This window comes from Cyanistes caeruleus, chromosome 27 (assembly GCF_971803275.1).
Source record: "Cyanistes caeruleus chromosome 27, bCyaCae1.hap1.1, whole genome shotgun sequence".
Lineage (NCBI taxonomy): Eukaryota > Metazoa > Chordata > Aves > Passeriformes > Paridae > Cyanistes > Cyanistes caeruleus.
The window spans coordinates 4,687,824-4,759,291 of NC_141727.1; the positions used below are offsets into that span (position 1 = coordinate 4,687,824).

Consider the following 71,468-nt stretch of genomic DNA (forward strand, 5'->3'; position numbering starts at 1 on the left):
TTTACATATTATATATATATAATATGTAATATATATAAATATATAAAAGATATTAACGACATAAAACACAAAATATAAATCCCACTCGCTGCTTCTACAACACCCACCCCTTTTTTTTTTATTTTTAATTATTTTTGGGGGGTTTTTTTTGATCCCTTTTCCAGCTTTTCCACCCTTTTCTCGCGGCCGCAATGAAATTCCCAAATCCCCCTCTCCTTCCCCTCCTCCTCCTCCTCATCCCCAGCTTTTCCAAGCCCTTCCCAGAGCCATAAAACTTTTATTGCCCCTCGCTGCTTTAAATGAAGTTTTCTTAGGGCTTTAGAGCATAAAAAGCAAATTATTCACGGCCTTCTCCCGTCTGCTTTTGCTTCTCCCTTTTCACATTTTCTGGTTTTTGGGGGTGTTTTTTTTTACCCTTTTTTAATAAATTTTGGGGTGTCCGGGGAGGTGTGGCTGGGTGTTGGTGCTCACGCTCGTATTTTGGAAATAATCTCATTTTTTCTCACCAGAACTCCGTTCTTTCAGCCAGAATCCAATTATTTAATTTTCAATTTAATCATATAATAATTATCCATTTCATTCCTCTTCACTTCCCAAGGCCCCGGGATGGAAACTCTGGGGCCGTTTTTCCTTTTATTTTTTATTTTCCTTTTTTTTTTTTTTTCCCCCCCACCTCCCTCTCTCCTTGTTTTTATTTATATTTTTTTTCTTTTCCATGATTAATCCCTTTTCCTTTGTTTTCATTCCCTCTCCAATGGCAGCCCAGCCCTGGCTCCACGTGATCCCTCTTTGTGGACTCCCGAATTCCCAGGATTTCACCCCAAACCAGGACTCCTCTCTCAATCCCTTCCTTTACTCCCCATCACCCCATTCCATTTTTTTTTTTTTTTTTTAAATTTTCACCCCTCAAAACCCTTTATAATTTTATTTTTTTATGGGGGGAGGGGATAATTTTATCTTTTTTTTTTCCTTTTCCCACCTCCAAATCCGACGAGGATAGGGACGAGATAAAATCCATAGCAGAAAGTTTATTCAGGAATTGTTCACCAGACAACCCTTGAAGCGAGGAGAGAAAAGAACTACTGTAAGAACAAAGAAAGAGCTCCCAAGAGGAGGGGAGGGAGGGGAGGGATTCGCGATGAAATTCTTCTAATTCAGGACTAAACAATTACAGTCTGGTTCTGCTCTCATGCCTCCAGAACTAATTACATTATTCATAAGTACCGAGGTAACATAAAACTACTGCTTCTCCCTAAATTACAATAAACTAAAATAAGCTCGTGGTACAATGACAAGGGGAACACAACGTCCTTTTTTTTTTTTTTGGGTTTTTTTGGGGTTTTTTTCGGGGTTTTTTGGAGGTTTTTTCCTGTATTTTTTTAAATTTTTTTGTTTTTTTTTTTTAAAGGAAATACTAAAAAAAAAAGTATCCCTTTGATACTTTTATGTCTTTTTTTTTGTTGTTTTTTTTTTTTTTGCTTTTTTCCCTTGTTTTTCCCTCGTATAAATACATCGTCTCGCGGGGATAAATATTACCAAAAAACCAACCAAAAAAAATTTAAAAATTAAAAAAAAAGAAAGGAAAATATTTTCAACTGCCTATAACCAATAAATATATCTGAATGTTCACCAGAACACACACCTAACTGAAGGACGCCTCCACGGAGCTGAGAGCCCTTCAAAGTTGTCGTTTCGTTTTTTTTATTATTTTTATTATTATTATTATTATCATTATTATTATTATTATTATTATTATTTAATACCCATTATATGTAAACTCTAAGTGCAACAAAGATGTCCAGGCAGGAAAGCATCAACAAATCCCAGGGATCTCCTGGCTTCTGCTTCCGTGGGAGGACATTCCCTCTGTTCAAATATACCCTGTTTTCACGTAAAAGGAGAGGAGGAAAGAAGTTCAGGATTTCTCCAATTTGGGTTTTTTTTTTGTTTAGGAACCCTAAAAAAAAAATCCCCCCAAAAAAACCAAAAAAATAAAAACCCTTCCCCCAAACTGGAGAAATTGATCCTAGGCCAAGGAAGGGAAATATTCCGACCTGTCAATTCTTTCTTCCTCTCTTTGGAATTCCTGGTGGGGGGGAAAAAAGGGGGGATTTAGGCGTTCCCCCGGAATTTTCCTCGTCCCGTTGTGGTGCTCAGACCTTTTCCATCCCGGTGGGTTTTTTTTTTTTTTTTTGCTTTTTTTATTTTGCCGTGTTGTTGTTTTGGAGAGGGGGAGCAGGGCCTGGAGGGACGAGCGTGGCTCCCTGGCCTCGGCAGGTGTGGAGATTCGGAGTTTAGGGGGGGATCGGTGGGAAGGGACCCGCTGGGGAATTGGATTTATCCTTTTCCGGAGGGGAAAGTGGATTTATCCTTTTCCAGTGGAGAGATTGGATTTATCCCTTTCCAGTGGGGAAAGCGGATTTGCCCCTTTTCCAGTGGGGAAAGTGGATTTATCCCTTTCCAGTGGGGAATTGGATTTATCCCATTTCCGGTGGGGAAAGTGGATTTATCCCTTTTTTGGTGGGGAAAGTGGATTTATCCCTTTTCCAGTGGAGAGATTGGATTTATCCCATTTCCGGTGGGAAAGTGGATTTATCCCTTTTCCGGTGGGGAAAGTGGATTTATCCTTTTCCAGTGGAGAGACTGGATTTATCCCTTTCCAGTGGGGAAAGCGGATTTGCCCCTTTTCCGGTGGGGAAAGTGGATTTATCCCTTTTTTGGTGGGGAAAGTGGATTTATCCCTTTCCAGTGGGGAATTGGATTTATCCTTTTCCGGTGGGGAAAGTGGATTTATCCCATTTCCGGTGGGGAATTGGATTTATCCCATTTCCGGTGGGGAATTGGATTTATCCCTTTTCCGGTGGGGAAAGTGGATTTATCCCATTTCCGGTGGGGAATTGGATTTATCCCATTTCCGGTGGGGAAAGTGGATTTATCCCATTTCCGGTGGGGAAAGTGGATTTATCCCTTTTTTGGTGGGGAAAGTGGATTTATCCCTTTTCCGGTGGGGAATTGGATTTATCCTTTTCCGGTGGGGAAAGTGGATTTATCCCATTTCCGGTGGGGAAAGCGGATTTATCCTTTTCTGCTGGGAAAGGACGAGTCCTCCTCTGAAGGCTGGGAAGGAAAGCACGGTTGGATCTGGAGAAGGACTCGGAGGAGGGGGGAGCTTCCCAGTGGATCCCTTTGGGGTTTTGAGGATGCAGAGACCCCGAAATTTGGCTTCTTCTCCTTCCCAGCATCCGGGAACGATCGGTGACCATCCCAAGGTGGCTTGGACACCCCATGGGATTCCCACAAAACCACCCCGAGCCCATTCCCGAAGAAATTCGCATCGAGACCCCCAGGAGGTTTCACCCTTCCAAAACCACCACGAACTCTCGGATTTTGTGCTTCACCAACCCCAAAATCCCGAGCACGACAACCCCGCCAAAACCTCCGCGGCGAAGCCGGAGAGAAACCCAACGCCGACATCCCTGAAACCCAAACTTCCCCTTGGCTTCCCCCATCCCGACGGCCTCCCCCTCTCACAGGTGGGTGAGCTTGGGCGCCTCTTGGATTCTGCCCTGAGAAGTCGCGTGGTGCGAGGAGAGCTCCGCGTACGCGGCGTGGCTCTCGCACGGTCCGTGGGGCTGGCCCGGCGGCGCCCCGCCGTAGTCCACGCCGGCGGCCTGGTGGTGCGGCAGGTGGTTGAGGCCGTAAAGGGATGGGCCAGAGGCGGGCAGAGAATCCACAAAGTTCCCCGCGCCGTACGCGGGGCTGCCCTGCACGCCGGCAGCGCCGTAGGCCACCCCGTTGGCCTGCAGGACGTGCGGCTCGTACTCGGCCGCGCCGGCGGCCCCGGCGTATTTCTGCTGGCCGGGGCAAGCCTTGAGGGGCGCTTGGTAGCCGGGGGCGGCCACGGCGTAGGCGTTTTGGTGGGGTTTGCTGAAGGAAGGCGGCGACGGCGCCTCGTAGGCGCCGCTCATGGGGTGCAAGGCGTTGAGGAACCCCGCCGAGGCCTGCATGGGCTGCGGGGGGCTGCCCGCCGGGGAAGGTCCTCCAGAGGAAGAGCCCACGCCTTTGGATTTCTGATCCTTTTTGTACTTCATCCTCCGGTTCTGGAACCAGATCTTGATCTGGCGCTCGCTGAGGTTCAGCAGGTTGGCCATCTCCACGCGCCGCGGCCGGCACAGGTAGCGGTTGAAGTGGAATTCCTTCTCCAGCTCCACCAGCTGAGCGCTGGTGTAGGCCGTGCGCGCCCTCTTGGAGGCCGAGGAGCCCGGGGGGCTTTTCTCGCCGCCGCTGCAGGTTTCTGCCGGGGCCCCCGGAATGAAATAAAAGAGAATTACTTACACGCAGAAATTGAATGCGTCGGTTCTTAATAAATCCTCGCCTTCCTCTCCCCCCCGCCCCCCCGCCCGCCCCTCCACATTAGCCTGCACTCCATAATCGTGTCATTTATTAAGAGTTCTGTTCTCCAAAGCTGCCCCTGCTTTATGAAAATTTGATCATGTCATGTAGAAGAGGATTCCAGGGCCATTTATTGAGGGCTCGATTATTTCCAGCGGATAATTTCCCAGAAAATAACGTTTGGCGGGATGGGGTGGGAGGGGAGGTGGCCACCGCCGCAGGACCAATTAGCGCAGGGCCAATTAACGCGGGGTTGGGAAGGGTTTGGTTTGCACACAGGTGCAGCACCAGTATTTGCCTCCGCACCCACCTTTCCCAGAGGTAAACACCATGAATTACGTCCGCGGTGGGTAAAGAGTTCACCACCAGGTTTGTGAGAATGGATTTGCCAAAATTTCCGTAAATCCGGGCTGGATTTTTGGGTTTTATCTGCTTGGACTGGTGGGACACGTGGAGAAGACGGACGTGGTGCCTCATCTGCTCTCTCTGAGGGGTGGGAAGGCACCGAGCGGAATTTTAGGATTGGGATGAGCCCTTGGGAGAGCATTTTCCCCGTATTTGTGTCCAGCCTGGGCTGGGGACGACGCCCCGGCCGCGTTTCCCTCTGTGGTTGTGTTTGAAATAAACCGGGAGCGGGTGGGTGGTGCCCGGGGCCGGGATCCGCTCTGGAATCTCCCAGGATCACCTGGGATTCCTTCACCTCCCAACAAATCCGCTCTGCCCGGGGACCCCGGCGCTTCTGAGACCTCGCGCCAGCAGCGGCCAAGGGAAATAACCAGACCCGTCAACTCTTTCTTCCTCTCTGTGGAATTCTGGGCTGGAAAAGAGGAATTTGGGCCTCCCCTAAACCCATTCTCCAAGCCTTTGTAATTCTTGGACCTCTCTTTGGAATTTTTTGGGGAAAAAGGGGAATTTGGACCTTTCCTAAACCCATTCTTCCAACCCTTTATGATTCTTAGGCCTCTCTGTGGAATTTTGGGTGGGAAAAGTGGAATTTGGGCCTTCCCTAAACCAATTTCTCCAACCATTTGAGATTCTTAGACCTCTCTGCGGAACTCTGGGGTCAAAAACGGGAATTTAGACCTTCCCTAAACCGATTCCTCCAACCCTTTGCGATCCTCGGGCCTTGTTTATCAATCCTTTTCTCCATTTTTAGCCTCGTCCTTTTGGAGCTGGGGAGGGCAGAGCGCGTCACTGAGGCCTGGCGAGCTACCTGCGCTGGGCGAGCCGTTCTTCTGCTTGGAATTCTGCCTCGACTCCTTCATCCAGGGGAAGATCTGCTTGGAGATGCCGGCTCCGAGATTGGCTTTCCCGGCGGCGCTTTTCCCGCTGCCGGCCTGGCCGTTGCCGCCGCCGCCGCCGTTGTTGGCGTTGGGTGAGCCCGGTGTCTCCGGGGCCAAACCGGGCCGCATGCAGCTCCCGTTGAGCTCTTTATTTTTGCCGTGCGGGGCGGCGTTGCCGAGAGACTGCAGGGAGCAGGCAGACCTCTGGAAGTCGTTCTCCATGTGGGAAGCGGCTTGGAAAGGCTGCTGGGCACCCTCGTAGCCGAATCCATTGGCGCCGCCGCCGTAGGAGTAACCCCCGAAGAGCGTGGAGCTGTCGTAGTACGAGGCCTTCTGCATCTTCCGCGAGGGTTTTTTTGGCTACCAGGGTCTTGACACCCCTCTGGCAGAACATTGGCACCCCGAGGCCACGTGACGGCCCCTCTCCAGCTGTCTGGTGGGAGCTGACCTGAAAGGTTAGGAGAAAACACACAATAATAGTGCCCGGCCCAGGAATCCATCTTGGGGCCTGAAAGGCCCGTGACATGAATAGGGGTCCCGCGGAACGGGGGGAACAGATGCCGCCGGCAGATTTCACCCTCCTGAGGCTCCGCCAACGGGGCAGGGGATGGTTTGGATGATTTGGAGGAGTTTGGGGGTGGCTGGGATGGGTTTTTGTCACCTCCCACCCCCACCTCGGTTTGGCTCCGTGCGTTTTATTTACGGCGCGTTTATCCCCCCGCGGAAATCCCCGCGTGCGTCCCCGCGGGAGCGAACCGCACACGCGTTTACACACCCGGCCCCGGAGAAAAGCCGAATTGTCACAAATATCACAGCACGGAGCGCAGAATTGCTGGCCACGAACACTCAACTCTGGCTATTTCCGTTTAAACCGGCTCCTCACGCCCCCAAAAATCCTTCCACCAGCAGAAATCCCAAGTTTACCGCCAGGGTTTGGTTTTGAGGCGCGAGCAGCGAATATCCGTGTTTTTAATCCAGGTAACGCCATCCTGGCACGCTTGGCTCCCTTTTTTTGTTTACGCAGGAACTCTCAGCGCCTCTGGAATTCAGGGCAGAGATTTCCAGCGGATCGGAGCAGGGACAAGAATTCAAGACCGTGCTTCCCCTGCTCGGGGTGTCTCTCTTCCCCTCTCTCTGGTAGCACAGGTTGAATTTAGAAAATAAATTTTTTTTTTTTTTTTTTTCATTTTCCCGGCAGGGTTTTGTGTTTCTCATCCCAAATCCAGAGCTGCCACTGGGATGGTGCCGATTCCAAACCCATCGCTGCTGTTATTTTCCTTTTTTTTTATCTCTCTCTCTCTCTCTCTTGGAAAACAAACACTTGACGAGGCCATTTGCTCCTCACTTTCCACCCCTTGGATTTTCCAGCCTTCCTCCCTCCCTCAATCCAAGCTCCAAAAGTCTAAAATAAAATAAAAAAAACCATCCTAAAGCTTAAAATCACAAAACGAAACCTCCCCTCTTTTTTTTTTTTTTAAAAAAACTCTCTTTTTTTTCTTATTTTTCTCCATCTCTTTCCTCTTTTGCTTTTCTCCCAACAGAAACTTTCCCCTCCCTAAAGACAAAGTAGAAACACCCCCCAAAAAAAACCCAAAAAAAGGTGAAAACTCCTCGGAAATAATCAGAGGGATTTTTTTAAAAAAGCCAAAGACTCCTCTCCGCAGCCCGGAGCCCGCAAGGAGCGTTTGTTTGGGGATTGATATCCATTGTATATTTAATTGTACCTCTTGTATATTCAATTTTATCTGGGCCTCTTTCATCCTGCAAAGCAAAACAAAACAAACCCCGCGGAGATAAAACCCAACGCGATATTTTTAAGTGCCGGGGCTTTAACAGAAGCCTCAGCTCGATAATAAATAACATTTTTTTTCCTCCCTTCTTTTCCCGGCTGCTGTTTTTATGTGGAAAGCTCCGTTCTCTTCACCCCTCAGAGCTGCTCGAGGGGTTTTTTTAATTTTATTTTTTTTTAATCCTGATGGAAAAATCCTTCCTGCATTCCCAAAATCTTCCTGGGAGCTGCGTTATTGTCTGCGCAGATCCTGGCTGGGAGTTATTCCCCTCCGCCTCCCTGGACATGATAAATTTGTCTTATTAAAAAGTAGCCTCCGCTCCCCGAGCCGTGAATTAATTAATTAACAAACAGCAGTGCCTTTATTATGAATAGGTTTGGAAATATCTGCCAGGGGGGGCAGAGGTGGGAATTTCTCCAAGGCCTGGAAAATATTTCTTATTTTTTTTCTTTAAAAAAAAAAATAAATAAAACCTCCTAAAAAAATCAACAAAACGACCCCAAACCCAAGGCTGGGGCGAAAGCAGCTAAAAATAACCGCGATGGGGTTTTTTTTTTCTGTATTTTTTTTTTTTTCGTGTCCTTGTTGTTTTAAACGTCCATAAAATAAATTTACGACCCCCTTCGCCTCGCTCGTGGCTTCCACAGCTTCGCTTTGTACCTCATCTCTCAGCGCCTCACAAATGCCGCTCATTTATCTTCGCCGGGGACGGCCGCAATCCTAATTATTTACTCCAAGGAATTGCTTAGGAAAAAAAAAAAAAAAAGGGAAAAAAAAAAAATCCCGGGCAGAATAATAAATATTCGATGATCTCCTGTTCCAATTAAAAGCGGGCGGGAGCTGCCCCGGCCCTCTCCGAGTTTCACTTTTGGTTTTTTTCCCCCCCTCAAACTCTTTGCCCGTAACTTTGGAAGGGCAAAATTTGGGGTGTTGGGGGTTTTAAAATAAAAAGGAATTAAATAAAAAATGGTAAATTACGGATTGGGGCGTGGGGGGTGGGGGAAAGGTGAGAGAGGGCGGTGGGGAGGATGAAGATGCTCCGGGAGGGGGATAAAAAATGAGTAAAAAAGCAGAAATGAAGCGCTCGGGGTTGGGGGGGGAAGGAGATAAAAGGAAGGATTCTGCTGGAATCGCGTCCCCTCCATGTTGGAAAATCCGAAATTCCCAACCTGAGCGCGTTCCTGGGGAAAAGCAGAGCCTCTCCCCTTCCCCTCCCCCTCTCCAGCTCCATCTCCCCCAGCCGCAGAAGCCCTCGATTAATTGCGATTATTAATAATCCCAAATATCGCAACAATAGGTCGGGAGCTCCCGGCGAGCTCCAACCCTCAACGCCGTGGATCCGCCTGGGAAAAAAAAAAAAAAAACCCACAACCACCCAAATTTCCCTTCCTCCCCCACCCCAAAACAACAACTCCCCCCAACGCGCCCACAAAATCGAGAAAAAAAAAAATTAAAAAAAAAAAAAACCAAAAACGCGGGGAGAAGCGGGGAAAAAAAAAATAAAATTAAAATCCATTAAAAAAAAAAAATTTAAAAAAATAAATAAAAATAAGAGGGCGAAGGCGGCGGAATTAAAACAAATCAAGCAAGCCGGGGGAAGAAGAGGGGTGAGGGCTGCAAAAGCGGCTCTGCGTGGAAGGAAGCTTAAAGCTTGTGAACTCTTCTTGAACCGAGATTGGAGTCATATGGTCATAAATCATTGGGACATATACTCCGCCATTCACAAAGTGATAGCCTATTTGAGTCCGGCTTACCTTAGTCTCTGACGAGCCAAGCACAGGCAGACATAATATATTTTCACATCCAGCATCCACGCAATCAATAAGCGAGGAGTGACCCCCCTCCCTCCCTCTTCCCCTCCCGTTACTCCCCGCTTTTTTTTTTTTTTTTTGATTTTTTTTTTGCTTTTTTTTTTTGGCCTCTTCTCTCCTTTTTTTTTTTTTTTCTTTTTTTTTTCTTTTTTTTTTTTTTTTTGTTGGCGAAACGTTTTTTAGAGGGGGCGTAAAAGCGCTGGGGGAAGGTTAAAAATATAATTTAAATATATAAAAATATATATATATATATATTAAAATATATATAACGGTAATCCGGTGTGAGGGCGGGTGGAAAGGGTTGTTAAAAAAAATATTTAAAATATATAGAAATAAATGAAATTAAATTAAAAAAAAAAAAAGGTGAAATAAAGGGGGGGAGGGGTCGCTTACGGCGGCTCAAATTGTCTCGCTCGTTTTCCTTTCGGGGGTTAAAAAAAAAAAAGAGAAAAGGAAAGCCCGACAAAAAAAAAAAAATAAATCAAAATAATAAAAAAAAATAATAATAAATTTTTAAAAAAATAATAAAAAAAATCGGGGATGCTTCCCGGCAGGAAGGGGAAGGAAGAAGGAGGGAAAATAAAAAATCTGGAGGGGTTGGAGGGAGGTTTTTTTTTTTGGAAATGGCCAAAGGCTGAGGGTTCTACTTGGCCTCTGGTACGCGCTGCTCACTGATAACAATGGCCTCTGCTTTAGCAAAGGGGAAGAAGGGAAAGGAGAAGGGAGGGAGGGAGGAAAAGGAAAAGGGAAAAAAAAAAAAAAATAAAAAAATAAAATAAATAATAAAAAAAAAACAATCGGAGGAAAAAAAAAAAAAAAAAATGAAAATAAACCCAAAAACCCAGAAAAGCTGAAACGCAAAAAAAACCTCAAAGCTAAAAACAACCGAATCCCCCCCCCAAAAAAAGCAGAACCGGGATTAAAATCCCCCCCTCGTGGGGGGGTGGGAGGATGATGAAGGAGGGGGGGGATGAAGGAAAGGGGGGGGATGGGAAGAGCGGGGAGGATTTTTTTCCCTCCCCAAAACGCCGATTTTTGCATTTTTTTTTCCCGATTTTGTATTTTTTTTTTGGGTATTTTTTTCGCGGGCGGGAAGCGCCGCTAATTGCGGGCGGCAGCGGCGCCCTTTGATCCACGTGATGAACAATTAGGCGTCAATTTATGCAAATGAGCCTTCGCCTTCCTCTTCCTCAGGCTGGGGATGCTCCCCGCGCTCTCCGAGCTGTTCTGGGGACCCCCAAAATTAAAAATAAACCCCAAATCTCGGCTTTTTTTGTTTTTTTTTTTGTTTTTTGGGGTTTTTTTGGGTTTTTTTAGGGGGGTTTTTTGGTTTTTTTTTGTTTTTTTGGGTTTTTTTTTGGTTTTTTGGGGGGTTTTTTTTGGGTTTTTTGGGGTTTTTTGTGGTTTTTTGGTTTTTTGGGTTTTTTTTTTTTGTTTTTTTTGGTGAAGCACCAGCGATGCTCGGAGCGGTTACAACTCGGAGTAACTTCGGAGGAACTATAGGCCTGGTTTTGGGGAGGTTCAAGGGCTCTCCGGGGAGTTTTGGGGCAATAAAAATAATTATTATTGCTGGTATTAATAACTCGTCACCGCCGGGCCGCTGTCGCCAAGGGAGATTTACGATTTTCGCCTCTCCCGGCAGCAAAAAGAGGCCAAAAAGGGGATTTTAGGGCGGTAAAAACAAAAAGTAAAAGATGAGGAGGGGCCGGAGAGTGGGAGGAAGGCAGGGAGAGGAATTTTAGGTGTCTGCAATTTCTTTTTTTTTCTGAGTTTTCTTCTTTTTTTCCTCTTTTTTTTGGAAGCGTTACTTTTGTTTCCCATCCCAATTATCCGCCCTCCTTTAATTGTGGGCCTGAAGTGCTGACGAGGGGGGAATTTTGGGGAGAAAAAGGGAAAAGAGGAGCCACAAAAGCTCTTTGGAGTTGCCTCGGGAAGGTTGGACCCGTCCAGGGCTTCCATCTCCTCTTTATTTCTTATTTATTTTTTAAATTATTAGGTTTTTGGGTGTTTTTTATTATTATTATTTTTGATTGCTGCAACTTCAGGCTGATAACTCGGGGGGGGGGGGGTGGGGAGAATAAATTAATAAATTAAAAAATTAAATAAGTTTTTTAAAAAATATATAAATAAATAAAAATAAATATAAATAAATATAAATAAATAAAAAATAACTTTAAAATAAGATTAAAAAATAAGATAAAAATAAGATAAATAATTAAATTAAAAAAATAAATAATAACTCAAAACACTTAAAAATAAATTAAAAATAAGACAAAAATAAATTAAAATAAAGAAAAAATAAAGAAAAATAAAGAAAAAATAACTTTAAAATAAGATAAAAAATAAGATAAAAAATAAGATAAAAATAAATAAAAAATTAAAATAAATAAATAATTGAAAATAATTAGAAAATAATTAAAAATAATTAAAAATTAATAAAAAAATTAAGGATGCCCAAGGAAACTTTTGGACTTCTGAGGACTCGGTCAGCCAAGGTTTTCCTGGTGATGGATAAAGTTTTATCCCAAGGATTCCACTTTTTGTCCTGCCTGCAGCCTCCAGCCCCCAGATGGGACCAGGAAAATCCATAATTACCATTTTATTGTGATTTTTTTTTTCACCTCCCCACCCCTCTCATCTGGAAAAGAAAAAAAAAAACCTCATAAAATCATAAAAAACTCATTTTTATGAGCTGCTCCGACATCAATCTCCTGCTACGAGACAGCAACCCCGGCGTGGAATTCCCAGGGAAAAAGGGAAAGAGGAAAAAAAACCATGGTGGACAACTTAAAACTTCTTCAAAACCATCTCAGACAACTGAAAACTTCTTTAAAACCATCTCAAAGAACTTCAAAACTTCCTAAAAACCATCTCGGACAACCTCAAAACTTCTTAAAACCCATCTCGGACAACTTAAAACTTCTTCAAAACCATCTCAGACAACTGAAATCTTCTTTAAAACCATCTCAAAGAACTTCAAAACTTCCTAAAAACCATCTTGATAACTTAAAACTTCTTTAAAACCATCTCAACCAACTTAAAAACTTCTTAAAACTCATCTCAGACAACTTAAAACTTCCTAAAAACCATCTCGGACAGCCTAAAAACTTCGTAAAAACATCTTGGACAACCTCAAAACTTCTTCAAAACCATCTTGGACAACTTAAAAACTTCCTAAAACCATCTCGAATAACTTAAAAACTTCTTCAAAACCACCTTGGACAACCTCAAAACTTCCTAAAAACCATCTTGACAACCTAAAACTTCTTCAAAACCACCTTGGACAACCTCAAAACTTCCTAAAACCATCTTGGACAACCTCAAAACTTCCTAAAACCATCTCGAATAACTTAAAAACTTCTTCAAAGCCATCCCGGACAACCTCAAAACTTCTTAAAACTCATCTTGGACAACTTAAAACTTCCTAAAAACCATCTCAGACAACTGAAAACTTCTTCAAAACCATCTTGGACAACTTCAAAACTTCTTAAAAACCATCTGGGATAACTTCAAAACTTCTTTAAATCCCTCTCGGACAACTTCAAAACTTCCTAAAAACCATCTTCGACTAAAAACTTCTTCAAAACCCTCACGGAAAAACATCTCAGACGACTTAAAACTTCTTTAAAACCATCTCGGATAACTTAAAACTTCTTTAAAACTATCTCAGACAACTTCAAAACTTCTTTAAAACATCTTGGATAACCTAAAAACTTCTTCAGAACCCTCTGGGACCACCTAAAAACTTCTTCAGAGCCCTCTGGGACCACCTAAAAACTTCTTCAGAACCCTCTGGGACCACCTAAAAACTTCTTCAGAACCCTCTGGCACCACCTAAAAACCTCTTCAGAGCCGTCTGGGACCACCTAAAAACTTCTTCAGAACCCTCTGGGACCTCCTAAAAACTTCTTCAGAACCCTCTGGGACCACCTGAAAACTTCTTCGGAACCCTCTGGGACCTCCTAAAAACTTCTTCAGAACCCTCTGGGACCTCCTAAAAACTTCTTCAGAACCCTCTGGGACCACCTAAAAACTTCTTCAGAACCCTCTGGGACCACCTAAAAACTTCTTCAGAACCCCCTGGGACCACCTAAAAACTTCTTCAGAACCCTCTGGGACCTCCTAAAAACTTCTTCAGAACCCTCTGGGACCACCTAAAAACTTCTTCAGAACCCTCTGGGACCACCTAAAAACTTCAGAACCCTCTGGGACAGCTCCCCTGGGGATCCCCGGAGCTCCTCTCGCTCATCCGGAGCTCTTGGACACCCAGAAGCGCCTGGAATTCCGCGAGTGCCTCCTCTGGAGCGCAAAAAATTCTCATTTTAACCTCAACCAGCTGGGGGAAAAAAACCCAAAACCCTGGTCCGTGTGGGAGCGAGCGGAGTTATGCCAGGAATTGTCATTTCTGCTCGGCCTGCAGCTCATTTCTCCTCCGCAAATGTGGCGAGCGGGGAGGGTTTTCTTTTTTTTTTTCCCCCCTTCAAAGGCAGAGCAGGAATTCCGATCCCAAAGTTATTCCATAAATCCCAGAATTTCCAGGCTCGCCGTGGAGGGAAAAGGGGCTCGGGATCCGCAGCTGCCTTTTGCTCGTTTTTTGTGGGGGGTGAGGAGGAAAAATTTAAATTTAAATTTGATTTTTAGGGGTGTGGGGGGGAAAAGGATCCAAAGGGAGCGAGGCTGAGGGGTTTGGAGAGGGGGGAAAGGCTGAGGAAGGACAGACGGACACGACAGACAAAACTCACCCGGTTCTGCGAGGGCTGCTCCAGCAAATCCCGGCCCCGGGCGGATTTTGGGACAGGAGAAACGCTGAGGAGGGGAGGAAAAAAAATGCGAAAAAAACCAACAAAACCCAGTGAAAGTTGGGTGAGGACGAGGAGGATTTGGGGATTTTGGGGAAGGAATTGGGGGAAAATCGGATTAAAAACCCCTCTGGGGGTTCCTCCCGAGCCAAAAACATGCAGGGATGGGAATTGGGGTTTATTCCCGGAGATTTGGGGCAATCCCGTCTCTTTCCCGTTTTTTTTTTTTACCATTTTTCCCCTCTGGAAATTCCCATCCCCCTCCCCCCGGTTTTGGGAAGCTTTTCCCGGTTTTGGGGCTCCCTTTGGGGAACTCTGAAGGCGATTCCCAAAATTTGGGAGTGGGGAGGGAATTCTGGCTCAACCCTGCTCATTTCAGTGTTAAACGACATTAATTACCCGCAGTTAATTAACAGCAATAAAACAGGAGGGGAAAAAATAAAACAGGAGGGTTTTTTTTTTTTTTCCTGGAAAATCCTGGAAGATGGAGAAAATTTAATTTTTTTTTAATTTTTTTTTGGGCAATTTCCTCCTTCCCAACGAGGAAGTTCCCGATTTGTTCCCAAAATTAACACCCTGGAGCCTCCAAAACATCCCAAAAAAAAAAATTCCGAGATTTCTCACCGCAACTCCGCGAGGAGGAGGAAAAAAAAGGGTTAAAAAAAGCCAAAAAAAAAAAAAAAAAAAATCCAAAAGCGATCTCATTTTAAAATATTTTCGTTCTGGGAAACATTCGGGCCGGGTTTTAATAACTCCGTTTCCGTTGTGAATGTTGATGTTATTAATGTGAAATAAAAATGTTCCGCTTGTGACAAAATCCCCGAGTCCATAAATCACCCGCGGATGTTCCCTGACCTTCCTCAACCTCTGCCTGCAGATTTATTATTATTACTATTATTATTATTATTATTTTTATTTTTTTATTTTTTATTTTTATTTTTATTTTATTTTTTATTTTTATTTTTAATTTTATTTTTATTTTTATTTTTTATTTTATTTTTATTTTTATTTTTATTTTTATTTTTATTTTTATTTTTATTTTATTTTTATTTTTATTTTTATTTTTATTTTTATTTTTACTTTTACTTTTATTTTTATTTTTATTTTTAATTTTAATTTTAATTTTAATTTTATTTTTATTTTTATTTCAATTTGTATTTTTATTTTTATTTTAATTTTTATTTTAATTTTTATTATTTTTATTATTTTTATTATTTTTATTATTTTGGTCATTTTTATCATTTTTATTATTTTTATTATTTTTAGAATTTTTATCATTTTTATCATTTTTATCATTTTTATAATTGTATAATTTTTATCATTTTTATCATTTTTATCATTTTATCATTTTATCATTTTTATCATTTTTATCATTTTTATCATTTTTATCATTTTTATCATTTTTATTATTTTTATTACACGCGGGGTTTTTTTTGGAAGTTTTCCATCCCCACCCCCCGGCTCAGCAGAGGCAGCTGGAATTGAGAAAAAGGGGAAAAAAATATCAAAATAAAATGGGAAAAAATGATATTTATGAGTTGTGAGTTGGCGATTCACGAGTTCAATCAAAGGAAGGAGAGGGGAAGGGGAAAAAGGGGGGAAAAAAATGGAGAAAAGAGGGAAAATCGGGATTTTCACCCCAAAAATGGGGGTAGGAGGGAAAAAAAATGGGTGGGAAAGAGGGAAAAAGAGAAACGAGCAAGGAGCCGGAATAAATAACGGGGTTTTTTTTGTTGTTTTGTGTTTTTCTTTGTTTTTCTTTGTTTTTCCTGGTTTTTCATTAATTCCCTGGATGGAGCGAGGCTTCCCCCACCCCCTCCCCGCGCTCTTTGTTTTGATTTGGGTTTTTTTTTATCTCTTTTATCTATTAATTATTTCTCTCGGGGGCGTGGCCTTGCGGGGGGACCTCCCCCCATCTCTTTTTATTTATTATTTTGGGTTTTTTGGCCAAAAAAAACCAGTATTTTGAATTTTTCCGCCTTTTTGGAACCCCGAAAAGGATAAAAAAATGAAAATATTCTGGGTTTGACTGGAGGGATCGGAGTTTTTTCCTCCCCCCCCGAGCTTTGCTGGGAGAAGCGATAAATCCCAGGGTTAATGATCAATCACTTTGGAATCAAAATAAAATAATTTAAAAATCAAAATAAAATTAAAATAAAATCGAAATAAAATCAAAATTAAATCAAAATAAAATCAAAATAAAATAATTTAAAAATCAAAATCAAATCAAAATAAAATAATTTAAAAGTCAAAATAAAATCAAAATCAAAATAAAATCAAAATAAAATCATTTAAAAATCAAAATAAAATCAAAATAAAATCAAAATAAAATCAAAATAAAATCAAAATAAAATAATTTAAAAATCAAAATAAAATCAAAATAAAATCAAAATAAAGTCATTTAAAAATCAAAATAAAATCAAAATAAAATCAAAATAAAATCAAAATAAAATCAAAATAAAATCAAAATAAAATCATTTAAAAATCAAAATAAAATCAAAATAAAATAATTTAAAAGTCAAAATAAAATCAAAATAAAATCAAAATAAAATCAAAATAAAATCATTTAAAAATCAAAATAAAATCAAAATAAAATCAAAATAAAATCAAAATAAAATCAAAATAAAATCAAAATAAAACCCCCCGGGATTGATCCTCGCGTGGGGAACCCAAAAATCCCCTCCCGGCTCAACGAGGGTTTTTTTTTGGGGGGAGTTTGGCAGATTTTGGGAAAAAAAAAGATGAGAATTCCCATCCCCTCTTCCCTTCTCCTCCCCCTCATTCCCGACCTCCTTTTGCTCCCGATCCTTTGGATTTGGGATTTTTCCCCACGTGACCCAACTACGTCAAGCGGAATTTTTTTTTTATTTTTTTTGTTGTTTTTGTTGGGGTTTTTTTTGCCCATTTTCCCGAGAATCGGGAAAGGAGCGGATCCCTCCCGCACATCCCAGGAATTCCCAAAACTTCCCGGGAATTCCGGGTTCCCAATTCCCATCCCGGACTTTTTTTTTTTTTTTTTTTTTTATTATTATTATTATTATTATTATTATTATTATTATTATTATTATTATTATTATTATTATTATCATTATCATTATTATCATTATTATTATTTTATATTATTATTATTATTATTATTATTATTATTATTATTATTATTATTATTATTATTATTATTATTATTATTATTATTATTATTATTATTATTAATTTTTTTTTTTTTTTTTTTTTTTTTTCCGGGACTGTTTTGGTTTTTTTTTCCCCTTTTTTTTTAATAATTTTTATGATTTTTTTAAACTTTTAATTTACTTTTTTTCCCTTTTTTTTTTATGTCTTTGCGCCTGGAGGAAAACAAACACGGACGGGGAGAGCGACAGCGGAAATCCAAGGAAAAATAACGGGATTTGGGATCGGGAAAAAAAAACGAAAATAGCTTTTTTTTTTTTTTTCCCCATTTTTTTTTTAACCCCTTCACCTTCCTCCCCCAAAAGATTTAAAAAAAAAAAAAATCAGGAGGGGAAAAAAACAAAAAAAACAGAGAGAAAAAATGAGGATTTAAAGATTTTTTTCCTCCTCAAAGATTTTCCCGGAGAAGCCACGCGAGCGTTTTGGGGAGGAAAAAGAGGAATTCCGGGAATTTTTCTGTGCTGGGAAATCCTCTCCTGAATCCTGGGAATGAGGGAGAAGCCTGGAAAATCCATAAAGATTCCAAAAAAAAAAACTCCCGGAGGAAAAATTTGGGGAATTTGGGAAAGCCACGCGGAAAAATCCGATTTTTCCCCCATTTTTTTTGGGGTGGTTTCACAGGATTTTTCCTCCCCCCTCGGGACAAAATATCCAAAATATCCAAAATATACCCCAAAATATTCAAAATATATCCCAAACTATCCAAAATATTCAAAATATATCCCAAAATATCCCAAAATATTCAAAATATATCCCAAAATATTCAAAATATCCAAAATATATCCCAAAATATCCCAAAATATCCAAAATATATCCCAAAATATCCAAAATATATCCCAAAAAATCCAAAATATATCCCAAAAAATCCAAAATATATTCCAAAATATTCAAAATATATCCCAAAATATCCCAAAATATCCAAAATATATCCCAAAATATCAAAAATATCCAAAATATATTCCAAAAAATCCAAAATATATCCCAAAATATTCAAAATATCCAAACTATATCCCAAAATATCCAAAATATATCCCAAAAAATCCAAAATATATCCCAAAATATCCCAAAATATCCAAAATATATCTCAAAATATCAAAAATATCCAAAATATATCCCAAAAAATCCAAAATATATCCCAAAATATTCAAAATATATCCCAAAATATTCAAAATATATCCCAAAATATCCAAAATATCCAAAATATATCCCAAAAAATCCAAAATATATCCCAAAATATTCAAAATATATCCCAAACTATCCAAAATATTCAAAATATATCCCAAAATATCCCAAAATATTCAAAATATATCCCAAAATATTCCTAATATATCCCAAAATATTCCAAATATATCCCAAAATATTCAAAATATATCCCAAAATATTCAAAATATATCCCAAAATATTCAAAATTTCCAAAATATATCCCAAAAAATCCAAAATATATCCCCAAATATTCAAAATATATCCCAAAATATCCAAAATATATCCCAAAATATTCAAAATATATCCCAAAAAATCCAAAATATCCCATCCCCAGCAAGGCCGGGAGAGTCCCCAGAGGGGAAAAAAATCCCAAATAAACTCATTTTTCACTGCTCGACGCCAATAAATAAAAATTTTCTCAAGAAATTCCCGGCCGGGATCAAATTCCTCACGCCGGGAATAAAATTCGGATTTTTTTTTAAAGGAGAGTGGAAGAAACGTCGGTTTAGAAAGGTGGGAAAAATCAAAAATAAATCAAAAATCAATCAAAAATCAATCAAAAATAAATCAAAAATAAATCAAAAATAAATCAAAAATATATCAAAAATAAATAAAAAATAAATAAAAAATAAATAAAAAATAAATCAAAAATAAATCAAAAATAAATCAAAAATAAATAAAAAATATAATCAAAAATATATCAAAAATAAATAAAAATCAATAAAAAAATAAATCAAAAAATCAAAAATAAATCAAAATTAAATCAAAAATAAAACAATAAATCAAAAATAAATCAAAAAATCAAAAATAAATCAAAAATAAATCAAAAATAAATCAAAAATAAATCAAAAAATCAAAAATAAATCAAAAATAAATCAAATCGATAAATCGAACATAAAAAACAAAATCAAACATAAATCAAACATTAAAAAAATCAAATAGAAACGAAATAAATCCACATCCCCTCCCGAAAATTCTGCTGAGCGGGAGCAGCACGGAACCCAGGGGGTTAAAGAGCACAAAATGTTCATTAATATCAATTTACTGCAGAGAAAACTCCGGGTTTTTCATGAAGTTGGTGATTTATGATCAAATCAATTAAATTACGGCCACTCAGGGGCTGCGGTTTCTGCTCGGGTTTCGTTGGGCAGAGGATGGAGAGCTCGGTTCAACAGTGAGATAAAATGAAGTTATCAAATAAAATTATACAATTGTAAAATGGTGAAATAAAATAATAACAAAATAAAATAATAGAAAAGAAAATAATAGAAAATAATAGAAAATAAAATAAAATAAAATAATAGAAAATAAAATAATAGAAAATAAAATAAAATAAAATAAAATAAAATAAAATAAAAATAAAATAAAATAAAAATAAAAATAAAATAAAATAAAATAAAATAAAATAAAATAAAATAAAATAAAATAAAATAAAATAAAATAATAGAAAAGAAGAGAAAAGAAGAGAAGGGAAGAGAAAAGAAAAGAAAAGAAAAGAAAAGAAAAGAAAAGAAAAGAAAAGAAAAGAAAAGAAAAGAAAAGAAAAGAAAAGAAAAGAAAAGAAAAGAAAAGAAAAGAAAAGAATAGGAAATAATAGAAAATAATAGAAAATAAAATAAAATAAAATAAAATAAAATAAAATAAAATAAAATAAAATAAAATAAAATAATAGAAAATAATAGAAAATAATAGAAAATAATAGAAAATAATAGAAAATAAATCCGAGCCCAAAACTTCCTCGCTTTTCCCGATGTTTGAGGAGATTTTTGGAGCTGGAAGCTCCTCCTGAGTTCTTCTCTCGCTCCGGAGGGAGGAGAGGGGAGAGCACAAAGAAATTTCAATTTACAACCCAATTTTGCCGCTTTAATTCCATTTTTTTGGGTTTTTTTTTAACCCCTTCCCCCTCCCCATCCACACAAAGGATTTTCCTGTCGCGTTTAAAAGTTCCGGGGGAGGAGGAAAACGGGAATTTTTCCTTCCCTGGGACAGAAATTTTGAGCGCAAATCCAAAGAATTAAAAAAAAAAAAAACACCACCCGAAATTCCCACGCCCTCCCTTCCAAACCCGGCGTTTCCCACATCCCTCCAAACCAAACATTCCCCCCCAAAAATCTCATTTTTTCCCCGCAAAAAAAGCCGAGTTTGGGGTTCCCCTGGGGAAGGAGAAGCAGCTGGAGCATCCAGATGTTCCGGGGGCACATCTGGGGAGGGAAAAGCCGCGACAGCGCGGATTTTTGGGAACTTCACCCTTTTTTTTATCCCTTTTTTTTCCTTTTTTTTTTTTTTTTTTGGGATTTAATTAGAATTCCCTCCGAGTAAACAACAAAAAAAAACTCGCTGGGGTCATAAATCAACTTTTTCCCAACTCTTTTTTTGTTTTGTTTTGTTTTGTTTCTTTTTTCAAACCGCACAGAAGGTGAGAAATCTTTTAACAAATGCGTTCCGGGGAGGGGGAAAAAAAAACCCCAAAAAAAAACCCCCAAAAAATTGGTGAGGGGGGATAAAAACCCCCCCAAAAAAATCGGAATTTTGGGAAAAAATCCGATTCTTGATAATTTTTTTGCTCCTTTTCAGCTCCCCCGATTAATTTGAGGCAGCTCCGGCTCCTGGTGAAGCCTCATCAAAGATTTTGGAGCAATTAATTGCAGCTCGCGGCCCCTTATTTAATTAATTTAATTGATTTATTTGATTTTTATTTTGATTTTTTTTTTGGGAACTTCTTACCTGCGAGACTCCAGAACTCCAAGGAGAAGGAGGAAAAAATCCGGCTCGGGGCGCTGAGGATTCGTCACTGGAGCAGGAAAATTAAGAAAAAACTACTTTATTTCACCCCCAGCTGGGTCTCGGTGGGATTGGGAGAATTTATTTAATTTATTTTTTATTTTTTCCCCCCCCTTCTTCAAGATGCTTTGAATTATTATTTTTTAATTTTTTAGGGTTTTTTTAATTTTCTTTTTGGGGGGTGGGACGCGTTGGTTTCAAAGAGAAGGGAGCGGAGGGAAAAAATTAGAAATTGGGGCAAAAATATTAAAAATAATGGGAAGGATGGGAAGGATGGGAAGGATGGAAAGGATGGAAAGGATGGAAAGGATGGAAAGGATGGAAAGGATGGAAAGGATGGGAAGGATGAGGATCCCTCCTGGAGAACCAGCGAGCCACGAAGGGGAAAAAAAAAAATAAAACCAAAAAAACCTATGAAAAACTCCCCAAAAAATGAAAAAAAAACTCCCAAAAAACGCGAAAAAAACTCCGAAAAAAATGGGAAAAACTCCCCAAAATCCCTCCCCCAGTCCCGAATCCCCGGGATCTGTCGGGAAAAGCTGTTTCTCTTTATGAAGACTTCAAATGTTGCGAGAGGATTGAAACAGAGGGTGACAAGGGGGTGCTGGAGAGAGGGGGAACCAAACGGGTTCTGCTTCCCCGAGCCGGCAGGAACCGGCCAGAGCCGGGAATTGATTCCAGATGTTTCATCCCGGGAAAAAAAAAACGGGAAAAAAAACCCCCAGAGGAGAGGGAGAAAGTCGGGGAAGGAAAAGGAGAGAGGAGGGGAGGGAGGGGATGAAAGTTGTTCCAAAGGCAGAGAGGATTTTTTGGGTTCTTTCATCTCCTCCCATCCCCGCCCTTGGAGGGGAATCCCTTAAATCTCGCCCTTTTCCAGGGATTTTGGGATTTTTGGGTTTTTTTTTTTGGAGAGGTCCCGGTAGCCACAAAAAAAAAAAAAGAGATTTGGGGGTTTATTTTTAGCCTGGAGCTGAGCTCAGAGAGGGGATTCCATCCCCAAAAACCTGCTTGGGGTTTTTTTTTTTGGGGGGGGGGAAAAGCTTCCTCATCCTAAATAATAAAAATAATTATAATAAAAATAAAAACCCCAAAGCCGGCAGGTGATGGGATGGGAATTCCCGGTGGGAGAGGGGTTGGATCCCGGTTCTCCCCATCCCGGAGGCCGCGGATTCCCATTCCCGGAGGAATTCCAGAGGGGACAATTCCAGCCGGAGTTTCTCTCAGGCTTCTCCCCCGAGCTCCCGGTGGCGCTGCCAATAAAAACCCTGACGGGTTTCACATCCAAAAGGAGACGCGAGGGTTTCTCCTTAACCCCTCCCCTCCTATCTGGGCTAAAAAAACAAAGAAGGGAAAAGGAAAAAAAAAAAAACAACTCAAAAAAACAAAAAAACGGCCAAAAAAGAGGAAAAAAAAAACCCAAAAAAGAGAAAAAAAATGAAAAAAAAGAGGGAAAAAAACCCTCAAAAAAGGGAGAAAAAAAACTCAAAAAAGAGGAAAAAACCTCAAAAAAAACCCCAAAAAAGAGGAAAAAAAAACCAAGAAAGAGGAAAGAAATGAAAAAAAAAAGAGGAAAAAAAACCCTCAAAAAAGGGAGAAAAAAAACTCAAAATGAGGAAAAAACCTCAAAAAAAACCCAAAAAAAAGAGGAAAAAAAACCCAAAAAAGAGGAAAAAGTGAAAAAAAAAGAGGAAAAAAAACCCTCAAAAAAGGGAGAAAAAAAACTCAAAATGAGGAAAAAACCTCAAAAAAAACCCAAAAAAGAGGAAAAAAAAACCCAAAAATAGAAAAAAAACCAAAAAAATGAGGAAAAAAAAACCCTCAAAAAAGGGAGAAAAAAAACTCAAAAAAAAGAGGGAAAAAACAAAAAAAAAGAGGAAAAAAAACCCCCAAAAAGTCAAATCGCCACCATCGCCTCTGATTTATTGCCCCGCTTTTCATCTCGGGATGCTGCGAGCAGGGAAGTGTTGAAACGCCCTTGTTGCCTTTTATTTCTTTCGTGTCCCCCTCCTTTCCCTCCTCCCTCCGCAAAAAAAAAAAAAAGAAAAAGGAGAAAACTTCAAAGAAAACTCTCCCCGCTCCCAAACTTTTCCCTGTTTGGCTTCGAAGCCTCGGAACTTTTTTTCCCCTTTTGTCTCGGCCGCCTGCGAGTCGGGTTTTAAAAATTAAAATGAGAATGAAGCGGCTCCCCCGAGCCCGATGGGATGCTCTAAAAACACATCAAACACATTAAAAATAAAAAATAGGAGAAGCTAAACCTCAAAACTCCGCGTTATCCTTTAATTTTTTTTTCGTTTTTTTCAATTTTTAAATTTTTTTTAATTTTTTTTAAATTTTTTATATTTTTTAAAATTTTTTTAAATTTTTAAATTTTTTTTAAATTTTTTTAATTTTTTATTTTTTTTATTTTTTTTATTTTTTTATTTTTTTAAATTTTTTATTTTTTTAATTTTTTTTAATTTTTTTTAAATTTTTTTTAATTTTTTTTAAATTTTTTTTTATATATATATATATTTTTTTTTCCCCCGCGCCTCCGCCAGGCTTTGATGTGAAATAACTCTCCCCTGCCGCCCGCAATAAATTTTGAATTAAGGTGCTGTTGACTCATATTTACGGCGTTAATCGCTTCCTCTCCGGGCAAAAAATAAATCGGGAGGGGAAAGGGGAGGGAGGTTTCTTTTGGGAGCGGGACCTTCGCAGGAGATGACAGCCGAGGAGAAAGGGCTGATTGCCCAGAAATCAATGAAATTCCGCTCGCTCGAGCCACTTGAAATAGCCAATTATCCCCCAGCCCGAGCCTCCCGGGTGTTTTATCCGCCGTGTGAGGCTGCGAGGGGGGGAAAAACCTCGTTTTTAGTGAGTTTGTCAAGAAATGGGGATTTAAAAATGGGGAGGGAGGGATGTGGGGATGGGAGAAGATGCTGAGAGGGGAGCGGAGCTGCTGGGCCCGGCTTCCCTCGGCGGCTCTGAGCCAAATTTTTTCTCCTGTCCCTGGGAAATTTGGGATTTTGGAGCTGGTGGGAAGCGGGGATGAGCCCTGAGGGTCTGAGGAACAATCAGGAGCTGCGGGGGCAGCGAGGATCTCCCCCAAAAAAATTCTTCTTGGGGAGGTTTTTTGGAGACCCTTCCCGGCCCTGAGCCCGTCCCGGGGGAGCGGGAGAGGGGGGCTCTGACTGATGGGGCTGGGGTCCCACCCTGGCTCTGGGGTCCTGTTCTGGGTCTGGGGTCCCCTCCCCATCCTGGGTCTGGGGTCCCACCCTGGCTCTGGGGTCCTGTTCTGGGTCTGGGGTCCCCTCCCCATCCTGGGTCTGGGGTCCCACCCTGGCTCTGGGGTCCTGTTCTGGGTCTGGGGTCCCCTCCCCATCCTGGGTCTGGGGTCCCACCCTGGCTCTGGGGTCCTGTTCTGGATCTGGGGTCCCCTCCCGGTTCTGGGTCTGGAGTCCTGTTCTGGGTCCGGGGTCCTGTTCTGGGTCTGGGGTCCCCTTCTTGTTCTGGATCTGGGGTCCTGCTCTGGGTCTGACTCCTGTTTTGGGTCTGGAGTCCTGTTCTGGGTCTGGGGTCCCCTCCCCATCCTGGGTCTGGGGTCCCACCCTGGCTCTGGGGTCCTGTTCTGGATCTGGGGTCCTGCTCTGGGTCTGACTCCTGTTTTGGGTCTGGGGTCCTGTTCTGGGTCCGGGGTCCTGTTCTGGGTCTGGGGTCCCACCCTGGGTCTGGGGCCCTCTCCCGGTTCTGGGTCTGGGGTCCCCTCCTGGGTCTGGGGTCCTCTCTTGGCTCTGGGTCCTGTTCTGGGTCTGGGGTCCTGTTCTGGGTCTGGGGTCCCCTCCTTGTTCTGGATCTGGGGTCCTGCTCTGGGTCTGGCTCCTCTTTTGGGTCTGGGGTCCTATTCTGGCTCTGGGGTCCTCTCCCTGTTCTGGGTCTGGGGTCCCCTCCCTGTTCTGGGTCTGGGGTCCCCTCCCCATCCCGGCTCTGGGTCCTGCTCTGGCTCTGGCTCCTGTTTTGGGTCTGGGGTCCTGTTTTGGGTCTGGGCTCCTGTTTTGGGTCGGGGGTCCTGTTTTGGGTCTGGGCTCCTGTTTTGGGTCGGGGGTCCTGTTTTGGGTCTGGGCTCCTGTTTTGGGTCGGGGGTCTCCCCCAGGCTCCGGAGCTCTCCCCGCAGTTTTTGGCTCCCGGGGCTGTTCCGGGGCTCTCCCGGCTCCCCTGGGAATGTTTGGATCCCACCCGAATCATTTTGGGATCATTTTGGGGTCCGGAGCCCCCCGGAGCGCCCGGGCTCCCCTCGGGGCAGGGTCTGGGGGCCGGAGACCCCCGGCCTCACACAAAGGGATTTATTAAACCCTCTATAAATAAAATAAATCAATTAAATAAAGCCCCGAGACTGATTTACAGAGCGGGGGGGGGGGGCTCTGAGCTGGGTCCCCTCTTCAGAGACCGCATTTCTCATAGAGGAATTTAAAATTAAATATAATATAATAAATCATCAGAAATATATATTTATATACTTATATATAAATGTATATACTTATATTTAAAAATATACATATATTTAATAATAAATAAAATTATATATATTTATATACTTATATATTTTTATATACTTATATATTTTTATATATTTTATGTACTTATATATATATTTTTATACTTATATACTTATATATATTTTTATACTTATATACTTATATATATTATATACTTATATATAAATATAAATATATTTAACAAAGAAATATATACTTATATTTATATACTAATATATATTATATACTTGTATAAATAAATATAAATATAAACATATTTAGCAAATAAAGACATATATATATTTATATTTATATACTTATATATTTTTATATACTTATATATTTTTATATATTTTATGTACTTATATATATTTATATTTATATTTATATACTTATATATATTATATACTTATATATAAATATGAATATATTTAACAAAGAAATATATACTTTTATTTATATACTTATATATATTATATATAATATAAATAATATAATATAATATAATTGTATAAATAATATAAATATAAACATATATAGCAAATAAAGACATATATATTTATATACTTATATATTTTTATATATTTATATATAAATATAAACATATTTAACAAATAAAGACATATATTTATATTTATATTTATATTTATATTTATATTTATATTTATATTTATATTTATATTTATATTTATATACTTTTATATACTTTTATATACTTATATATACTTATATATACTCATATATACTTATATATATTTTTATATACTTCTATCTATAAATAAAAATATATTTAATAAGAATAACTTTTTAAAATTAAACAAAATAAAATTAAAAAGGGGGGGGAAATGGGGAGGGGGTCCTGCACCCACTGCGAGCCGACAACTCCAATTACCCCCAGGCTTTGACAGAGAGCGATTCCGCATTTCTGCCTCGCTCCCCGTCCCTGGATGTCCCTGAATTTTTAATGAAATCGGTCGAATTCCCCTAATTCCGCTCCACAAAGGTTTATTCTGGCAGGCAGAGCTGGATTTCCCCGGCCGGGCTGGGAGGGAAGGGAGGGGGGAGGAAAATCGCGGTGAATTCTCAGCCGAGAATCCGCTGCCAGCGTTTAATCTTTGCTCCCGTTGTCAGTTTTATTGACTCCCCGCGTGTCGGAGCTTGTAAAATATTTAAATAAAACAAAAAAAATTACCCAAAACAGCGGAAGCGCCGCCAGAGCTCCGGGTTCATCCTCTCGCCTTTCAACGCGACCGCCCGGAGAGGGTTTGGGGCAGATTGGGGCAGAATTGGGGCAGATTTGGGGCAGAATTGGGGCAGAATTGGGGAAGAATTGGGGCAGAATTGGGGCAGAATTGGGGCAAAACTGGGGAAGAATTGGGGCAGAATTGGGGCAGAATTGGGGCAGAATTGGGCAGAATTGGGGCAGAATTGGGGCAGAATTGGGCAGGATTGGGGAAGAATTGGGGCAGAATTGGGGCAGAATTGGGGCAGAATTGGGGAAGAATTGGGGCAGAATTGGGGCAGAATTGGGGCAGAATTGGGCAGGATTGGGGCACAATTGGGGCAGAATTGGGGAAGAATTGGGGCAGAATTGGGGCAGAATTGGGGCAGAATTGAGGCAGATTTGGGGTAGAATTGGGGCAGATTCGGGCAGAATTGGGGAAGAATTGGGGCAGAATTGGGGCAGAATTGGGGCCGGATTGGGGCAGATTTGGGGCAGAATTGGGCAGGATTGGGGCAGATTTGGGCAGGATTGGGGCAGATTTGGGGAAGAATTGGAGCAGATTTGGGGCAGAATTGGGGAAGAATTGGGGCAGAATTGGGCAGGATTGGGGCAGATTTGGGCAGGATTGGGGCAGATTTGGGGCAGATTTGGGGCAGATTTGGGGAAGAATTGGGGCAGAATTGGGCAGAATTGGGGCAGATTTGGGCAGGATTGGGGCAGATTTGGGGAAGAATTGGAGCAGATTTGGGGCAGATTTGGGCAGAATTGGCGCAGAATTGGGCAGAATTGGGGCAGATTTGGGGAAGAATTGGGGCAGAATTGGGGAAGATTTGGGGAAGAATTGGGGCAGATTTGGGGCAGATTTGGGGCAGAATTGGGGCAGAATTGGGGCAGAATTGGGCAGAATTGGGGCAGATTTGGGGCAGAATTGGGGCAGAATTGGGGCAGAATTGGGCAGAATTGGGGAAGAATTGGGGCAGAATTGGGCAGAATTGGGCAGAATTGGGGCAGATTTGGGGCAGATTTGGGGCAGATTTGGGCAGAATTGGGGAAGAATTGGGGCAGAATTGGGCAGATTTGGGGCAGATTTGGGGCAGTTTGGAGAGGGCGGCGCTGCCTCCTGAGCCTCCCAGTTCTGCACGGGGGTTACACGGGGGTTACACGGGGGTTACACGGGGGTTACACGGGGGTTACACGGGGGATACATGGAGATTCACGGGGTTTCCTCTGAGGATGCTCTGGGGATACTCGGGGAATACGCAGGGGATACACAGAGGATGCCAGGAGGATGCACAGGGGATACTCAGAGGATACTAGGGGGATGTGCGGGGAATACGCAGAAAATGCTCGGAGGATACTCGGAGGATGCTCGGGGGACACACGGGGGATACTCAGAGGATGCTCTGAGGACACACGGGGGATACTCAGAGGATGCTCTGAGGATACACGGAGGATACTCAGAGGATGCTCTGAGGACACACGGGGGATACTCAGAGGATAGATGGGGGATACTCAGAGGACACACGGGGGATACTCAGAGGATACACGGGGGATACTCAGAGGATGCTCTGAGGATACATGGGGGATACTCAGAGGATAGATGGGGGATACTCAGAGGATACACGGGGGATACTCAGAGGATAGATGGGGATACTCAGAGGATACACGGGGGATACTCAGAGGATACACGGGGGATACTCAGAGGATACACGGGGGATACTCAGAGGATACACGGGGGATACTCAGAGGATAGATGGGGATACTCAGAGGATAGATGGGGATACTCAGAGGATACACGGGGATACTCAGAGGATAGATGGGGGATACTCAGAGGACACACGGGGGATACTCAGAGGATAGATGGGGATACTCAGAGGATACACGGGGGATACTCAGAGGACACACGGGGGATACTCAGAGGACACACGGGGGATACTCAGAGGATACACGGGGGATACTCAGAGGATACACGGGGGATACTCAGAGGACACACGGGGGATACTCAGAGGATACACGGGGGATACTCAGAGGATACACGGGGGATACTCAGCGGATACACGGGGGATACTCAGAGGATGCTCTCCCCCATCCGACAAGCGCTGTCCCTTTATTTCCGGCGCACCAATCCGCTCCCCGCCCGCCGCGGCGGCTCCGCTGGGATTTCCCGGCGATATTTTACACCCAGGAGCAGCTCCCGGCCGAGTTTTGCCCGTTTTAAGCCCATTTTGGGCTCCGTTTTCTCCTCCCAGCTCTGTTTTTCCCCCGAGGTGAAGCCCAGGCCGGGCTCCTGAAGAGAAATTCCGACCTCGGGGCGCTTTTTCCAACTTTGATCCCGCGCATCCTCAACCTCCCCTGGCCCAACTCCAGCCTAAAAAAATCCGCGGAAAAATTAAAATAAAATTAAAATAAAATTAAAATAAAATAAAAATTAAAATAAAATAAAATTAAAATAAAAATAAAATAAAAATACTATAAAAATAAAATAAAATAATAATAAAATAAAAATAAAATAAAATAAAATAAAAAAAAAATAAAAATAAAAAAAAATATAAGATAAAATAAAAATAAAATAAAATAAGATAAAATAAAATAAAATAAAATAAAATAAAAATAAAATAAAAAAAAATAAAATAAAATAAAATAAAATAAAATAAAATAAAATAAAATAAAATAAAATAAAATAAAATAAAATAAAATAAAAATAAAATAAAATAAAATAAAATAAAATAAAATAAAATAAAATAAAATAAAATAAAATAAAATAAAATAAAAATAAAAAAATAAAAATAAAATAAAAAAAAATAAATGTAAAAAACCCCGGGAGAGCTCAGAAAGCCCCAGAATGAGCTGATTCCCCTCTCAGGGGTTTCCAGAGGTGTGAGGGGAACCTTTTGGGGTCACCCCGGATCCTCATTGTTCCCTGAGCCCCTCTCGGATTATTAATTTCCATTAAAAAACCCGAATTCTGGGCTAAAATGGGTGAGAAAATGAGTTTTTCACCAAAAGTAAAGCGATGGTGAGGTTTCGATACCGAGCGCTCGCTCTTCCCCGAGGTTTCCACTCCAGCGAGGCGTTCCCGCTCCCCCCAAAATTTATACAAATCTCTCTTTAATTGGTAATCACAGACGCCGTAATTTAAGACCCCCAGCTATAGAGCTTTCATATTAGCGGCTGATCTATGGCTGCGGAGAGGCTGAAATAATCAACTCCAGGGAGAGAGGGGTAAAAGGGGAGAGATCCTCGCTCGGAAATATCATCGCTTTGGCTCGGGGAATGAAGGGAAAGGAAAAAAAAAATAGAAAAATTTGATTTATCTGGGGCAACGCCATAAACAACACAGCTCCGGCTCCCAAACACGCGCACAATGGCAGCAGAGCCCGCCGCTGACATGTTTATTGTAATAAATCAAAGAAGAGAGGAGGGGGAAGAAAAAGGGAGGAAAAAAAAAAAAAAAAATAATAAAAAGGAGCGGAGAAAAAAAAAAAAAAATCCTAAAAAAAAAATAAATTTATCAATGAAATGCCTGGATGGATATAAACACACAGCGCGAAGAGGAACGGGAGGAAATGAAGACGGCGATTTGTCACATTTTTACGACAATAACATTAATAACAAACAATAAATTTACATGGACATATAGACACGCTCGGAATTCGGGAAGCCCCTGCTACTTACAATAATCCAGCCCTCGGCGTGGCTTGGCGCTCCCCGAGAATTGTTTTATTGCAGACTCCTCTCCCTCTCTCCTCCTCTCTCTCTCTCCCCCTCTTTCTTTTTCCCTCTCGCTCTTTTCTCTCTCCCCCCCTCCTCCTTTTTTTCTTCTTTTTTTTTTTTTTCCCCTCCCGGATTTTTTTTTTTCCTCTTTATCTTTTTTTCTCTTTATCTTTTTTTTTTTCTCTTTATCTTTTTTTTTCCTCTTTATCTTTTTTTTTCCTCTTTATCTTTTTTTCCCTCTTTTTATCTTTTTTTTTTTTTTTTTTCTCTTTTTATCTTTTTTTTTGGGTTTTTTCCCCCCTCTTTTTAAAGGGCGGTTGAATTTCACGTCAGGCACGGGGAGAGCGCGCCCGCGATTTTCCTGACGAATCCATATCTGTTCTGCAAGCTCTGCATTAATTATTTAATGAATCACGTGATGGGGAAGGGGGGAAGGGGGTCTCTCACTTTCAGGCTCAAAGGACCACTGTGACCTTCCACCGGAACAGAGAGTTTTTTATTTAATTTTTTTTTAATTTTTTTTTTTTATTTTTTTTTTTATTAAAAAAAAAAATGGACTTTCCAACCCAACTCCAGCACGGACCCCTCGCCCCGCTCTGCCTCTCAAAGGAACACAATTCTTTGTTAAAAACCGCGATTTTGGGTTTATTTCCCCGCTCAAAGCATTTCCTAAACCAGTCCTGGGGTTTGGTTTTGTCGGAGCTTGGCTCAGCCAAACCCCGGTTTTCCCTGGTTTCGTATTTTTTATTTTATTTTATTTTATTTTATTTTATTTTATTTTATTTTATTTTATTTTATTTTATTTTATTTTATTTTATTTTATTTTATTTTATTTTATTTTATTTTATTTTATTTTATTTTACTTTATTTTATATATTTATTTTATTTTGCTTTATTTTATTTTACTTTATTTTACTTTACTTTATTTTACATATTTTACATATTTTATTTTATATTTTATTTTATTGTATTGTATTGAACTTCATTGTATTTTATATTTTATTGTATTTCATTTTATTTTCTTTTATATTTTCATTTATACTTTCATTTATATTTTCTTTTTTATTTTCTTTTATATTTTCTTTTATATTTTATCTTATATTTTATCTTATATTTTATATTTTCTTTTATATTTTATCTTATATTTTATATTTTCTTTTATTTTATTTTATTTTTTATTTTATATTTTATCTTATATTTTATATTTTATTTTATATTTTATTTTATTTTTTATCTTATATTTTATCTTATATTTTATATTTTTTATATTTTCTTTTATATTTTATCTTATATTTTATCTTATATTTTATTTTATATTTTATCTTATATTTTATTTTATATGTTATTTTATATTTTATTTTATTGCATTACATTACATCGAACTTCATTACATTTTCTATTTTACTGCATTTCATTCTATTTTCCCCTCCACCCACGCTGAGATTCTGATCACAAATCTCACCCCGAACCTCCCGGAGCCCCCAAAAAATTCCAATTCCTGCTGTGAAAATCTCAGCTCCCCTCGGCTCCCGAGGCCTCTCCCTGCTGCTCTCATTGTTCCTCGGGGTTTTATTGCGTTAAAGAGGGAGGGGAGATCCAGAGAGCAAAAAAAAAATGGGAAAAAAAATCAAATTTCGTGTCTGAGGAGAGCTGCCAAGTGCAAGAATCCCGGGAAAAAATAAAAGAGGGAGAGAGAGAAACAAAGGGAAGAGCTGGGAAAGGCCAGGGAGAGGAACAGGGGTGAAGGGATCCCCCAAAAATCAGCACCAAAAAAACCCCAAAACCTTAAAAACCTCGGGGTCACCGCCCCGGAACCCCCCCAGAGCCGGGGGGCGACAGAGACACCCCAAAACCCCAATAAATAAATATAAAATAAATCATTTATCATAATAAACCCCGGAGAGAGCTGAAATTAAACATAAAATAATTCAAAACCTTTTTAAAAAAAGCGGATTTTTGGACTCGCTGGGCGGATTTGAGAAACCCTCGATTATTTTTGAATCGATTTTATCGAGTTCCAGCGGCTGGGAGGGATAAAAAAATCCAATTAAAAGAAGTTCCCGTGGCTGGGGGTGCTCCGAGAGGGAGGGAAAAGCGAATTTTAGGAGAACTTCAGGTCCATTCTTAAACCTCGAATCTCTCTTATTTTCATTATTTTCCCCTCTTTTTTCCCCATTTTTTTTTTATTTTCTCATAAAACTCGTGCGAACGGGTAAATCCATTAAAAAATAAAAAATAACAACCAAAAAAAAAACCCCAAAAACGGGAATAAATCCATCCTAGGAGCAAAAAACCCCCCTCCTCTGAGGGTTTTTTTTTTTGGGGTTGTTTCACCCCAGAGCAGCCTCGCTTTAAATTTTAAATTTTGTTTTTTAAATAAATAATAATAATTAAAAAAAAAAAAAAAAAAAAGCGGTTCAAAGGGGTGGGAAATAAATAAAATAAAGAGAGAGCGAGAAAAACCTCGGGCCCTGGGAGCGATCAAAGGGTTTTGTGAAGATAAAATGCGAGTTTATATAGCGAGGGGATTGATTTACAGATTTAAACACGCCGTTCTTATTGAGGATCATAAATCTGTCAGCCGAGCTGAGAAACTCCCGGAGCTGCTTTAAAAAGGACTCGGAGCCACTCCGGGACATCGCCAACCCCTCCTCGAAATCCTAAATTTGTCCCCAAATTTGTCCCCAAATCCCTCGGTCCCCCCCTGGATCAGGGCGGGAGAAGCCACGGGACGATAATTTGAATTTTCCTGGTTTTTTTTATGGAATCCCCGCGGTCCTGATGCCCCGCTGGAATCGGGATCCGAGTTTTTCTCACTAAAATCCGGTTTTTTCGGGAAGTTTGGGAGGTTTTGGTCCAATTTTGAGGGTTTTTGGAGGTTTTTGGTGCAATTTCGGATATTTTTCAGAGTTTTTTTGGTCCTGTTTGAGGATGTTTGGGTGATTTATTTTTGTCCAATTTTGGGGCATCCTGAGGGGATTTTTTTGGTCCAATTCGGGGATTTTTGTCCAGTTTGGGGATATTTGGGGGGATTTTTTGGTCCAGTTCGGGGATATTTGGGAGACTTTTGGTCCCATTTTGGGGATATTTGGAGGGATTTTTGTTCTAATTTGGGGATGGTTGGGGGATTTTTGGTCCAATTTGGGGATTTTTGTCCAATTTGGGAATATTTGGGGGATTTTTTTGGTCCAGTTTGGGGATATTTGGGGGATTTTTGGTCCCATTTTGGGGATGTTTGGGGGATTTTTGGTCCAATTTGGGGATTTTTGTTCTAATTTGGGAATATTTGGGGGATTTTTGGTCCAATTTGGGGATTTTTGTCCAATTTGGGGATGTTTGGGGGATTTTTGGTCCCAGTTTGGGGATATTTGGGGGATTTTTGGTCCCATTTTGGGGATATTTGGGGTTTTTTTTCTCCAGTTTTGGGGCTCTTTGGCTGATATTTTGCTCCCATTTTGGGGGGATTTTGGGAATTACCGTTTTTCCCAGTTTTTGGGTACAGATAACAAAGAACTCCAGCAGATCGGCGCTGCTGGGGGTTGGGACTCTCGGGGGATTCCCGGGAGAAGATTCCCGAGGATCCCAGCTCCCGCCTCGGGAGGAGGAGGAGGAGGAGGAGGAGGAGGGGGAACCAGAGGGATTCTCACAAACAAAGGAAATTCTCAAAATCACCACCGAGACCATTCCAAGCCGCGGTTTCGCTGCTCTTCTCCCATTCCCCCCCCCTCTAAAAATTGACTTTTTTAGGACCAAACCTCCCGCGGAGCCAAATTTCCCTCCCCCAAACCAAAAACAACCCAAAACCCGAATTTTTTACCAGCGAAACGAGCGGAGAAACCCCATCAACCGATACGAAAACACAAATAAATCAATTTTTAACACCATTTTTTCTCCTTTCCCGGTGCCATTCCCGGTTTTTTTTTTTGGGATAAGCCGAGTTTTGCTGGGCCGGGGGTTGAACACAAAGTCCGGCCTAGGGGAGGTCAAGGGGTTTGGAGGTCACTCCTGGGCTGGAGACACAAAACGTGTCCTCTGGCTGACCCCTGGCCCGGCCCTGCTCAGCTCCCGCTCCCACATTATCCCGCTTTTCCCAGGGAAATTCCCGCGGTGCTGGCGGGACACGGAGGAGCCGCCCCCGGCAGATCCAGGACAGAGAAAATCCCGGGATAAAACGAGCCCGGCACGGCCTGGAATGGGGATGGTACTGGGATAAACTGGGGATGGTGATGGGGTAAACTGGGGATGGGCATGGGGTAAACTGGGGATGGTACTGGGATAAACTGGGGATGGGCATGGGATAAACTGGGAATTGTACTGGGATTAACTGGGGATGGTACTGGGGTAAACTGGGAATGGTTCTGGGATTAAATGGGAATGGTCATGGGGTAAACTGGGAATGGTCATGGGATTAACTGGGAATGGTTCTGGGATAAACTGGGAATGGTTCTGGGATTAACTGGGAATGGTTCTGGGACAGTTTAAACTGGAAATGGTCCGAATTCCTGGGACAGACTGAACTGGGGATGGTCCTGGGATAAACTGGGAATGGTCATGGGGTAAACTGGGAATGGTTCTGGGATAAACTGGGAATGGTCATGGGGTAAACTGGGAATGGTCATGGGGTAAACTGGGGATAGTACTGGGATAAACTGGGGATGGTGATGGGGTAAACTGGGAATGGTTCTGGGATAAACTGGGAATGGTCATGGGATAAACTGGGAATGGTACTGGGATTAACTGGGAATGGTTCTGGGACAGTTTAAACTGGGAATGGTCCGAATTCCTGGGACAGACTGAACTGGGGATGGTCCTGGGATAAACTGGGGATGGTTCTGGGATAAACTGGGAATGGTCATGGGGTAAACTGGGAATGGTACTGGGATTAACTGGGAATGGCTATGGGATAAACTGGGGATGGCTCTGGGATAAACTGGGAATGGTTCTGGGATAAACTGGGGATGGTCATGGGATAAACTGGGAATGGTACTGGGATTAACTGGGGATGGTACTGGGATAAACTGGGGATGGTACTGGGGTAAACTGGGAATGGTCATGGGATTAACTGGGGATGGTACTGGGATTAACTGGGGATGGTACTGGGATTAACTGGGAATGGTCATGGGGTAAACTGGGAATGGTCATGGGATAAACTGGGAATGGTTCTGGGATAAACTGGGAATGGTACTGGGATTAACTGGGAATGGTACTGGGATAAACTGGGAATGGTCATGTGGTAAACTGGGACTGGTCATGGGGTAAACTGGGAATGGTCATGGGGTAAACTGGGAATGGTACTGGGATAAACTGGGAATGGTCATGGGGTAAACTGGGAATGGTCATGGGGTAAACTGGGAATGGTGATGGGGTAAACTGGGAATGGCTCTGGGATAAACTGGGAATGGTCATGGGGTAAACTGGGAATGGTCCTGGGACAGATTAAAGTGGGAATGTCCCGAATTCCTGGGATGGATGAAACTGGGAATGGCTCTGGGATAAACTGGGGAATGGTTCTGGGGTAAACTGGGAATGGTCACGGGACAGATTAAACTGGGAATGGTTCTGGGATAAACTGGGAATGTTCCAAATTCCTGGGATGGATGAAACTGGGAATGGCTATGGGATAAACTGGGAATGGTCCTGGGATAGATTAAACTGGGAATGGTTCTGGGATAAACTGGGAATGGTTCTGGGGTAAACTGGGAATGGTCCTGGGATAGATTAAACTGGGAATGGTCCGAATTCCTGGGACAGCTTAAAGCAGGAATGTTGGGAGCTCCTGGGGTGGCCTAAACCGGGAATGGTCCTGGGACAGGTTTAAACTGGGAATATTCCCAGTTCCCGGGACAGGTTTAAACTGGGAATATTCGGATTTTCTGGGACAGTTTAAAGCGGGAGTTTTCCTGTGACAGGCTTGAACCAGGAATGTTCCCAGTTCCTGGAGCAGCCTTAAACCAGGAATATTCGGAGTTCCTGGGAAAGCCTGAAACTGGGAATGTTCCCAGTGCCTGGGACAGTTTAAACAGGGAATATTCCCAATTCCCAGGACAGTTTAAACAGGGAATATTCCCAATTCCTGGGACAGTTTAAACAGGGAATATTCCCAATTTCTGGGACAGTTTAAACAGGGAATATTCCCAGTTTCCAGGACAGTTTAAACAGGGAATATTCCCAATTCCCAGGACAGTTTAATCCGGGAATATTCCCAATTTCTGGGACAGTTTAAACAGGGAATATTCCCAATTTCTGGGACAGTTTAATCCGGGAATATTCCCAATTTCCGGGACAGTTTAAACAGGGAATATTCCCAATTCCCAGGACAGTTTAATCCGGGAACATTCCCAATTTCTGGGACAGTTTAAACAGGGAATATTCCCAATTCCCGGGACAGTTTAAACAGGGAATATTCCCAATTTCTGGGACAGTTTAAACAGGGAATATTCCCAATTCCCAGGACAGTTTAATCCGGGAATATTCCCAATTTTTGGGACAGTTTAATCCGGGAATATTCCCAATTTCTGGGACAGTTTAAACAGGGAATATTCCCAATTCCTGGGACAATTTAAACTGGGAACATTCCCAATTTCTGGGACAGTTTAAACAGGGAATATTCCCAATTTCTGGGACAGTTTAAACAGGGAATATTCCCAGTTCCCAGGACAGTTTAAACAGGGAATATTCCCAATTCCCAGGACAGTTTAATCCGGGAATATTCCCAATTTTTGGGACAGTTTAAACTAGGAACATTCCCAATTCCCAGGACAGTTTAAACAGGGAATATTCCCAATTCAAGGGACAGTTTAAACAGGGAATATTCCCAATTTCTGGGACAGTTTTAACAGGGAATATTCTCAATTCCTGGGACAGTTTAAACAGGGAATATTCCCAATTTCTGGGACAGTTTAAACAGGGAATATTCCCAATTTCTGGGACAGTTTAAACAGGGAATATTCCCAATTCCTGGGACAATTTAAACTGGGAACATTCCCAATTTCTGGGACAGTTTAAACAGGTAATATTCCCAATTTCTGGGGCAGTTTAAACAGGGAACATTCCCAATTCCTGGGACAGTTTAATCCGGGAATATTCCCAATTTCTGGGGCAGTTTAAACAGGGAATATTCCCAATTCCCGGGACAGTTTAAACAGGGAATATTCCCAATTCCTGGGACAGTTTATACAGGAAATATTCCCAATTTCTGGGACAGTTTAATCCGGGAATATTCCCAATTCCCGGGACAGTTTAAACAGGGAATATTCCCAATTCCCGGGACAGTTTAAACAGGGAATATTCCCGGTTCCCAGGACAGTTTAATCCGGGAATATTCCCAATTCCTGGGACAGTTTAATCCGGGAATATTCCCAATTCCTGGGACAGTTTAAACCGGGAATATTCCCAATTTCTGGGACAATTTAAACTGGGAACATTCCCTATTTCTGGGACAGTTTAAACAGGGAATATTCCCAATTTCTGGGGCAGTTTAAACAGGGAACATTCCCAATTTCTGGGACAGTTTAATCCGGGAATATTCCCAATTTTTGGGACAGTTTAAACTAGGAACATTCCCAATTCCCAGGACAGTTTAAACAGGGAATATTCCCAATTCCCGGGACAGTTTAAACAGGGAATATTCCCAATTCCCGGGACAGTTTAAACAGGGAATATTCCCAATTTCTGGGACAGTTTAAACAGGGAATATTCCCAGCTCCTGGGACAGTTTAAACCGGGAATATTCCCAATTTCTGGGGCAGTTTAAACAGGGAATATTCCCAATTCCCGGGACAGTTTAAACAGGGAATATTCCCAATTTCTGGGACAGTTTAAACAGGGAATATTCCCAATTTCTGGGACAGTTTAAACAGGGAATATTCCCGGTTCCCAGGACAGTTTAAACAGGGAATATTCCCAATTCCCAGGACAGTTTAAACAGGGAATATTCCCAATTCCTGGGACAATTTAAACTGGGAACATTCCCAATTTCTGGGACAGTTTAAACAGGGAATATTCCCAATTTCTGGGGCAGTTTAAACAGGGAATATTCCCAGCTCCTTGGACAGTTTAAACAGGGAATATTCCCAATTTCTGGGGCAGTTTAATCCGGGAATATTCCCAATTTTTGGGACAGTTTAAACAGGGAATATTCCCAATTTTTGGGACAGTTTAAACAGGGAATATTCCCAATTTTTGGGACAGTTTAATCCGGGAATATTCCCAATTCCCGGGACACCCAGCGGACTCTCCACCAACCCCTCCCCCAAACCATCCCGTGAAAGATTTAACTCACAAAAAAACCAGGAAAAAGCCACTTTTAAGTCCCGACCCCCCCAAATCCGCAGCCGGAGGCGTCACCCCGAGCTCCGGCAGCCAAACCCCAACCACGCCCAGCCCCAAATCCGGGAGCAAATCTCAAATTAAAAACCCCCAAAATCACCACGGACGCGCCGAAAACTTTCTAAAAAATACAACAACAAAAAAAAAAAATGAAAACTCCTTTTCGGAATTTCTCTCCCCGCCTTAAATATTTTTTTTTTAACTCTTTTTTGATTGTTTTCTTTTGATTCCCACCCCAAATTTCTGGCGGAAGGAGGCACCAACCCCATCCCAAACCCATCCTTTACCTGGTTCGCTCCCAAATCCATTTTTTTTTTTCCAACGCCCTGACGCTTGGGGTGATTCCTTCCAAACTCATCCATCCCTGGCCGGGGGGTTGGGGGCAGCTCTTGAATGTTTATTTTGCTTTTTCTTCCCCTCCCTTCCCAAAAAAAATCAAAATATTTCACCTTTAGGGGCTCGTCTTTTATTCTTATTAATATTATCATTATTATTATAATGATAATTATTATTATTTTCATGATTATCATTATTATTCTGGCCCCTGAAGGTTTCTTGGAGGACTCCGGGTGCTTTTTTCCCGACAGACGGTCTGCGGAGATTTGCTGTTGAATAACAATGGGAAAAAGGGATAAGTATTTAAAGAAAAGAAGTTGATTAATGATTTTTTTTTTCTGTATAATTCTCGCATTTTTCTTGCCTTCTGTCCGCTTCTAATGGCTGTGAACTTTGAGATCCTATAGAAATCTTCTTTTCTCCCCCCTTTTTCCACCCCATTCAGCTCCCCCAGCTTTGATTCCCCTCTATAGACCCCGCATTCCTGCCAGCATATGTCTCTTCTTTTTTATTTTATTTTGTTTTGCTTTTTTTTTTGGGGTTGAAAATCTCCATTTTTGGCCGGTTTTTTTAGGAGCCTCCCCCCAGTGGAAAATCGCGCTCTCTTTACCGGCGGATCAAAGGGAGGAACGGAGGAAGAAAATTCAACAGCGACCAAAACCAGTCCCAAAACTCCTGGATTTGGGGTAAAATACAACCCTGGCCACAAAGAAAATAAATAAAAAACAGAAACTCGCAAGTTTTGGCCTCGCCACCTCCAAAACCGCGAGAATTCAACAAAAACCCGCCCAGAAATCTGATTTTTTTTAGTTTTTTTTTCCATGGAGCGTGTGACAGCGGGAATATTATTATTGTTTATTTTTAAAAGTATTTAAAAAGGGGAGAAATAAAAGCTCCGGGCAGGGATTTGTTGTTGGAGGAATTTTTTTGGGTGTTTTTATTGTCACAAGGTGTGGGGGTGAGCTCCTCCTTATTCCCAGCCCTGCCTTTGTCTCGGGATAAAGAGGGGAGGGAATTTGGGATCTGCTCGGGATTTTTGGAGAATCCCGGGAATGTTGAATAAATCAGGGAATTATTTTTATTATTTTTATTATTTTTATTATTTTTATTATTTTTATTATTTTTATTATTTTTATTATTTTTAGTTTTATTATTTTATATTATTTTTATTTATTATTATTATTATCATTATCATTATCATTATCATTATCATTTTCATTATTTTCATTATTTTCATTATTTTCATTATTATTTTCATTATTATTTTTATTATTATTTTCATCATTATTTTCATTATTTTCATTTATATTTTTTATTTTTATTTTATTTTATTTTAATATTTTTTATTTTATTTTTATTTTCATTTTCATTTTTATTTTTATTTTATATCTACGTTTATATTTATCCTTACATTTATATTTATACCTATCTTTACACTAATATTTATATCTATATTTATACTAATACCTATATTTATACTTCCATCCCTATAAATAAATATATTTACCTAAATAAATACATTTATTTCTATTTCTAGTTATATTTACACTTAGATCTTACTCCTATTTCCATTCAATATATTTTACTCACATTTCTATTTAATGTCCTTTCACTCCTATTTCCATTTAATATCTTTAACTCATATTTAATGTGCTTTTACCCCTTAATTTTAATATATTTTTATTATTATCACCACGATTTTCCCAAAAATCCCAATTTTTCTCCCCATTCCTAACCCAAAAACCTCGATTTTTTAATATTTTTTTTTTCATCCTGAGCGTCTCCTTTTACTTTATTATTATTTTTTTTTTCCCCTCGATCCTTTTCTAAGAGAAAGAAAATGAAAATTAATACAAGAGCTGCGGCTCACAAAAGGAGCCATTTGTCTTCTTGATTATCTATTTGCTTGTCAGGCTATGAGCTATGGCAGGAGCCGGCTCCTTTTGTGATCCCAAACCCCCCAAAAAACCAAAGCCAACACCCAGAAACAGCTGGGCAAAAATTAGACTCATTAACGCATTAATTACCTCGGAGGAGGAGGGATTTTCTTGAATTTTTTGGTAATTTTTTATATATTTTTAATTTTTTTTTTAATATATATATATTTAATTTTTTAGTGTTTTTTTCTTATTTTTTATATATTTTTCCTTTATTTTTTAATATATTTTTTCATTTTTTCAGTCTTTTTTTTATTATTTTTAAAATATTTTTTAAATTTTTTTTTTATTTTTTGTTTCTTTTTTTAATTTTTTAAAAAATTTTTAAAAATTTAAAAATATTTATTTACATTTTTTAACTTTTTAAATTTTGTTTTAATATTTTTTTTTCATTTTAACCTTATTTTAAACTTTTAATTTTAATTTTTAATAATAATAATAATAATGATAATAATAATGATAATAATGATAATAATGATAACAATAATAACAATAATAATAACAATAATAACAATAATAACAATAATAAAATATAATAATAACAATAATAACAATAATAACAATAATAACAATAATAACAATAAGAATAACAATAAGAATAACAGTAACAATAATAATAACAATAATAATAATAGTATAAAAATAATAATATAAAAATAATAATAAAAATAAAAATAAAATAAAAATAAAAATAAAAATAAAAATAAAAATAAAAAATAAAAATAAAAATAATAAATATAATAAATCCGAATTTTATCTCTGGAGAAATCCGAGGCAGCAAAGCGTTAATGAGCGCTCCTGTTTTGTCTGGCTTGGGGAAAAGCGAATTAATCTGAGCTTTGAACAAATAAATCAAAATATCCGAGGCTTAGCGGTACTTAAAGCTGATCTGGCCCTGCTCAAACATCTTTTGTTTTCATTAGAGGCTGTGACAGTGAAAACTGCTGCAAAAACAGCGAAATTGGGAAAAAACCCCTTCCTTTTATTGATTTTTTTTTAATTTTTATTTTTTATTATTTTTTAATATTTTGATTTTTATTTATTTATTTAATTTTTATTTCTTTTTTAATTTTTTTCTTCTTTCTTATTTCTTATTTCTTATTTCCTATTTCCTATTTCCTATTTCTTATTCCTATTTCTTATTCCTATTTCTTATTCCTTATTCCTTATTTCCTATTCCTTATTCCTTACTTTTATTTTAATTCCACTTCCATTTTTAACTTAAAAAAAACCCCACGTTTTTAAATTTAATTTTACTTATATTCTCATTCCCAATTTTAAAGAAATCTATTTCATTTTTAATTTATTTTTAATTCTATTTTTATTCCTCACTTTAAAGGAATCCGTTTATTTATTTTTTTTTACTTAATTTTAATTCCAATTTTTCACATACTTTTTATTCATCTCTAATCTTACTTCAATTCTTAAAGAAATCCATCTTTCATTTCATTTTCTTCATATTTTAATTCTTAATTTGAAAAAAAACCCTTTAAATTTAAATATTTCTTATATTTAATTATATATATTTCCATATTAATTATTGATATATTTAATTATATTTCAATTTTTAATTATAAAAATAAATAATTTTATTTTCCCTCCCCCAACAACAAAACTCCCACCCCTCCAAAAAATACAAAAATAATCACACGGGGGCAAATCGGTGATGAAAAATTTATTTCCGATTTTTTTTGGGGGGGAATTCCAGGTAAATCCGGGATATCCCGAAGGACAAAGGGAGCGATGGAGGTGGGGGAGGGGCGGATGGAGGCAAACCCCTCCCCCCACCCCCTAAATTCACATTTTCAGCCCCAAATCCTCACCCTCCCCACCCCCCCCCTCTGGCTCACAATGGATTTAATTTAAAAAAGAACCAAAATAATCTAAATTAAAAAGGGTTTTGCACCCTCTTCATCCTCGTCCTTTCTTTGTCCAACACATCCTGGACCAAAATTTCCTCTTTTTTATGGAAATTTTGGTTTTTTTATCCCAAAATCCGAGAGCTCCCCAAGTCCCCGGAGCAGATTTTGGTTGTTTTTATAGCGAGTTTTTGGTCTTTTTTTAGAGTTTTTTCCCTTTTTCTCTCCAATTCGGAGTCTTTGGGACGACGGGAGAAAAACTTTGGGTTTGGAGAGGAGAGAAATTGAAATTAAATAAAAATAGGAAATTAGAAAGGGGAAATGGGATGGGGGGAAAAAGAAGAAAAGCAAAAAATGACAACAAAATAAGGAAAATTAAAGGAAGAAAGAATTAAAAAATAAATAAAAGAAAAACGAAGGAAAAAAGTTTGGAAGAGGAGAAAATAATGTTAAAAATAAAGGGAAAAACGGGGGGAAAGGGGAAAAAAGGAGGAAAAAATATAAATAAAAGTAAAACCAAGGAGAAAAGTTTGAAAGAGGGTAAAATAATATTAAAAATAAACGGGAAAAGGAGAAAAAAGGAGAAAAAAGGAGAAAAAAGGAGAAAAAAGGACAAAAAAGAAGAAAAAAAGGGGAGAAAAGGGGGGAAAATATAAATAAAAGTAAAACAAAGGCGAAAGTTTGAAAGAGGAGAAAATAATATTTAAAATAAAGGAGAAGAGGGGAAAAAAAGGAGAAAAAAGGACGAGAAAGGGGGAGAAAAAGGGGAAAAATATAAATAAAACAAAGGAAAAAGTTTGAAAGAAGAGAAAATAATATTAAAAATAAAGGGGAAAAGGGAAAAAAAGGAGGAAAAAAGAGGGAAAAAAGGAGTAAAAAGGGGAGAAACGGGGGAAAACACATAAATAAAAGAAAAACAAAAGAAAAAGTTTGAAAGAGGAGAAAATAATGTTAAAAATAAAGGGGAAAAGGGGGGAAAAAGGAGAAAAAAGGAGAAAAAGGAGAAAAAAAGGGGGAAAAAGGGAAAAAATATAAATAAAAGGAGAAAGTTTAAAAGAGAAAAAAATAATATTAAAAATAAAGGGGAAGAGGAGAAAATAAAGGAATATAAGAGGGAAAAAAGACGAAAAAATGAGGAAAAAAAAGAGAAAAAAGAAGAAAAAAAGGGGGAAAAAAGGAGAAAAAAAGGGGAAAAAGGGGGAAAAAAGGGGGAAAAAATCAAACTAAAAAGGGGGCGGTGTAGAAATCGCAGTTGGTGTGGGAGAGAGCGAGCTCATTTATTAAAGCCAGCGCTGTTGTCGAGGTAATAGCAGACATAAGGTCCGGCCTTTGTACGCCAGAGTAAACATGACAAATGGGGCCGAGCTCGGCATGATTAAAGATGAAACGAGGATCCATCTTCGCCAAATCCCGGCGAAAAAATCAACCCTTCCCCAGCCCCGCTCGGCGGCTCCGACGGAAATGGGAGCGCGGAGGGTTTTGGAGGAGAGTTTGAAATAATTAGGATAATAATTAATAATAATAATTAATAATAATAATAATTAATAATAATAATAATAATTATAATAATAGGGATTGGAGTTCTGGGGTGTTGGCGTCTCTGTGAGTTGGGGTTATAGGGCGGTCGGTCTGTGGGATCAGAGTTTGGGATCCTCTTTGTGGGATCTGAGTTTGGGATCCTCTTTGTGGGATCGAGTCTGGGATCATCCTGGTGGGATCAAGTTTGGGATCCTCTTTGTGGGATCTGAGTTTGGGATCATCCTGGTGGGATCAAGTTTGGGATCATCCTGGTGGGATTGAGTTTGGGATCAACCTTCTTGCACGATTTGTATTTGGGATCTTCCTGGTGGGATTTGATTTTGGGATCCTCCTGGTGGGATCGAGTTTGGGATCCTCTTTGTGGGATTTGTGTCTGGGATCCTCCTGGTGGGATCAAGTTTGGGATCTTCCTTGCAGGGTTTGCGTTTGGGATCCTCCTTGTGGGATTTGTACTTAGGATCCTCCTGGTGGGATCGAGTTTGGGATCCTCTTTGTGGGATCAAGCGTGGGATCCTCCCGGTGGGATTTGTGTCTGGGATCCTCCTGGTGGGATCGAGTTTGGGATCCTCCAGTGGGATCGAGTTTGGGATCCTCTTTGTGGGATTTGTGTATGGGATTCTCCTTGCAGGATTTGCATTTGGGATCCTCCTGGTGGGATTTGTGCTTAGGATCCTCCTGGCAAGATCGAGTTTAGGATCCTCCTGGTGGGATCGAGTCTGGGATCCTCCTGGTGGGATCTGGTTTCGGATCCTCTTTGTGTGATCAAGTGTGGGATACTCCTGGTGGGATTTGTGTCTGGGGTCCTCCAGGTGGGATCGAGTCTGGGATCCTCCTTGGGGGATTTGCATTTGGGATCCTCCTTGGGGGATTTGCATTTAGGATCCTCCTTGCGTGATCTGCATCTGGGATCCTCCTGGCGCGATCTGCGTTTGGGATCCTCTTTGTGGGATCTGATTTTGGGATCCTCCCGGCGCGATCTGCGTTTGGGATCCTCCCGCTGGGATCTGCGATTGGCATCCTCCCGGCGGGATTTCCCTTCGAGATCCTCCCGGTGGGATTTGATTTTGGGCTCCTCCCGGTGGGATCCGCACTTGGGATCCTCCTTGTGGGATTTGATTCTGGGATCCTCCCGGCGGGATTTGCCTTTGGGATCCTCCCAGTGGGATCTGATTCTGGGCTGCTCCCTGCGGGATCTGATTCTGGGCTCCTCCCTGCGGGATCTGCAGGGATCCGGCGGCGGATCCGGCGCGGCTCTTGGTGTTGGGTAACTTGTGATCCTTTTTCCACTTCATGCGGCGGTTCTGGAACCAGATCTTGATCTGGCGCTCGGCCAGGCCCAGGGCGTGCGCGATCTCCACGCGGCGCCGGCGCGTCAGGTAGCGGCTGTAGTGGAATTCCTTCTCCAGCTCCAGCACCTGCTGCCGGGTGTAGGCCGTGCGCGAGCGCTTGGGCTCCCCGCCGCAGAAATTGGGGTTCACTGCCAGGGTGGGGGGCGAGGGGGGAAATGGAGGGGGGAGAAAAAGGGAGGGGGAGATGGGGAAATGTTAAAAAAAAAAAATTAAAATTAAAAAAAAAAAGAGGGAGGGGGAGATGGGGAAATGTTAAAAAAAAATTAAAATTAAAAAAAAAATAAAAAAGATAGGGAAATGTTAAAAAAAAATTAAAATTAAAAAAAAAATAGGGAGGGGGAGATGGGGAAATGTTAAAAAAAATTAAAATTAGAAAAAAAAAAGGGAGGGGAAGATGGGGAAATGTTAAAAAAAAAATTAAAATTAAAAAAAAAAAAGGGGGGGTGGGGGAATATTTAAAAAAATAAAAATTAAAAAAAAGGGGGATGAGGAAATGTTAAAAAAAATTAAAAATTAGAAAAAGGGAGATAGGGAGATGTTAAAAAAAAATTAAAAATTAAAAAAAGAGAGATAGGGAAATGTTTTAAAAAAAATTAAAAATTAAAAGAAAGGGGAGATGGGGAAATATTTAAAAAAAATAAAAATTAAAGAAAAGGGGGAGATGGGGAAATGTTAAAAAAAATTAAAAATTAAAAAAGGGGGAGATGGGGAAATATTAAACAAAATTAAGAAAATTTTAAAAAAGGGGAGACGTGGAAATATTTAAAAAATTAAAAAAATAAAAGAAGGGGGATGGGAAGATATTAAAAATAAATTAAAAAATTAAAAAAGAAGAGGGTGAGATGGGGAAATATTAAAGAAATAATAAAAGAAAATGGGGAAGATGTGAAAAAACAGAAAAAGATAAAGAATAAAAGAAGTGGGGGTGGAGGGGGGGGAAGATGCGAAAACACAAACCAAAAGGAAATTTTAAAAAAGGGGAAGAAAAGATTGAAAACACAGAAAAAAATGGGAAAAAGATGTGAAAGTACAAAAAAATGGGAAAAAGATGTGAAAACACCCACAAAAAAGGGAAAAGGGACGAGGGAAAACCGCACACACACAATAAAAATAAAGAAGGAGGGGAAAACACAAAAAAAAAGAAGAAAAAAGAGAGGAGCACACGCACAAAAAAGGGAAAAACCAAGGGGACAATAAATAAAAAAAAAGGAGGAAAAAGAAAAAGCAGCAGAGTTACCGAGATGTTCCTTCAGTGGGTTCTTCCCCCCCTTAAAAAAATTACAAAAAAAAATTAAAATAAAAGCGTCTCGCGTTCTCTGGAAAGGGGAGATTTGCTTTTTTTTCCGGAAAAAAAAAAAAAATTAAAAATAAATTAAAATTAAAAATAAATACAAAGCAAACCTTCTAAAAATATCCCGATGTGCAAATCTCCTCCTCCATCCTCACGGCTTGGCGTGGATTCCCTTCCCAAGGTTTTCCTAAAGTCCCCCCGGCCACGTTTTGAGTGTGGAAATTCACATTTATGGAGAGGCAGCTGAGCCAGAACATCGCGGATTTATCCCCAAAAGTTCTTCCCCCCCCTCCCTCCCCACTCCGTGCGCGCTGGGAAAGCGGCGAGAGAGGGGGGTGGTGTTTATTAAATATTTCCGTTTTCTTAAAAAGTAAAAACAAAAAGAGGGGGGGGAAAAAGAAAAAAGAGAGGGAAAAATAAGAGAGAGGGGGAAAAAAGAGGGGGAAAAAAAAAGGGGGAAAAAAGAGGGGGAAAAAAAGGGGAAAAAAAGAGGGGAAAAAAGAGGGGAAAAGAAAAGGGGGGAAAAAAGAGGGAAAAAAAGAGGGGAAAAAAAAGAGGGGAAAAAAAGAGGGGAAAAAAAGAGGGAAAAAAAAAAAGAGGGGAAAAAAAGGGGAAAAAAAGAGGGGGGAAAAGAGGGGGGAAAAAAAGAGGGGAAAAAAAAAAGAGGGGAAAAAAAGGGGAAAAAAAAGAGGAGGAAAAAGAGGGGGAAAAAAAAGGGAATAAAAAGAAAAAGGGAGGGGGAAAAAAAAGAGATAAATAAAAAAAAATGAGAAGAGGGCAGGGGAGGGGAAAATAGTAAAAGTTTACTCAACCCGCCACTTAAATACAAATTACCAAAACATAAAACTTCACTTATGAAGATTCGACGGCCATAAAAATAATAATAATAAAAAAAATAAAAAAAAAAAAAAGGGAGGGGGAAGGAGAAAAAAATAAAAGAAAAAAAATAAAATAAAATAATAAAAAAAAAAAGAAAAGTAGCCTGCAAGAAATTGGAGGAGGATGGTAACAGAGACTTCAAAGGCACATGGCCAAGCAGAGCAATAAAAATTTATGGAGGATGTAATTATAGCGCTCCGCAAACAGGCGCTCGTAAATCTCCCCCCGGAATGGTTATTTTACAACCGCCGCAATAAGATTTCTACAAGACTTTGAGGTGCTACTTAAACCATAAAGCCCCGAGACTCCTTTTTTTTTTTTTTTTTCTTCTCTTTCCCCCTCCACTTACCCGTGCTCACGTGCACTTTTTTCATCCAGGGGTAAACCACGGGCTCCTCTCGGGGCTCTCCCGGATTTTGGCTGCAGGATGGGGGCGAGCTGGGGCTGCGGCCCCGCTGCGGCTCCGGGAGGCGGCTCCGCTGGCCCGGCCCGCCGTGGATGTGACCCCGCGGGGACATCCCGGAGCCGGGACAGTAAATCTGCTCCTTGCACGAGGATCGAGGCTCGTACGAGTTGGATTCGTGGTGGAAAGAGTCGTGGCGGTGCCTCTGGTAATATTCCGGCGAGTGGTTGGGGAGGTAATCGCTGTGGGAATATTCCTCGCAGGGTGGGAACTTGGGGTCCACATAGTTGGAGTTGATCAAAAATGAGCTCATGGCCATTAATTTCTTGTCGGGGGTGGGAGGGGAGGGGGAAATTCGCGCTCGGGGTGGGGGGGGGGAAGAAAATAATATATATATATATATAGATATATATGTATGTATCTCTCTCTCTGGCTCTCCGGCTCTCTTTCTCTCCTTAAAATTTATTCCTGTCGTCCCCCCCCGCCCCCCCTGCGCCTCCCTTTCCTCGTTTTCCTGTTTGGCGGAGCCTCCTCCTCACTGTCAAGTGAACAAAGTTGGCTCCATGTGACAGCGCGGGCCAATGGCGAGGGGCACGGCGAGCCCCGGATAAGGGAAGCTGGCCAGGCCGGGCTCTCCCGGGGCCCCCCGCTATCCCCGGGGAGGTCACCGGGGGGTGTCCGCTCCCCCTGGGCTCACCCCGAGCCGCGCTCCCCCCTCCCCGCCTCTGCCCATCCCCTCGGGGGAGTGTCCTGGGCTGGGGGGGACACGCGGTGGGGACAAACACACCCACCCCCCCCGCCCGGGAAAAGCGACAAAAAAACCCAGAATAATTAGGATTTGAGGTAAAAAATGGTGGTTTTTTTCTCCAAGGGGGTGGCGGCGGTGGTGGGGGGATCTCGGGGGCTGCCAGCCCCCCGCCCCATCCAGCGCAGCTGAGCCGCGACCCCCCCCGAGAGGGGGCTGGGGGTGATGCGGGAGGAGCTGGCAGAGATGGATTGGGCTGCTCGGGGATCGATAAGAAATTCATCAGCTAATTCGGGGTACCCCAGCTCCTAAAATCCCATTTCGGGCCGGCCCGGAGCGCTTTTTCCCACGCCGGGAAAAGGAGCCCCGGTCCTCCGAGCCCTAAGTCCGGGACTTGATGAGCAATTACAAAAGCCAATTAAGCCGAGTCTTAATGCATCTTCTCTCCGAGCCCCTCTCCAAATAAAGACGCTTTAAAAGCCACCGCGACCCGGCAGCTTTTGAAAAGCCACCCCCAATTCCCCGAGCCAGACCCCAAACTCTCCGCGGGCAGGAAAGCGCTCGTAGCAATAATAATAATTAATAATAATAATATATATTAATATTTTTTTGGGGGGGTTGTTTTTGTTTTAATCCGTGTCGAGACTTCACAAATGAAAAAAAATTTGCGGTCCCCGCTCCGAAAATCGCGGCGATATCGCGACTTCCCCCTCCCCAAACCCCGCCTTGGCAGCTTTATCTCGGAGCGATGATAAACTTTTATCTCAGGAGTTGAGCTGAGGTCAAACCTAAAGGATTCCTTTGAATCCCTAACGCGGTTTTCTGCTTAAACCCTTTAATTTTAATTTTTTATTATTATTTTTGGGGGTTTTTTTTGGGGTTTTTTTGGGGATTTATGGCTTCTGGGTTTGTAGTGTTTGTGTCAACTACATATTCCCCTAGATACGAATTTGTGACCCAACTTCCTTTACACAAATTCGGATCTACAGGGTACATATAGAAGACAGATGCTCCTCGGTCTCACATCTTCTCCTACCGCCACAATTCTCTTCTGGGGCAAACTTTTGGGGTTTTGGGAAATCTGGGGGGGATTTCCGATGGGAAATATTGGAATATTCGCTTGGGAGGAGGGAAGGGGATGGATTAAAGCAGCGATGCTGGAGGGGAAAATCTCGATTTTCCCCACCTTTCTCTCCGCGCTTTGGATTTTAATTTGGGGTTAAAAACGCCAAAAATATCGGTTCTAGGGGTGAGGGAGGAGGTGCGGGCGCGCGAGGAGAGGCGAAGCCAAAATTCCGCCTTTTAAAAGAGAAATCCCCCGAGCTCCGTCCCCACCCCGCCCTGAAAGGCTGGTCACGATTTTCTGGTGGGCAGAGCAAAGATTTCATCCTGGTTTCGTTCTTGGAGGTCACCCCAGGTTTGGGTTTAGCCGCGAGCGTGTGGGGAAAGGATAAAAAAAAAAAATTGGGGGAAAAAATGAGGGGGAAAAGGGGAAAAAAAAGGGGAAAGAAAAAAGAAGGAAAAAGGGGAAAAGGAAAAAAAAGGGAAAAAGTAAAAAAGGGGGAAAAAGGAAAAAAAGGGAAAAAAGGGGGGAAAGGGGAAAAAAGGAAAAAGGGAAAAAGAAAAAAGGGGGAAAAAGAGGAAAAAGGGGGAAAAAAGGAGAAAAAAGGGGAAAAAAGGGAAAAAAAGGAGAAAAAAGGGGAAAAAAGGGGAAAAAAGGGGAAAAAAGGAGGAAAAAAAGGGAAAAAAAAAGGGAAAAAGAAAAAGGGTAAAAAAGGGAAAAGAAATAAAGGGAAAAAATAAAAAGAAAAGAAAGAAACAGATGAAAAGAAATCCAGAATGTAAAGGCAGATGGGACGACAGGTTTTTTTTTTAATGACAGGCAATTCTTTTTTACAACCCGAGAAAAAGATCAAAGGCGTTTCATTTCCGAAAAAAAAAAAAAAAAAAAGAGAAAAAAATAAAAAGGGATATAAAGCAATAAAATATTCATACTGTCTAGGTAATGAACCTTCATTCGGAACTAATGAGGGTAGCATCATGTTGAGATTTCGTTTAAAATTACACTTGCCCAAGAGATTAAAAGTAGAGCAGCGACCTCGCTTCTTTTCTTTTTTTTTTTATTTTTTTTTCCCTCTCTCTCTCTCTCTCTCTCTTTTTTTTTTTTTCTGTATTTCAAAAGGCGGAACATTTTCAGGTCAAGTATCTCCCGAATTAATTGCGTTTAAATGCCGCAGCAGAGAGGGCATCAGGGAAAAGCTGATTTTTTTTTTTTCCCCCTCCTCGCATTAAAATTCCTGTCCGTATAATCAGCAGATTCCACCCACTCCCGCATTTCCCTTCCCATTTAAATTAAAATAATAAATAAAATAAGAGAATAAAACCCCCCGAATTCTCCCCGTTCTCCCCTCCGCGGATTTTTTCAGGTATTTTTTAAGGTGAATAAATCGATTTTCCTGCTAAAAGCTCCCAGATAAACCCAGAATAACCAAGCAACGCTTTAAAAAAATAAACCAAAAACAGATAAAAAAAAAACCCCACAGGCGCAATTTAAAATAAAAACCCGAAAATAAAAATAATAAATTAAAAATAATAATAATAATAATAAATTTAAAATAAATTTCCAGCAAAAGCAGCGAAATCTTTTTGGCACCGAGCAGAATTTCCCACCTCCGGCCGCCAGCAGCGCTCAGAATTCACCTTTTTCCTCTAAAACCTGCCATAAAAATGAGGAGCCAAACCTCATCTTGCTCCTCCAACGTGGAAATTCCATAAAATAACAGAACCAATCCCATCAGAGCTCCTTGGATTTTTTATTTCTTTTTTTTTTTTTTTTTTTTTGGATTGTTTTATCCCTCTTTCCCCTCTCTCTCTTCAATTTTATTCCTCCTTCCCCTTTTCTCCTCAGTGATTTATTTTATTCCGTTTTCTCCCACCCCAGCACGAGAAACATCCAGGCCTTAATTCCCGATTTTTTAACCCCTTCCCACGCCTCTTTAAAAATTAAAAATAAGGGAGAAAATCCGATTATTTTTCCTCTCCACGCCGGGTTTTGCCGAGCAGCATCCCTAGCATCACCCAAAATTCCTTTTTTTTCCCCCTCTCACCACCACAACTCCAAGAATTCTCCCTTTTCCATCCCAAATTTCCAATCCCGGAATCCCTCGGAACTTCCAAACAGCGAAATTTTGGGTTTTTTTGGGTTTTTTTTGGGTTTATTCCCCATTTTTTCCCCCCATTTCCAAACCACAAGGTAGAGGTGGGACAACCCCGAATTTGGAATTTTTTTTGGGCTTGTTTTAAAACCGGGGGAGCCCCAAATTTTTCTCGGTTTTGGGGGGGTCTCCCAGCGCCCCCCACCCCAAAAAAAAAGAGGTTTTGGGGTCCCGCAGCGGTTCCTACCTTGGCACGACGAGCTTCCTTTTCCTCCCAGAAATTCCCCCAGGGAATTCTATTTTTTTTTAAAAAAAAAAAATTTTAAGGCTCTCCCTCAAAACTCGGAGAGGTTTTGGAGGCGGAATCCTAAAAAAACCCCCCCAAAAAAACCCCTAAAAAATAAATAAATCCCGAATCTCCCCTCTTCATCTCCGCTTTTTGCAGCACGATTAATTCTGTTTTAAAAATAAAAAATAAACCTTCATTATCCTCACTCTCTCTCTATTTTTTCCTTCTGTTTTCCTCTCCTATTTTTGATTTTTTTTTGATTTTTTTTTGGCTGCTGGTGGCTATTTATTATTATAATAATTATTATTAATATTATTTTCTTAAAAATTTTAATTTTAAATTATTAAATTATAAAATTAAATTATTTTTTTTTTAGAAAAAAAATTAATTTTTAATTTTAAATTTTTAATTTTCATCTTCCTCCTTCCCCCTCCCCCTCCAGACCCCCCCCGTTATCCCCGGAGGGGAGCGGAACCGCTGCCGGCAGCTCCGGGAGGCCCTTCTGAGCATTTTGGGGTGGGAAACCCGCAAGTTTTGGTATTAATCTCATAGTTTGTCAGTCTTTGTTAAACAGCGAGGCGTGTCCGCCCAGAGCCGCGCTGACCCGCGCTTCACCCCCAATTTTTAGACCTTTTATTTATTTTTTTTTCCCTTTTTTTTTCCCTCATTTTCAGCCCGCCCCGAGCTGTTTTTCCCCATTTTTTTTTAATTTTTATTTAATTCTCTTTTTTTCTCTGAGAAGCGGAAAAGCTTTGGGATTGGTTTTCATATTTTTATTTTTATTTTTATTTTTATTTTTTATTTTTATTTTTTTTATTTTTTATTTTTTATTTTATTTTTTTATTTTTTATTTTTATTTTTATTTTTATTTTCATTTTTATTTTTATTTTTATTTTTATTTTTATTTTTATTTTCATTTTTATTTTCATTCTCATTCTCATTTTCATTCTCATTTTTATTCTCCTTTTCAGTCTCATTTTCATTCTCATTTTTATTCTCCTTTTCATTCTCAATTTTATTCTCATTTTAATTCTCATTTTCATTTTCATTTTCATTCTCATTCTCATTTTCATTTTCATTTTCATTTTCATTTTCATTCTCATTCTCATTTTCATTCCCATTTTCATTTTCATTATTTTCATTATTTTCATTTTTATTTTTATTTTCATTTTCATTCTTATTTTCATTTTTATTTTTGGGGGATTTCTCCCAAAACCGAGCGCTGGAGGCTCCGAGGGATTTTCTTCAGGGCGGAACTTTTTAATTAATAAATAAAAAAACGCGAGCGGCGCCTCTGAGTTTGATAAAGGCGGGGAAGGAGAGGTGGGAACGAACCCACACCTGCTTTTTCCAGAGGGAAAATTCAGATTTAAACCCCTCCCTCCGCCCCCAAACCCTCTTTAAATTCATAATAACGCTCTAAATAAATTAAAAAATCGGGATATTTGTGTGAATCCACCCCCAAATCCGCTGTAAATTCATAATAAGGCTCTAAAAAAATCTTAAAAATTAAAAAAAAATGGGATATTTGTGTGAATCCACCCCCAAAACCGCTTTAAATTCATAATAAGGCTCTAAATAAATTAAAAAATCGGGATATTTGTGTGAATCCATCCCCAAATCCGCTGTAAATTCATAATAAGGCTCTAAAAAATTAGAAAAATTGGGATATTTGGGTGAACCCACCCCCAAATCCGCTTTAAATTCATAATAACGATCTAAATAAATTTAAAATTTGGGATATTTGTGTGAACCCATCCCCAAATCCGCTTAAAATTCATAATAAGGCTCTAAAAAATTAAAAAAAAAATTTAAAAAATGGGATATTTGGGTGAATCCATCCCCAAATCCTCTTAAAATTGATAATAAGGCTCTAAAAAATTTTAAAAAAATTTTAAAAAATGGGATTTGTGTGAACTCATCCTCAAATCCGCTTTAAATTCATAATAAGGCTCTAAATAAATTAAAATAATCGGGATATTTGTGTGAATCCACCCCCAAATCCGCTTTAAATTGATAATAAGGCTGTAAAAAATTAAAATAATTTGGATATTTGTGTGAACCCACCCCCAAATCCGCTTTAAATTGATAATAAGGCTGTAAAAAATTAAAATAATTTGGATATTTGTGTGAATCCACCCCCAAATCCGCTTTAAATTGAGAATGAGGCTGTAAATAAATTAAAATTTGGGGTATTTGGGTGAGCTGAGCCCGTTTGGCACCGAGGAGCTCCCGGCTCCTCATCCCTGCGGGAATTCCCTTTTCACCCTGGGTTTTTTACCACCAGCTCCGACACGGCCATAAATCGGCGATAGGTGGGAGTAAATCGCGATTAAAAACCGGATTCGATCGATTGTCAGGCGGGAGAATGAAAAAAAAACCCAAAAAATTTAATAAGAGAGGGGGGAAATTTAAAAAAAAAAAAAAAAAAGCAGGAAAAAACTTAATTATAGGGGGGGAAAAGAAGAAAAAAGCATTAAAAACTCAATTATAGAGGGGAAAAATTTAAAAAAAACCTAAAAAACTCAATTATAGAGGGGAAAAATTTAAAAAAAACCCTAAAAAATCTCAATAATAGAGGGGGAAAATTAAAAAAAAACCCTAAAAAACTCAATTATAGAGGGGAAAAATTTAAAAAAAAAACTAAAAAATCTCAATAATAGAGGGGGAAAATTAAAAAAAAACCCTAAAAAACTCAATTATAGAGGGGAAAAATTTAAAAAAAAACCTAAAAAATCTCAATTATAGAGGGGAAAAATTAAAAAAAAACTAAAAAACTCAGTTATAGAGGGGAAAAATTTTAAAAAAACCCCTAAAATCCTCAATAATAGAGGGGGGAAAATTAAAAAAAAACCCTAAAAAACTCAATAATAGAGGGGAAAAATTAAAAAAAACCATAAAAAACTCAATAATAGAGGGGAAAAAAAATTTAAAAAACACTAAAAAAACCCAATTATAGAGGGGAAAAAATTTTAAAAAAACCCTTAGTTATAGAGGGGAAAAAAAAATTTAAAAAACCCCAAAAAACTCAATTATAGAGGGAAAAAAAATTTAAAAAAAACTCAAAAAAACTCAATTATAGAGGGAAAAAAATTTTAAAAAAACTCTAAAAAATCTCAGTTATAGAGAGGAATTTTTTTTTTTTAAAAAAAAACCTAAAAAACTCAATTATAGAGGGGAAAAAATTTTAAAAAAAAACACAGAAAAACCCAACCCCGAAGGAGTTGGCAGCTGTCGAGCTCAGACTCGGGGAGATAAATCAGAAATATCCTTGAAAATGATACCTTTAATTTCCTCTGCCCTCCCCTCCCTTCCCCTTCCCCTCCCTAAATTGAAATTTAAACGCTGCCAAGGGTGAGGAGGGGGAGGAAACGAACATTAAAAAAGGAAAAAAAAACCCAAAAAAAACCCTGTATATACATCTATTTAATTTCATTTTTGGGGTTATTTTTATTGCCGCCAAATGATACCTGCTCCCTTTAATATCCCGAAAACAAATGGATTTTATTATCCATTACCTGCGTCCATAAAAATAATAAAAAAAACCGGGAGTAGAAATGAGTGTTGGCTTGAGATAAGTGGAATAATTACGAGGGAGAGGAGATGGATCGGCCCAGCCTGGGCTAAACGCGAGCTCTTATCCAGCGATATTTTATATAAATACCAAGTAAATTCACGGCAATTAATTAAAGCCGGGTCTTATCAGGCGAAACAAAACGTTCCGAGATGCTCCTGGATTTTTACCGCGGATCCGATGGATTTTCCAGAGAGTTTTTCCCAGGGTTCTAATATTCTGATTTTTTTTCTCCTCTCTCTCCCCAGAGGGGAAAAAAAAATGGGTTTTGTTGGGAGTGTTTAGTGTTTGGAAATGTTTAAAAAGACGGGAGAGGGGAGGAAAATGAAAAAAATTAAAAATTAAAAATAATAATAATAAAAAAGCGGGCGAGGAGAGAAAATTCCCAGTGATTTTTTTGTTATTTTTTTTAATATATATTATTCTCATTTTTCTATTTTTTTATATTCTATTTTTTTATATTCTATTTTTTTATATTCTATTTTTTTATATTCTATTTTTTATATTCTATTTTTTTATATTCTATTTTTTTATATTTTATTTTTCTTATATTCTATTTTTTATATTTTTTATATTCTATTTTTCTTATATTCTATTTTTTTTATATTTTATTTTTCTTATATTCTATTTTTTTATATTTTTTTATATTCTATTTTTTTTAATATTTTATTTTTCTTATATTCTATTTTTTTTATATTCTATTTTTTTAAAAAAAAGCCGGGAGAGGGGAGGAAATAATAAATAAAAATTAAAAATTAAAAATAATAATTAAAAAAAAAGCGGGAGAGGAGAGAAAATTCCCAGTGATTTTTTTATTATTATTTTTTTAATATATATATTATCATTTTTCTATTTATTTTTTTATATTATATTTTTTTATATTCTATTTTTTCTATTGTATTTTTTTATATTCTATTTTTATATATTCTATTTTTTTTATATTCTATTTTTTTATATTCTATTTTTTTATATTCTATTTTTTTATATTCTATTTTTTATATTCTATTTTTTTATATTCTATTTTTTTTATATTCCATTTTTTTATATTCTATTTTTTTTATATTCTATTTTTTTTATATTCTATTTTTTTATATATTCTATTTTTTTATATTCCATTTTTTTTTATATTCTATTTTTTTTTTTTTAATCCCCTTTTTTTTTCCAGGAGACTTCGCCTCTCTCCGAGTGTTTGCTTAAGGAGCGATTGAAAAGATCTTCCCCCGCTCCCAGTGCAAATAATATTTAAGAGTTTGGAGGCTTTCGAAGTCTGGCAGCGCAGAAATAACTTCGCGACGCCAAGGGAAATATTTATTATATCAGTTCATTAAACTGTTACAGCGAGCCAGGAATAAAAACGCATTTTCAGCCCAATTCCGCCTGCAAAAATCAAATAATAAACCCGGCTCCTTTAACCCGAGCAAAGCGGGCACTTCAAAACGCCTTTAAATTCATATATTGAATTTTTTTCAAGCCCTCAGCCCGCGGTTTTCGCTCATAAATCACCGCTCCAGGTTTCCCACCGCTGAGGTGGGAACCAGAATAAATCGCCCAGGGTTTGTTTTTTTTTTTTTGCCTCTCAATTCTTTTATTTTTGGATCGTTTTTTTTTTGTATTTTAAAATCCCCGGCGCCTCTCCAAAGGTTTTGGAAGCGTTTCCAAGCCAAGATGTTCCAACAGATTTTCACCGACCGTGGCCGCCTTTTTTATTTCTTTTTTTAATTTATTATTATTATTTTTATTTTATTTTTTTTTCCTGGATAATTTAAACCCTCTCCAAACAAAATTGACGCCGGAATGAAAATTATTTTTTAACTGCTGGCGTTAATATCCTAGAGGGAGCTGGGCGTAATTGGATTTAATAAATGCATTTCCCTCCGATTCTGCTCCTTTCCAGCCCAAACTGCGTTTCGGGACTTATCTTAAAAACAAAACAAAAAAAAACCCCAAATATTCAGCTTTTCCTCGCGGGAGACGATTCGGATTTTGAATTTCGCACCTTTTATTCTCTAATCTTATTTATTTTCATATCATAATCATCAATATTTTAATTATAATTTAAATTTTTAAATCCTTTCCACCTCTCCATCCCCTTTCTCCTCTCCCAGATTTTTCCTCCCCCCTCTCCTTTTTTTTTTTTTTTTCCTCTCTCTCCATTTTTTTTCCCCTTTTTCCCATCAGGGTTGTACACAACACCGAGTCACGCACAGCCTAAACTTTTGACCCTCAACTTTTTGACCCCTCGAGCTATAATGCTGTACTAACAAGCCCCCCAAGACCGCGGTTGCCGTCTGCAGCTCCAGAAAACAGCGCGGCGCTGCTTCGTTGCTTTTTATTTTCCAAAACCCAAGGAGGAAAAATAAAAAACCCAAAAAAAAAAAGGGAAAATAATGTGATTTTTCTCGCTTTTTTTTTTTTTTTTTAATTTTTTTTATTGTTATCCTTAGCGGAAAATTAAAAAAAAAATCGGATTTTTTTTATTTAAACACAAAAATCAGATTTTTTTATCTAACTATAGAAATCAGAGTTTTTATCTAAACCAAAAAAATCAGTTTTCTTAATCTAATCCACAGAAATCAGATTTTTTATCTAACTATAGAAATCAGAGTTTTTATCTAAACCACAAAAGTCAGTTTTTTTAATCTAATCCACAGAAATCTGAGTTTTTATCTAACTATAGAAATCAGAGTTTTTTAATCTAATCCACAGAAATCAGATTTTTTTATCTAACTACAGAAATCCGAGTTTTTTGCTATATAAATCAGAGGTTTTTATCTATCCACAGAAATCAGATTTTTTTATCTAATCCACAAAAATCAGAGTATTTTATTTGATTACAGAAATCAGAGGTTTTTAATCTAATCCACAGAAATCAGAGTTTTTTTATTTAATTACAGAAATCAGAGTTTTTATCTATCCACAGAAATCAGATTTTTTAATCTAACTATAGAAATCAGAGTTTTTTAATCTAATCCACAAAAAATCAGATTTTTTTATCTAAACCACAAAAATCGGAGTTTTTTATCTAACTACAGAAATCAGAGTTTTTATTTAACTACAGAATTCAGAGTTTTTTATCCACAAAAATCAGATTTTTATCTCCGCCTCTCTCCCATCTCTGCTTTTATTTTTCTCTCCCTTTCCGCTTTTTTTAATTTGAAATATCGGAGGGGTGGGGAGGGGGAAGGAAAAGAAATCCCGTAAGGTTTCAGGGCGTTATTTGCGTTTTATGGGGGATTTGGGGGAGCTCGCTGGGGTTTTTTGGAGGGGATTCGGGGAGAGGTTTGGGGCTGGATTTGGGGGGTCCCGCCGGGGGTCGCGGGGTTGTGGGGCCGCTCCGGCCCCGCTGGACGTGAACTTGGTGTGAAGCGAGCTCTGCTGGCTGCTCGGGGATGTTACAGGCGATCCCCCCATCCCGGCCAGAAACCCCACAGATAAAAACCCCACAGATAAACCCCACTGATAAAAACCGACTGAGAAACCCAACTGATAAACCCCACTGATAAACCCCACTGATAAAAACCCCACTGATAAACCCCACTGAGAAACCCCACCGAGAAACCCCACTGAGAAACCCCAATGAGAAACCCCACTGATAAAACCCCACTGAGAAACCCCACTGAGAAACCCCAATGATAAAAACCGACTGAGAAACCCCACTGATAAAACCCCACTGATAAACCCCACTGATAAACCCCACAGAGAAACCGCACTGATAAACCCCAATGAGAAACCCCACCGAGAAACCCCACTGATAAAACCCCACTGAGAAACCCCACTGAGAAACCCCAATGATAAAAACCGACTGAGAAACCCCACTGATAAAACCCCACTGATAAACCCCACTGATAAACCCCACTGATAAACCCCACTGATAAAAACCCCACAGATAAAAACCCCACTGATAAACCCCACTGATAAAAACCCCACAGATAAAAACCCCACTGATAAACCCCACGGATAAACCCCACTGAGAAACCCCAATGATAAAAACCGACTGAGAAACCCCACTGAGAAACCCCACAGATAAACCCCACTGAGAAACCCCACTGATAAACCCCACAGAGAAACCGCACTGATAAACCCCAATGAGAAACCCCACCGAGAAACCCCACTGATAAAAACCCCACCGAGAAACCCCACAGATAAACCCCACTGATAAACCCCACTGATAAACCCCACTGATAAACCCCACTGATAAATCCCACCGAGAAACCCCACTGATAAAAACCCCACTGATAAACCCCACTGATAAAAACCCCACTGATAAACCCCACCGAGAGACCCCACTGAGAAACCCCACTGATAAAAACCCCACTGATAAACCCCAATGAGAAACCCCACTGATAAACCCCACAGGGAAACCCCACTGATAAAAACCCCAAAGATAAAAACACACAGATAAAAACCCCACAGATAAACCCCACTGATAAAACTCCACAGAGAAACCCCACAGATAAACCCCACAGATAAAATCCCACAGATAAAAATCCCACTGAGAAACCCCAAATATAAAAACCCCACAGATAAAACCCCACCGAGAAACCCCACAGATAAAAAACCCCACCGAGAAACCCCACAGATAAAAACGCCACAGATAAAAATCCCACTGAGAAATCCCACAGATAAAACCCCACAGATAAACCCCACAGAGAGAAACCCCACTGATAAAAACCCCAAAGATAAAAACCCACTGAAAACCCCACAGAGAGAAACCCCACTGATAAAACCCCACAGATAAAAACCCCACAGAAAAATCCCCACAGATAAAAACCCCACTGAAAACCCCACTGAGAAACCCCAAAGATAAAATCCCACAGAGAGAAACCCCAAAGATAAAAACCCACTGAAAACCCCACAGAGAGAAACCCCACAGATAAAATCCCACAGCTAAAAACCCCACAGATAAAAACCCGCTGATAAACCCCAAAGATAAAAACCCCACAAAAACCCCACTGACAATCCCCACTGAAAACTCCCACAGGCAAAAACCCCACCGAGAAACCCCACAGGTAAAAACCCCACTGAAAATCTCACTGAAAAACCCCACAGATAAAAACCCCACAGGTAAAACCCCACAGGTAAAACCCCACATCTCAAAACCTCACAGCTCAAAACCCCACAGGTAAAATCTCCACTAAAAACCCCACAGCTAAAATTCCCATTAAAAACCCCAGTGAAAAACCCCACAGCTCAAAACCCCACTAAAGATCTCACTGAAAGATCCCACAGGTAAAAAACCTCACTGAAAAACCCCACAGCTAAAACTTCCTCTAGAAATCCCACAGCTCAAAACCCCATTAAAAACCTCAGAGATAAAAACCCCACGGATAAAATCTCACTAAAAGGTCCCACAGCTAAAAAATCCCATTAAAAACCCCACAGATAAAAATCCTATTAAAAACCCCATAGATAAAAACCCCATTAAAAACCCCACAAATAAAAACCCCACTAAAACCCCATTAAAACCCCCACAAATAAAAACCCCACTGAAACCCCCACAAATACAAACCCCACAGATAAAAACCCCACAGATAAAAACCCCACAGATAAAACCCCATTAAAAACCCCACAAATAAAACCCCCACAGATAAAAACCCCACAAATAAAAACCCCACAGATAAAAACCCCACTAAAAACCCCACAAATAAAACCCCACTAAAACCCCACAAATAAAAACCCCACAGATAAAAACCCCACAGATAAAACCCCATTAAAAACCCCACAAATAAAAACCCCACAGATAAAACCCCCATTAAAAACCCCACAAATAAAAACCCCACAAATAAAAACCCCATAAATAAAACCTCCACTAAAAACCCCACAAATAAAAACCCCACAAATAAAAACCCCATAAATAAAACCCCCACTCTCTTCCCTCCAGCTCCATCCCACACCCCCCAAAATTAAATTTAAAAAAACCCCAAAAAAACCCTTTTTTCCCCCAAAAATCCCCCACCAACCCCCAAAACCCCGATTTATTTTGACAGGCGGGTGGCATAAATAAATCCGGATTTATATCTATTTATATCTATTTATATTTATTTTTATCTATTTATATTTATTTTATATATTTATATCTATTTTTGTCTATTTATATCTATTTTTATCTATTTATATCTATTTTTATCTATTTATATCTGTTTATACCTATTTATATTTATTTATATTTATTTTATCTATTTATATCTATTTTTATCTATTTATATCTATTTATACCTATTTATATTTATTTATATTTATTTTATCTATTTATATCAATTTATATCAATTTATATCAATTTATATCTATTTACATATTTTTATCTATTTATATCTATTTTTATCTATTTATATCTATTTTTATCTATTTATATTTATTCATATTAATTTTTATCTATTTATATCTATTTTTATATATTTATATTTATTTATATTAATTTTTCTATATTTATATCTATTTTTATCTATTTATATTTATTTATATTAATTTTTATCTATTTATATCTATTTATATTTAAATATCAAGACGCGCTCGCGACGTCCCTGGGCGCGTTAAAAAGAGATTAATCAAAAAGGGTAAAAAAAAGAAAAAAAAAGTGAAAAAAAATATAAAAATAACAAAAAACTCCTTTTTCTTTCAACTCCGGCTGTCAAAATAGTTTTTTTTTTTAAAGTTATTTAGGGTAACAGAACACGGCGGGGTTGGAAACCTCGAGTTAAGTTATCAAACTCCTTCAAAATGTCATTTATTTCACCTCGAAAAGGGGGGAAAAAGGGTAAAAATCAGCTGGAAGGGAATTTTAGTGCTGAATCCATCGAGGGGAGGAGGAGGAGGGAGGGAAAATTGGGTTTTTTTGGGGTTTTTGGGGTTGTTTTGTTGTGGGGTTTTAATGGGGTTTGTGGGGTTGGGTGTTAAAAAAAGGGGGAAAAGGGAAAAAAGGGAAAAATAGAGAAAAAATGGGGAGAAATGGGGAAGACGAGGTGGGAAATGGGGAAAAAAGGGGGGGAAATAGAGAAAAAAGGGGGGGAAAAGGGGATAAAAGGGGGGAAAAGGGGAAAAATGGGGGGAAAATGGGGGGAAAAGGGGAAAAATGGGGGAAAAAAGGGGGGAAAAGGGGAAAAAATGGGGGGAAAGAGAAAAAATGGGGGAAAAGGGGAAAAAAGGGGGGGAAAGGGGAAAAAAGGGGGGAAAAGGGGAAAAAAGGGGGAAAAGGGGAAAAAATGGGGGGAAATAGAGAAAAAATGGGGGGAAAGGGGAAAAAAGGGGGAAAAGGGGAAAAAAGGAGGGGGAAAGGGGAAAAATGGGGGAAAAAATGGGGGAAATAGAAAAAAAATGGGGGGAAAAGGGGAAAAATGGGGGGAAAATGGGGGAAAAAATGGGGGGAAATAGAGAAAAAATGGGGGAAAAGGGGAAAAAATGGGGGGAATAGAGAAAAAATGGGGGGAAATAGAGAAAAAATGGGGGAAAAGGGGGAAAAAAGGGGGGAAAGGGGAAAAATGGGGGAAAGGGGGAAAAAATGGGGGGAAATAGAGAAATAATGGGGGGAAAGGGTGAAAAAAGGGGGGGAAAAGGGGAAAAATGGGGGTAAAAAGAGAAAAAATGGGGGGAAATAGAGAAAAAATGGGGGAAAGGGGAAAAAAGGGGGGGAAAAGGGGAAAAATGGGGGAAAAATGGGGAAAAAATGGGGGGAAATAGAGAAAAAATGGGGGAAAGGGGAAAAAATGGGGGGAAATAGAGAAAAAATGGGGGAAAAGGGGGAAAAAGGGGGGGAAAAGGGGAAAAATGGGGGAAAAGGGGAAAAAATGGGGGTAAATAGAGAAAAAAGGGGGGGAAAGGGGAAAAATGGGGGAAAAGGGGAAAAAATGGGGGGAAAGGGGAAAAAATGGGGGGAAATAGAGAAAAAATGGGGAGAAATGGGGAAAACGAGGTGGGAAATGGGGGAAAAATGGGGGAAAATAGAGAAAAAAAGGTGGGAAAAGGGGAAAAATGGGGGAAAAGGGGAAAAAATGTGGGGAAATAGAGAAAAAATGGGGGAAAAGGGGAAAAAAGGGGGAAAAGGGGAAAAATGGGGGAAAAATGGGGGAAAAATGGGGGGAAATAGAGAAAAATGGGGGAAAAAGGGGGAAAAAGGGGGGGAAAAGGGGAAAAAGCAGGAAAAAAAAGGGAGAAGGAGGAAAAAAGTGGAAAAAGAGAAAAAAGGGGGAAGAAATGGGAGGAGAAAAAGAATAAAGGGGGGGAAGGGGAGGAAAGGAGAAGAAAAGGGGGGAAGGAGGAAAAAAATGGGGAAAAATGGGAGAAAAAATGGGAATAAAGGAAAAATAGGGAATAAAGGGAGAAAAGAGGGGAATAAAGGAGGAAAAATGGGAATAAAGGGGAAAAAATGGGAATAAAGGAGGAAAAATTTGGAATAAATGGAGAAAAAAGGGGGAATAAAGGAGGAAAAATGGGGGAATAAAGGAGGAAAAATTTGGAATAAAGGGGAAAAAAGGGGGGGAAAAGGGGAGAAAAAATTGGGAATAAATGGAGAAAAAATTTGGAATAAAGGGAGAAAAAATTTGGAAAAAAGGGAGAAAAATGGGAATAAAGGGGGAAAAGGGGGAATAAAGGGAGAAAAAATGGGAATAAAGGGAGAATAAAGGGAGAAAAAATGGGAATAAAGGGGAAAAAGGGAATAAAGGGAGAAAAAATGGGAATAAAGGGGAAAAAGGGGGGGAAAGGGAGAAAATATTGGGAATAAATGGAGAAAAATTGGGAATAAAGGGGAAAAGGGGGAATAAAGGGAGAAAAAATGGGAATAAAGGGAGAATAAAGGGAGAAAAAATGGGAATAAAGGGGAAAAAGGGAATAAAGGGAGAAAAAATGGGAATAAAGGGGAAAAAGGGGGGAAAAGTGAGAAAAAATTGGGAATAAAGGGAGAAAAAATGGGAATAAAGGGGAAAAAGGGGGGGGAAAGTGAGAAAAAATTGGGAATAAAGGAGGAAAAAGGGGAATAAAGGAGGAAAAAGGGGGAATAAAGGGGGAAAAATGGGGAATAAAGGGGGGAAAATGAGATAAAAAGAGGGGGAAAAAAGGGAAAAAGGGGGAGAAAGGTGGAGAAAAGGGAAGGAGTTTGGTCTGGGGGGTGAAAGGAAGAGCGATTTGAAGAAGGAGCAATTCCTCAGGCTGGAATTGGTCTGTGGGGGATGGAAAGGGATTCTTTGGGAAAAGCTTTTCCCTCGCGGGGAGGTCACGGCGGGGCTGGGGAGCAGCGCAAATAAATCGAGAAATAATCGGGGTGAATAAAGGGGGATAAAGAGAAATTGGAGAATTACAAAACACCCCCCGGACCTTCCCCGAGCTTGGTTGGAGGGGTGGGATTTAATAATAAAAAATAAAAGGGTGGGAAAGGAGAAAAAAGGGGGGGAAAGAAGAAATTTGAGGGGGGGGAAGTAAAAAAAAAAAGGGGGGAAAAAGGAGAAATTTGAGGGGGGGAAGTAAAAAAAAAGGGGGGGAAAAAGAAGAAATTTGAGGGGGGGAAGTAAAAAAAAAAAGGGGGGAAAAAGGAGAAATTTGAGGGGGGAAGTAAAAAAAAAAGGGGGGGAAGGAAGAGGAAAACGGGGGAAAATTAAAGTGGAAAGGGGGAAAAAAGAAGGGGGAAGAGAAGGAGGAAAAGGGGAAAAGGAGAGGGGGGAAAGAAGAAGAAAAGGGGAAAAAACAGGAGGAATGGGGAAAAGGAGGAAAGGGAAAATGGGAAAAAAGGGGGGGAAATGGGAAAAAAGGGGGGAAAATGGGAAAAAAGGGGGGGGAAATGGGAAAAAAGGGGGGGAAAATGGGAAAAAAGGGGGGAAGATGGGAAAAAAGGGGGGAAAATGGGAAAAAAGGGGGGAAAATGGGAAAAAAGGGGGGGAAATGGGAAAAAAGGGGGAAAAATAAGGAGGAAGGGGGAAAATAAGGAGGAAAGGGGGGAAAAGTAGGGGAAAGGGGGAAATAAAAGGAGGAGGAAAGGAGAAAAATAAAAGAGTAAAGGGGCAAAAAAAAAGGAGGAAAGGGAAAAAAAAAAAAGGAGGAAAGGAGGAAAAAATGAGGAGGAAAAGGGCAAAAAAAAAAAGGAGGAAAGGAGGAAAAAATGAGGAGGAAAAGGGGAAAAAATGAGGAGGAAAAGGGGAAAAAATGAGGAGGAAAAGGGAAAAAATGAGGAGGAAAAGGGGGAAAATGAGGAGGAAAAGGGAGAAATGGGGAAAGGGGAAAAAAAAGGGGGAGAAAAGGGAAAAAGCAAGGGGGAGGAGGGGAAAAAAATTTAAAATTGGAGATCCCTGAGATCCCTGCAAGCATAATCAGCACATTGTTGGTGGATCCTGAGGTTTGCGGAGCCCTCCCCTCCTCCAACAGAGATCGGGTCCATGGGGAATTAAAAAAAAAAAAAATAAATAAAAAATCAAGAATGAAAGGAAAAAAAAAATAAAATAAAATAAAAAACCCAGTAAAAAATAATAATAATAAAAAAAAATTTTAAAATAAGCCCCAAGGCAGGAGCTGATGTTTCCCTTGGAAAAAAAAATAAAAATGAAAATAAAGGTGATGGGGCAGCCCCCGTGTCGCGATCGCGGCGCTGTCCGAGGCTGCTGACCTCGGGATGATCCCTCCGGCGATGAATTATTGATGAGATATGAGCCGCGATCGCTGCTCTTCAGTATGCAAACCCCATTATGGTGTTAAAATGGAGATTTAATCGTTTAGAATAGCTCTGTTGCCTTTTTTTCTTTTTTTTTTTTTTTTAGGTTTTTTTTTTTTTACTCTCTCTGTCTTCTCTCTCTTGCCCCGGCTCATTTGTGCCCCCTTCGTTTTCATTTAATTCTCTTAATTAAATCCTTTAACTGATTTTTAATCGCTTTTTATTTTTTTTTTTTTTTGGTGGATAAAATAAGACGTCAGGAGAGTCTGGAGCTGAGTTACCTTGGAGGATTTTGGTTGGCTTTTATATTTTTTTTTTGGGGGGGGAGGTTTTAAAGTGGAATTTTTAATTGCGAGGAAATTAGAATTAAACTTGAATTTTACGCCTCACCCAGCGAGCTGCGAAAGGCCCAAAACGCACGAAAACTCAAAAAAAAAACCTTCAAAAAATACAAAATTCTTAAAAAACAAAACAAATAAATGACATTCAAGATGGCCTCAGCACGACACCGCAACCTCCAGCTGCTTTTTGCAGCCCCCAAACCTCACAAATTCTCCCCTCCATCCTTTCCCCCCCCTCATTTTTTGCTGAATAAACCCCGGGATTAAATTTAAATTAAATTTTATGGGCGAAATTTCATCTTTTTTATTTTTTTCCCCACTTTTCGGCAGCGCCCTGGGCTGGGGGGGCCCCTTCCTGCCCTCCCCAAAATAAAAGGGTTGTAAAATGAGGGTTGTGATTGATGGTGATGCTGATCTGGGCTCTGCCTTGGCTTTTGGGTGAGAAAAAGGTGATTTAGGGGGTTTTTATTCCACTTTAAATCCCCGGTTATGTCAGGGAAGCTCCGGGGTGAGCACCAGGACGAGGGAGGGGTAAAAATAAAAAGGGGAAATTTGTTAAAATGGGAGTTTTTTTGGGTTTCTTTTTATTTTTAGGAACAGATGCTGAGAGGCAGGTGAGGAGGGTCCGCACTTGGCATTTTTGGGACTAAAAAATTCCCCCCCCCAAAAAAATTTCAGCACTCAGGGTTTGGAGTCTAGAAAGGGTTTGGAGGAAAAAAATTAAATTTCAGCACTCAGGGTTGGAGTCCAGGAAGAGTTTGGAGGAAAAATAGGATTTGGAGGCAGATTTGGGGTAAAAAATATAAATTTCAGCACTCAGAATTTGGAGATCAGGAAGGGTTTGGAGTCTAGAAAGGGTTTGAAGGCAGATTTGGGGTAAAAAAATTAAATTTCAGCACTCAGGGTTTGGAGACCAGGAAGGGTTTGGAGGAAAAAAAAGAGTTTAGAGGCAAAAAAATTAAATTTCAGCACTCAGGGGTTGGAGACCAGGAAGGGTTTGGAGGCAAAATAGGATTTGGAGGCAGATTTGGGGTAAAAAAATTAAATTCCAGCACTCAGGGTTTGGAGATCAGGAAGGGTTTGGAGTCTAGAAAGGGTTTGGAGGCAGATTTGGGGTAAAAAAATTAAATTTAAGCACTCAGGGTTTGGAGATCAGGAAAGGTTTGGAGGAAAAATAGGATTTGGAGGCAGATTTGGGGTAAAAAATATAAATTTCACTGCTCAGGGGTTGGAGTCCAGGAAGAGTTTGGAGGAAAAATAGGATTTGGAGGCAGATTTGGGGTAAAAAAATTAAATTTCAGCACTCAGGGTTTGGAGAATCCCTAAAACCCGAGGTTTCCTCACCTCCAGCGGGAATAACTGCGCAAAGAATAGATTTTAAAAATGGGAATTTCTCTCTCCTGGGGCCTCGGCCGGGCAGGGGAGGGGAGGTTGGAACATTTCGAGTTCCTGCCCAGCTCCGCAGCGATTGTCCCGTGCCTGACGTGGGCCATGGAAGTGGGAGAAAGGATGAAAAATGCCCAGGAAAAAGAAAATTTCCCCGCCTACCTGCAGGGTCAGAGCTTTCCTGTTTATTCTCCTCGCGCTTCCTTTTGAGCCAGAAACCGGAGGATTTTTTTTTTATTATTACTATTATTATTATTATTATTATTATTATTATTATTATTATTATTATTATTATTATTATTATCATTATCATTATCATTATCATTATCATTATCATTATTATCATTATTATCATTATCATTATTATCATCATTATCATCATTATCATCATTATCATCATTATTATTATCATCATTATCATCATTATTATTATCATTATTATTATCATTATTATTATCATTATTATCATTATTATCATTATTATCATTATTATATTATTATATTATATTTTTAATTAATTTTTTGCTATTATCATTATTATATTATATTTTTAATTAATTTTTTGCTTAAAAGGACGGAGATGGGAAGCCCGTGACCCCCTGGCAGGGTGGGAAATGGGGGACACCTCACAGGAAAAGGAAGAAAAACGCCCAAAAACCCAAAAAATCACCAAAAAAACCCCCTCAAAACTCAAATTGTTGAAAGGAACACCACAAACAATCCTAAAAAGAAAAGCTGAGGGTGGAAATGAGAGCTCCCGGGGTGGATGGGGTTAAAATTCCAGTCCCTGGATGCTCCAGGAGAGGGGACAGAGCAGTGAGGATCCCACCCCAAGGGGAAAAAAACCCCATAAAATCTCCTTTGGAAAACTCCACCGAGAAATCCAAGAGGTGAAAACTCCATCGGGAAACTCCAGCAAAGAAATCCCACAGATAAAAAACTCCGGTGGAAAACCCCACTTATAAAATTCCCTGCGGATAAAATCCTCACCTGAGAAATCCCACAGGTAAAAACCCCACTGGGGAATCCCATAATTAAAAACCCCACTGGAAAAAAAAAACCACCATTAAAATATCCCGCAGATAAAAACCCCATTGAAAACCCCACAGATAAAGACTTCATTAAAAACCCTACAGATAAAAACCCTACAGATAAAAACCCCACAGATAAAAACCCCACAGATAAAAACCCCACTGAAAACCCCACTAAAAACCCCACAGATAAAAACCCCACAGATAAAAACCCCACTGAAAACCCCATTAAAAACCCCACAGATAAAAACCCCACTGAAAACCCCACAGATAAAAACCCCACAGATAAAAACCCCATTAAAAACCCCACAGATAAAAACCCCACAGATAAAAACTCCATTAAAAACCCCACTGAAAAACCCCACAGATAAAAACCCCACTGAAAAACCCCACAGATAAAAACCCCACAGATAAAAACCCCACTGAAAACCCCACAGATAAAAACCCCACAGATAAAAACCCCACAGATAAAAACCCCACAGATAAAAACCCCGCTGAAAACCCCACAGATAAAAACCCCACAGATAAAAACCCCGCTGAAAACCCCACAGATAAAAACCCCACTAAAAACCCCACAGATAAAAACCCCGCTGAAAACCCCACAGATAAAAACCCCACAGATAAAAACCCCACAGATAAAACCCCACTGAAAACCCCACTAAAAACCCCACAGATAAAAACCCCACTAAAAACCCCACAGATAAAAACCCCATTAAAAACCCCACTGAAAACCCCACAGATAAAAACCCCATTAAAAACCCCACTGAAAACCCCAAAGTTAAAAACCCCACAGATAAAAACCCCCCTGAAAACCCCCCATGCCTAAAAAACCCCATTAACAAATCCAAAAATCCACTTTTTCACCCCAAAAATCCCAAACCCTGTTAGGGGAGGACGGTTTTAAACCCAAAAATAACCCAAAAAACCCTCAAATTTCATCTCCTGTGGTGCCAGATCGGGAGGAAAATTTGGGAACAGCCAAAAACTGAATTTCTGGGAATGTTTGGATGGATGGATGGAAAATCTATGGATAGAGAGGCGCAGGAATTTTGGGAACACCAGGATTTTGGGGAACACCAGGTTTTTAAGGAACACAGATTTTGGGGAACACCAGGATTTTGGGGATCATGAACTTTTGGAGAACACCAGGATTTTGGGGAACACCAGGTTTTTAAGGAACACAGATTTTGGGGAACACCAGGATTTTGGGGAACACCAGGTTTTTGGGAATACGAGGTCTTTAGGGAACACCAGGTTTTTGAGGAACACAGATTTTTGGGATCACCAGCTTTTTTGGAACACCAGATTTTTAGGGATCACGAGGTTTTAGGGAACACAGATTTTGGGGAACACCAGGATTTTGGGGAACACCAGGTTCCTAAGGAACACAGATTTTTGGTAACGCCAGGTTTTTTGGAACACCAGATTTTTAGGGATCACGAGGTTTTAGGGATCACAAGGTTTTAGGGAACACAGATTTTGGGGAACACCAGGAGTTTGGAGAACACCAGGATTTTGGGGAACACCAGGAGTTTGGGAACACCACATTTTAGGGATCACGAGCTTTTGGAGAACACCGGGAGTTTGGGGAACACCAGGTTTTTGGGGAATAACAGGTTTTTAAGGAACACAGATTTTGGGGAACACCAGGTTTCTAAGGAACACAGATTTTTGGTAACACCAGCTTTTTTGGAACACAA

General features: G+C 39.6%; 2 protein-coding genes across 4 annotated transcripts; both read right to left on the bottom strand.

Annotated features, from left to right (window-relative positions):
* Positions 1–1,008: 1,008 nt before the first annotated feature.
* On the bottom strand, positions 1,009–30,751 carry HOXB3 (homeobox B3). Of its 3 annotated transcripts, XM_086864368.1 has the most exons (5): positions 30,657–30,751; positions 21,189–21,255; positions 14,019–14,082; positions 5,606–6,123; positions 1,009–4,294 (listed from the first exon to the last, which is right to left on the bottom strand). In XM_086864368.1, the coding sequence occupies exons 4-5, from the start codon at positions 6,012–6,014 to the stop codon at positions 3,528–3,530; spliced, it is 1,176 nt and encodes a 391-aa protein (XP_086720494.1). In that variant the 5' UTR covers positions 6,015–6,123; positions 14,019–14,082; positions 21,189–21,255; positions 30,657–30,751; the 3' UTR covers positions 1,009–3,527. The 3 variants fall into 3 exon arrangements, with proteins under 3 accessions (XP_086720494.1, XP_086720496.1, XP_086720495.1); XM_086864370.1 differs by lacking the exons at positions 14,019–14,082; positions 21,189–21,255; positions 30,657–30,751 and adding an exon at positions 9,220–9,279; XM_086864369.1 differs by lacking the exons at positions 14,019–14,082; positions 21,189–21,255; positions 30,657–30,751 and adding an exon at positions 6,451–7,130.
* A 12,385-nt stretch (positions 30,752–43,136) lies between these two features.
* Positions 43,137–48,969, bottom strand: HOXB4 (homeobox B4). The gene is made up of 2 exons (XM_086864280.1): positions 48,563–48,969; positions 43,137–46,171 (listed from the first exon to the last, which is right to left on the bottom strand). The coding sequence occupies exons 1-2, from the start codon at positions 48,933–48,935 to the stop codon at positions 45,570–45,572; spliced, it is 975 nt and encodes a 324-aa protein (XP_086720406.1). The 5' UTR covers positions 48,936–48,969; the 3' UTR covers positions 43,137–45,569.
* Between the last annotated feature and the right edge of the window lie 22,499 nt (positions 48,970–71,468).

Excerpts from the sequence above, each read along its gene's own strand:
- HOXB4 (XM_086864280.1), bottom strand. The coding sequence starts at position 48,935 with ATGGCCATGAGCTCATTTTTGATCAACTCCAACTATGTGGACCCCAAG. Across the intron at positions 46,172-48,562 it reads AAAAGTGCACGTGAGCACGG|TGAACCCCAATTTCTGCGGC; the intron begins GTAAGTGGAGGG and ends CCACCCTGGCAG.
- HOXB3 (XM_086864368.1), bottom strand. The coding sequence starts at position 6,014 with ATGCAGAAGGCCTCGTACTACGACAGCTCCACGCTCTTCGGGGGTTAC. Across the intron at positions 4,295-5,605 it reads GAACGGCTCGCCCAGCGCAG|AAACCTGCAGCGGCGGCGAG; the intron begins GTAGCTCGCCAG and ends GGGCCCCGGCAG.